Source organism: Protopterus annectens, chromosome 2.part0 (assembly GCF_019279795.1).
Source record: "Protopterus annectens isolate FY-2018-M chromosome 2.part0, PAN1.0, whole genome shotgun sequence".
In the NCBI taxonomy this organism is placed as follows: Eukaryota; Metazoa; Chordata; order Ceratodontiformes; family Protopteridae; genus Protopterus; species Protopterus annectens.
The window spans coordinates 1,864,302,184-1,864,374,272 of NC_056728.1; positions in this window are offsets into that span (position 1 = coordinate 1,864,302,184).

Here is a 72,089-nt window from a genome sequence, read left to right on the forward strand (position 1 = left end):
CAGGCAATCCCTGCTTGACTTGCAAAGCCATGTCTGACCCAGCTCTTTTACAGATGCTACATCTAAAGGCATCCCAATCTCTCTGCACCACACACTGCAGGGAACTCAACCTCATTACCACAATCACAGTCCTTATATTCACATGACAATTAAACAATTGGGAACACAATTGCTCAAACTAATGAGTTTTGACGTTCAAAACATGTAGATAATGAAAATGTCACTGCAATTCAATTACTCATTAATCTATAGTGAGATGTATATACATGTTAAAAACTAGGTATGTGAAACACAAACACATACTATACTCAACTCCTAGAAACATTTTAGAGGATTAATAATGGATCTAACCAACACTGGTATACTTGAAACTTCCCATTATCTCCAGCAGATGGCATACTAGGTAGGTGAAAAAATCCCATACAATGTCACTATCTAAATAATATGTGTATAAAAATATAAATATATAAATATATATATACAAAAAATACATTCCATACATATTTAAAAATATTGCTCAAATGATATTATGCTATTAAAACAAGGCCCATGGTTCCTACAAAAATATGTGCATATACATATAAAACACAAATATTTACATTTACAACAAATGTTATAGCAAATGTTAAAACAATTATGGGGAAGCTAAAGCCTAACTAAAGGACAAAAATCTATTATTATTTCTTTAAATGACCCTTAAGTTTTCTTCTCTTGAGAAAAGGATATATGCTAACCTTATCATTGAGGCCTGGGGGGCTATCTGCTCTACATCTAATGATCCATTTTGTTTCCATTTCTAAGGTAAGAGTTTCTAGATCACCACCCCTAGGACTATTATTCACAGTTTGTATCACAAAAAAGCTAAACGTATGTAATGGGCCTTTTACTTTCTGGTGTTTCGCTAATGCATTCCTCTCATCCCCTGTTCTCATACTATAACAGTGCTCTCTAATCCTTTCTCTAAGTTGTCTACTAGTTTTGCCAATATAGAAGGCTGTGCAGGATGAGCACTGGGCTAAATATATAACATTTGTTGTCCTGCACGTAGTACCAGTTAAAAATGTAAACACTTTACCAGACAGAGGTAGTTTAAATTCAGTGTCAATATTAATAAAGGTGCATTGATTGCAACTACTACAGGGTGTAGTATTAGTAGAATGCACATAGTTTTCATTGTGTCTCTTATGGCATAACATCCTCCTAAGGTTTAGTTTATTCTTATAATAAAACCTAGGACTTCCCCCAACTAGATCACTAATTGCTTCTTCTACCCCTAAAACATGCCAGTGTTTCTCTATAATGTCTCTGATATGAAAGACATCACTGGTGTAAAACATAGGTATATTAATATAATTCACCTTGCGTCCTGTTCTACATTCGTATTGTGCTAAGTCATTTTCCATAGGGCATGAAAAGTAAGGTCTAGCTCTGGTGTACCTCATCGCAGACACTTCTGTTGTAATACTATCAATCTGCTCCATGTTATAATTCCTATCTGACAATCTACCTTTCAGCCCTTCCAACTCTTGATTATAACCATCCTCAGTCGGGTTAAGCCTAGAGGCCCTCATTATTTGACCCTTGATAACATTATTGAAAATATGTTTCGGGTGCATACTATTTCTATGTAACAGGGTATTCCTGTAGCATTCTTTCCTGTGTACCGAGGTGTTAACTATGCCACTAGGTAGCCTCATAATATTCACATCCAAATAAGAAATAAATGTTTTAGAATAATTCATGGAAAACTTTAAGAAGTCAGTCAAACTATTTATATCTTTCTCGAATAGTAACAGGGACTGCTCACTGCCCTCAAATATCAGGAACAGGTCGTCCACAAATCTTTTGTAAAAAAGTACATGTCCTTTGAAAAATTCAGATGGGAATAAACTTTCTTTCTCCCACTCAGCCATAACTATGTTGGCGTAGCTATTGGCACAGGAGGTGCCCATAGCTACGCCATCATTCTGTATGTAAATGTCATGTTCAAATATAAACATGTTGTTCTCTAAGATTATTTCTAAGAACAGAGTTAATAACTCTATAAATTGAGTGTCCATCTCTGTATATTTCTTTAAATATTTCTGTACACTTTCTATTCCTATAATGTTGGAATTACCGTAAAAGACTTTTTCGTCAAGTGTTACCATAAAATATTCCATTTTCTCATCTAATGTGGATATAAACTCATACAGACTCAATAAAAAATGCTTACTGTCTTTTAAGACAAAAGGATTCTCATTCACCACCTTTCTCAGATGATATTCAACAAATAATGAGAATGGTTCAGTTAACCAGCCACTTCCAGAGACTATCGGTCTCATAGGGGGTTGTCAAGACCCTTATGAACTTTTGGTAATCCTTTAAGTGTAGGAATTAGGGGATTGTTTACTTTAAGAAATTTATAAAAATCTTTCTTTATTAGCTTGCTTCTGAGCAGATCATCTACTGTGTCATACACTCTAAATATTTTCATCATTAGTTCATTAATATCTAGTTTCGTGTAAGACCTATCCATGCTTAGTAACATATTCATATTATCAACGTAGTGTTCATAATTCATTACAACAATAGGTCCTCCCTTGTCAGCTGGTGTAATAATTATATTTTTATCCATTTTCAGGTCCCATAAAGCCTTCCTTTCTAAATACGTGAGATTTTTCTTCCTGCTGCATTTCTTAAGTCTTCCTATATCCCTTGTGGAGTAATAAGTATGTAGGTCACTCTCAACAAGTTTGGTAAAAGTTTCTAATACTGGATGTAAAGGGGGTATATAGGTGCTAACAGGTTTAAATCTATCTGACACTCTATCACTGTCAGCAGTACCAAAGTCCAGTCTCAGTTGTACATCTATCTGACACTGGCATGTTTTAGGGGTAGAAGAAGCAATTAGTGATCTAGTTGGGGGAAGTCCTAGGTTTTATTATAAGAATAAACTAAACCTTAGGAAGATGTTATGCCATAAGAGACACAATGAAAACTATGTGCATTCTACTAATACTACACCCTGTAGTAGTTGCAATCAATGCACCTTTATTAATATTGACACTGAATTTAAACTACCTCTGTCTGGTAAAGTGTTTACATTTTTAACTGGTACTACGTGCAGGACAACAAATGTTATATATTTAGCCCAGTGCTCATCCTGCACAGCCTTCTATATTGGCAAAACTAATAGACAACTTAGAGAAAGGATTAGAGAGCACTGTTATAGTATGAGAACAGGGGATGAGAGGAATGCATTAGCGAAACACCAGAAAGTAAAAGGCCCATTACATACGTTTAGCTTTTTTGTGATACAAACTGTGAATAATAGTCCTAGGGGTGGTGATCTAGAAACTCTTACCTTAGAAATGGAAACAAAATGGATCATTAGATGTAGAGCAGATAGCCCCCCAGGCCTCAATGATAAGGTTAGTATATATCCTTTTCTCAAGAGAAGAAAACTTAAGGGTCATTTAAAGAAATAATAATAGATTGTTGTCCTTTAGTTAGGCTTCAGCTTCCCCATAATTGTTTTAACATTTGCTATAACATTTGTTGTGAATGTAAATATTTGTGTTTTATATGTATATGCACACATATTTTTGTAGGAACCATGGGCCTTGTTTTAATAGCATAATATCATTTGAGCAATATTTTTAAATATTTATGGAATGTATTTTTTGTATATATATATATTTATATATTTATATTTTTATACACATATTATTTAGATAGTGACATTGTATGGGATTTTTTCACCTACCTAGTATGCCATCTGCTGGAGATAATGGGAAGTTTCAAATATACCAGTGTTGGTTAGATCCATTATTAATCCTCTAAAATGTTTCTAGGAGTTGAGTATAGTATGCGTTTGTGTTTCACATACCTAGTTTTTAACATGTATATACATCTCACTATAGATTAATGAGTAATTGAATTGCAGTGACATTTTCATTATCTACATGTTTTGAACGTCAAAACTCATTAGTTTGAGCAATTGTGTTCCCAATTGTTTAATTGTCATGTGAATATAAGGACTGTGCTTGTCCAATCCAATTGTACAGTCTGAGGAAGCCCACTCTGGGTGAAAGCGCTTACTGAATAAAGGAGTTCCTGGTTTTATAGTATTTCGTGTTGCTCGTGTTGCTGTGTATGCTATTTTACTTTCATTATATTTTGAGCTGACATCGTGTTTGGGCTGCAAGCTTCAGCGTTCCCTTTTTTGAACTGATTTGCCTTTTACACATTTTATTGTGGAACGCTGCCTCCGGTGAATCCTTGTGTGTTTTTCATTACCACAATCAACACAACATGCTGGATGGATACCTTTCTCACCAAGAGATTGCACATGCCCTGGAATAGATTTCCCATACATGTCAAGCAAAGCACCTAGATGACCCTGTTTCAGAGAGATCTTGATGAGTGGATGGGTAATAGAAAGTTCACTCCCAGGATCACTCCAGTGGCTCTACTTGATGGGGGTACTGGATACTAACGTTGGGTGGCACAATGGCAGGACACTTCTATGGGCTAGGCTTGTAACAGCTCCAGGGTCAAGAACCTAGTACACACCTATGAACCTATAAGGGGAGTGACATCAGCATGACTGATAAAGTATGCCAGTGGGTGGGAAACTTATCAAAATACTTCTTCCTACAAGCATACACACTTTCACACACACTTATACACCAACACACACATTTGCCAGATCTGAGAGTAGAAACCCTGCCTATTGAGTTATTTGTACTATAGTGTTATACAGTTATTGCACACATTATAGAGCTTACTGGGCTAACAACTGGCCAAAGGTGCTTATAAGGGGAATGACATCAGTATGACTGATAAAGCATGCCAGTGGGTGGGAAACTTATCAAAATACTTCTCCCTACAGACATACACACTTTCACACACACATTTTCCAGATCTGAGATTAGAACTCCTGTCTAGCTAGTAATTTGTACTATTGTGTTACACAGTTATCACACACACTAAAGAGCTTACTGGGCTGACAATTGGCCAAACGTGCTGATAAGGGGAATGAAATCAGCAGGAGTGATGAAGTAGGGCAGTGGGTGGGAGACTTATCAAAATACTTCTTCTTACAAACATATACACACACTCATTTGCCAGATCAGACATTAGAACCCCTGTCTAGCTAGCGATTTGTACTATAGTGTTATGCAGTTATCACACACACTACAGAGCTTACTGGGCTGACAATTGGCCAAAGGTGCCAATAAGGGAAATGATCTCAGCAGGACTCATAAAGAGAGGCACTGGGAAGTGTTGTGGGTGCAAATGGCCTAAAACTGTTTCACCTACAAACAAACACACATTATTAGTACTATAGTGTTACACAGTTATTACACATGCTACAGAGCTTATAGGGATGACTGGTGTCCAAAGGTACTTCTAAGGTGAATGAAAGCAGCAGATCTTGTGAAGTAGGGCAATGTGAAGTGTACTGAGTGGGAAGATTCTCCTAATACTTAGACCTATGGAGACACACACACACACATACACAGGTGATGTGATATTATAAATTCAACCTCAGAACTATTGCACAATGGTGCTCACCTTTTATGCTGGCATGTGCAACTGTTTACAACTGGTATGCCACTGTCCACAGCAAGACATCACTGAATGCCATTCAGGGTATCCGTGTGTGTGACTCACTCTGTCTGTGGCTCCCTGTGTCTCTCTCTGTTTCACTGTCTGTCTCTCAGTTCCCCACATCTATGTGTGTGTATGCTTGACATATGCTGTTATCTGTTGCCTATATATATACATACATACATATATATATATATATATATATATATATATATATATATATATATAGATATATATATAGATATATATATATATGTGTATCTCAAGCAACATATGCAGATATATCACATATGGGCCACCTACAACTAGCTGAGGGTAATCCTGTCTGATGTGTGTGTGGGGGGACAGTTGAGGTGTACATAGCTGTCTGTATGCATGGACATATATACACAATACAGTCATATATTCCTATGTGAGTTCCAACATGTCCTGTAATTCTCCAAGTGTAGAAGCATGCCCAGTGTGACCTTCTATAGTTAGGGTGGGACTCCATTCCAGACATAGGTGTACTCCAGTCAAGGGTTTTGTGTGCTACAGCCATACCACTCAGGAGTACACAGGACTTTCCACAGGGTACTTGTTTTGTTTAGCAGAAATTTTCTGACATATCTGTAGTCTAAAACTGCAATGTATTGTGTCATTACCTATATTCCAGACATCCTCAGATCAGCACAGTGCTTTACCAGAGGAATACTAGTTGTATGATGCATAGACCAATATTATGAGGGCAATTATGTCAATTCTTGCCCAACAAGGCCATTTGTGAGGTGTGGCTACAGCCAGTGTAATGACACACAACTGTGTAAACAGTCCAGCAACCTGGTGATATACTGGCTGTGGATCTCCTGCTTATGTAGTATCTTTCTAACCTGAGATGTCATATCCTTGTGTGTGCATACCTCTGACCTGTACATCTTTTGGCAGGTTGTCTAGGTGTTTGGCTAGAGGTTTCATCCTTTCTACATACACTTGTGTTTTTATGGCAAGTTAGTTACATATAATTGAAGTGTGATGTTACAAAATAATACATACATACATTACTGTTTCAGAATACATAACCTTCAGACAATTCTTGCTACTTCAAACCCCTCACCCTACCAACTTTCTCAGTATGTAAGGGCAATATTTACAACATATGCCTATCATTGTGCGTTTGTTCCACTTTTATTTTTGCCTTTGTCCAGACATCTTGCTGTCAGAGGTTGGGAGTTATGGATGTGGGTACAGAGTGCATTCAACTGTGCAGACATGTTCATTATTTATAAAATCAAACATAAGAAAAATGATTATTGAGAATGACTACTGGCAACAGTACCACACAGCACTTATATTCACAAAAGCCTTGGCACCTCTGCTACACATCCATCAAGATGTCACTAATATGTGTAGTATATTCAACATAGCACTGTGACTTCCAGGTATGTCAGTGGCAAAGCAGTAGGTGTTACTGACATGCATAATTGTTGGCACTGCAGTTATCTGCACATGGCCCTGTCAAAGGCAGCACTGTACCCAGGGCAGTACAAGACGATTGCCAGGTGAACGTGCTGACCTGATTCAGACAGTATTAACCACACATACACATAGCTCATTGACCCCTGCATATTGTGGACAGGCACCATGTTTTTATGTGTATTGGTACAGCCCTGCCAATATGTGCTATGCTGATATTTCCTTGCAAACATATATGTTACTGCATTTGTGTGGGTATATGGGGGGGGGGCATACCTGTCAACTGTACACATTTGCACAGACTGTGCTGATATTTGCTTTACATTTTGGTTCCATTTACCATACTATTGTGTCCTGTCTTGGGGAATGAGGCATATCAGGAAAGAGCCCAGGTCAGATTGCACTGGCATACATTTGAGTTTCAGACTTCTTACCCTTCATAGCCTTACTGCGACTGTGGGTCCTGCTGTTCTATCACTGTTTGAGTCTGTAGGGGGTTAATTCAACATTGCCACCATTTGTGTGCCTTTACCAGAATTTCTCAGTGGTTTTCTTTAGTTGACGTGCTGTGTGGATGTGAGGGGTGGTTATGGGGCCCCCACCCTGACATCCATGCCTGTGACCTATGACCCTCCCACATAGTTGTCCCCACACATATAATGCAGTGGGATTTGCCACCTTGGGTACTACTGCATAGTGTATGGAGGCCTGCTTTGGCCAGACATTTCCTGGTGTACCACATAGCTGTCAGTTGTGTGCTGCTATCCCAGTAGGCCACCCCATTCCCTTGCATGCATGCAGCATTACCATAGATATGCTAGCAGAATATACTATTCCATTCATTTATTGTTAAGAATACTGACTTACCTTGTGCTTGCAGCAGTTGTATGGATGGTGCTTGTGGGCAGCCTATGTTGGATGCACACAGTACACTGCCTATACATGGTAAGTTACAGGTAATGTGATGTGTGTGTCATCCATTTTACTGTGTGTGTGAGTCAGAGAGAGGTGTCAGTCCCTGGGGTCCCTACAGTGTCAGTGTGTGTGCTATGTGTTGCCTCTTTGCCAAGACATGAGCATACTGGGCATGCCTCTGTCTACCTATGGGAGCAGGCTCAGGGGCCTCCACCTGTTAGTCCCTCTGTGCCTGTGGGGACCTTGGCAATGCTGGAGGGCTGTGTGGCCCTTCCCAGTGCTGTTCCTGCTGCAGCTGTTTCCACAGGATCATATTGTGTAGTATGGTAATACTATGAACATGTGTGCACATGTGGCTAGAGAGTGCTGCAAGGCTCCACCAGATATGTCAAGGCAGCAGAACCATGACTTGAGCATCCTAAACACATGCTCTATAATGATTCTGGTTTGTGCATGCACCTCATTATGACATTCTTGTGTGGATGTGTGTGCCTTTCTGATGGGTGTCATCATCCATGACTTCAGTGCTTAGCCAGCATCCCCCACCAGATGGCCATACAGGATGCCCTCACCGTTAAATGCCCGGTACAGCTATGATGAATGCCAGATGTGGGAGTTGTGATAGCTTCCAGGGCTGCCAGCATACACATTCATGATAATGCCCTGGGCATTGCACACAACCTGGCAGTTGATGGAGGAGAAGCCCTTGTGGTTTATTCAGACCCTACCCTGTTCACCAGGTGGTGCTTTGATGTGGATGTGCATGCAGTCTATGGCACTCAGTACCTCCAGGTATTCTGTTACACGGTAGAAGAGATGCATATTGCTGGTCCTCTCATCATGGTGTTGGAGAAGTAAATGTGTTCACCGGCATGTGGTAATATGACATCCAGGAAATGGTGGAGTACCCTGGATGCAGATGCCTGTGAGACCCCCATCATGTCCCCAGTAGGTCTTTGGAAAGTACCTGCAGCTAGAATTCTTAAGGCTACACATACCTTGGTATCCACTGGGGTGGGTTCCCCTCTGTTGGTTCTGGCTCTGAGTTGAGGCCAGCACAGCTCAGTGATTTGCTAAAGTATGTTTCTGTCCATCCTGTAGTGCTCTACTATCTCCAGATCATGCAGCCCCTGATAGGTTACCCTGTGTATGAACACTCTTCTCCTCCTCCTTGGTCTGTGGTGGTTATCAGTATTATCCTAATCTCCATTATCAGCCTCTAGTACATACTGATGGATCAAAGCAATGGCAGTCCCTAACATTTTTCAAGTTAAAATACCCCTACATGTACACAGCAGTGGTGTAGAGTTTGTGAGAAAAAACAGACTGCAAGGTGTTTCCATACTTTATACTGTTGTGCTGCAGATGCTGACTGTATGATTGGCTATGCTACATTCCAGTTGCCACCTATATTACTCATGACTTTGATTTGGCCACTGAGAGTGTTAGAGGCATTACTAGTAATTTGTGTTGTGATTGCCTTTATTGTGCTGTTGCCCTTTTTTAAATTATTTTTTACTTACAGGTCCTCTCATTTTCAGCTATGCAGGCACCTGCCAGTTGTATTATTGTGTGGTTTGCATGACCCATTGTGAGTTGCAAGAGTCTCATATTAGTGATTTCTGCTTAATTTCTCCTTTATTGTGCTGTTGCCCTTTATTTTTTTTTACATCTCCTGCCATTTTCAGCTATGCAGCCACCTGCCAGCTGTATTATTGCATGCTTTGCATGGCCCATTGTGAGTTGCAAGAGTCCCATATTAGTGATTTCTACTTAATTTCACCTTTATTGTGCTGTTGCCCTTTATTTTTTTTTACATCTCTTCCCATTTTCAGCTATGCAGCCACCTGCCAGCTGTATTATTGAGTGCTTTCAGTGGCCCATTGTGAGTTGCAGAATCCCATATTGCTGATTTGTACTGCATTTCCCTTGTTCTGCTATTTCCTTTTTTTTCCTATATCCTTCCTGTTTAAGCCCCAGTGTGCCATGCAGACATGGTTAGCTAGTGTAAACAGCAAGAAATGGCCCTCCCCTGGGTAGAACACACTCCTCAGTTGATGGAATAAGACTATACAGCCTCAGACACACACCCTTGCTTAGCTGTGTTTAGCTGAGCACAAACCCAGGCAACAGAGCTCCGATGTGCCTACAGTAAGCATGACGCACCCCCTTTTCATGTTAGTTGCTCCTCCTGCCTACATGTTGGTGTTAGAGCACCTACATGGTTAGGTACAGTGTGACACTTAGAAGAATTTTGTGATTTAGTATAAGTCCCCTCATTAACATACCTCAGTGCCTTAGTCTGTAGTCACTGCACTACGTAAGAGCCTCCCCCCTTACAACCAATGTTCAGTGCCATTGTTTTGATTTTGCTTGCCATATAGTATACTGGCAAAATGCAGGTTTCCCTTATAATTCACTTTCACTATTTTGTTTTATTTTCCCCACAATCCTGTTTGTGGGGCGCTGCCCTATGCTTCAACATCCGAGATCAGCCACAATAAAATAAACTTTTATTTTTATTAAAGGTAAGAGGTTTTACATGCCAATGGCCATATATTTGGCTATTGGCATGCCTACAGTTTAGGGCACATGCTTTTGTTGGAGCTGTCATGGCTCCATTTTCATTTTTGCAGAAATGTATTTGGATAGTAGCTGAATACATTTCTGCAACTTACACTGTTCTGCATGGTTACCTGCCTGCTTCCTGGATCACTAATTCACCTCATTTGCATGGTTTTCCCCACCAAATGGGGTAATGGAACAATGTCAGCTTGGTTGTGCACGTCAAAACGGCATAGTCCTGGATCGCTCAGTGGCCATATTTCATGCAGGAGTGGTTACACTGCACCTGCACAGAAACATAAGCTTCATGAATCCCAAGGTATGAATTTATGCTCTTGGGTAAAATACTTCTAGCTGGTGACTTTAACTGTGTTCTATCACCTACTGATGCCATGAGCACCAAATATTTTAAAATTTCCCCAATAGCAAAATATTTAAACAGCTATAGAAATACAAGAAAATTGAAAGATATATATGGTATAAAATTACCTTCTTCTTTAAAATTCTCTCATTATTCATACAGGTTTGGTACTCGGACTAACACAGATAAAGTATTGGTAACCAGCTCTTTACTGTCAAAACTAGATGATATATTGATTGTCTCATGTCCTTTATCAGATCATAACGCTATTACTTTTAAAATAACTTCTTGCACTGACATCTTAAACTTTTGTCAAAGAATCCTGCATATATAACAAAAGTAAAAGGCTTTCAAGAATGGGTTTTAAACAAAATAAAGCAATTCATGGAAATGAATTATAGTGGTGAGGTTTAAGATATGATTCTCTGGGATACTCTAAAGATGGTTATATATGGCAAAGTTAAAACCTGGTATCAATCTAAAAGATAAGAATGTGACAAGAAGTTAATGGGCATACAAAATAAAACTGATAAACTAAAACTAAATCTTACACCTAATGATAAATCGACACTAGTTAATATCAATAAACTAAATAAAGAATATAAAGACATCCTACAACATAAAGTCTCTATTAGTTTAGAGAAAATCAAATTACAATTATAATCAGTTAACCCTAAAAGTTTGCATAAATTTGCAATCAGAACAACATATTTAAATGAGAAAAGCCATATCAAAGAAATTATATATAAAGATAAAAATAATATAGCAAGAGTCTCAGACTTAAAAAAATATATATTAAACTGCTTTAAGAAGCATTATGAATGTATCAATAGGTCTAAGTTAAATATAAGTGACATTAAAATTGCTGATGGCTTTTTAAAGACTAATAATGCACCATGATTAGATGGATTAATAAGGGTGGCCATGGTGATGCAGCAGTTAGTGTTGCCACCTCACAGCAAGAGGTTCTCTGGTTCAATCCTCAGCTGGTGTACCTTCTGTGCGGAGTCTGCATGTTCTCCCTGTGGTCGTGTGGGTTTCCTCTGGGTGCTCTGGTTTTCTCCCAAAGACATGCTGTAGGTGGATTGGACACTCTAAATTGGCCCTAGGTGTGTATGTGCCTTCTGTGGAAGGTTAGGTGCTGGGCTGGCAACTTAACACCATAAAACTCCACTGCCAATCATGAGCAAACAGGTGATCTGCTGTGGCGACCCCTAACTGGGAAAAAGCTGAAAGATTAGACGGATTAATACCAGAATTGTATAATGTTTTACCTGATAATATATTAAGAGTTCTACTAAATAAATTTCAGGAAATTAAAAATACATCTAATATTCCACCTCCATGGAAATATTCTCTTGTCTCTCTTATCTTAAAACCTGACAAAGAACCCACGTCATGTTCATCATATAGATCATTTGCTTTGTTGACTATAGCTTATAAGATTTTCATGTCTATTTTAGCAAATAGATTAAATACTATTTTTCTGAATTAATAATTGAAGACCAAATAGGGTTCATAAAAAATAGGAAGGTACAAGATAACATATTCATCAAGGACACCCACACCTCAAGGTTGGTGGCAACACACGATGCATCGGAGACCATCCAGGTGCAATTAACCATAGGCAAGACTGCTCTGCAATTTGTAGCATGTTACAGGCCACCCTCTCAAACTCAGGAACCTCACATAGCCTTCCTGAAAACACTGGAGGGGATAAATGTATCTCCAAACACCATCATACTAGGTGACTTCAGCTACCTGAATATAGACTGGGATCACTACTCAAGCCCCAACACTCTAGCCCAAAGATTCCTAGAGTTCATAAACTCAAATGCCATGGAACAACTAGTCACCATCCCCACAAGAGGAGAAAACATACTAGATCTCATCATCACGAACATGGGGTCACAATGTTCAACACCGGAAGTATACCCCTCACTGGTGAGATCAGATCATAAACTAATCTCACTGGAAGTCCACATCCCGCCCCCACCTGAGATAAAAAAGACCACAGTGAAGAACTTCTCAAAAGCTGACTTCACACTTCTAAAGACTAGTGTGGTCTCTTTTAAGGCTCCCGAGCCTGCGGAAACCATTACTCAAGCCACTGAATCACTTACAAATGCCTTCTACCAGCACCTACAGGACTGCATAGATCAGGCAATCCCAAACAAAACAAAGACTCTTTGTACCAAAGGCAAGCGTCCAGTCTGGTGGACCCCAGCCATAAACAAGCTCTACAACAAAAGGAGGAAGCTACTACAAGATAGAGCAAAATCCTTAAAAGGGAAGACACCTTTGATCATTATAAGTAAAAAACTAAGATCTCTCATAAAATCATCCAAGGCAAATTTTGAGAGAAAAGTCGCTAAGGACTCAAAAGACAATCATAAGGCCTTCTTTAGCTATGTTAGAAACCTGGGAGGAAGCTCCCAGATATGCTCAGAATTAGTTCAAAATGATGTAAAAATCACTGAACCTACAGACATTGCCAACATACTGGCTGACAGGTTCAGTGCAAACCCCCCCCCCCCAAAAGGAGAGATATCTATACCAGAGGATTGTAGCCCCCCAAACATCTCTAATGCTCAGGTGAGAACTGCTCTCTCCAAGGCGAAAAACACAGCATCTATGGGACCAGATGGTGTCCCCGGTTGTGTGCTCCATGAACTCAATGAGGAATTAAACCCGCAGTTAGGGCAGCTGTTTAATCTTAGCCTCACCTCGGGATACCTACCCAAGGAGTGGCGTACGGCAACTGTGGTCCCACTTCACAAAGGCGGTGCCTCCACCGACCCTGGAAATTACCGTCCCATCAGCCTGACAAGCCTGATCTGCAAAGCTATGGAGAGGATCATAATGGAACTCATAAATAAAGACATAGGGGACTTGCAGACTTTGGATCCAACCCAGTTTGGCTTTGTCAAAGGCAGATCATGCCTTTGAAACTTGGTTGACTTTTTCGAAACAGTCACCAAGGCCATTGATGAGGGAAAGGCAGTCCACACAGCCTACCTCGACCTGGCAAAGGCTTTCGACACAATACCCCACTCAGGTATCATTGAAAAACTCATCAGCTTAAATGTAAACCCATACGTCACAAGATGGGTTGCAAACTGGCTAAGTGACAGAACCCACAGGGTCAGAGTTGCTGGCGCCATGTCAGACTCAAAGCCTGCCATAAGTGGTGTCCCACAGGGCTCAGTCCTGGGCCCACTCTTGTTCGGCATCTACTTTTCAGAAGTACAAGCAAACACAGGAGGGTTATGGCTGACAAAGTTTGCAGATGACTGCAAACTGGGCGCCATAGTCGAGAACACATCTGACACAGATATCCTTCAGAAGGGTCTCATAGAAATGGATAACTGGTGCCAGAGCCATGGCCTAAAGTTAAACACCATAAATTGCATAGTCATACCCTTCGGGAAAAACAAGGTTACCCCTAGCTACCATATAGGTGGCAATCCACTAAGCACAGAAGAGGTTATCAGGGATCTGGGGACCCAGGTTGACAGTAACCTTTCGTTTGACACTCACGTTGCCAAAGTAGTTAGGAAGACCTTCTACATTGCCCAACTGATCATGAAGGGATTCACATCTAGATCAAGGGAGGTCATCGTCCCCCTGTACTCATCACTCATCAGACCAATGATTGAGTACAATGCCCCATTCGGAATGTATCTGACCCGACACCTGCAGCAACTGGAAAGGCCCCAAAGTTCCTCACCAAAAGGATAAAGGGTCTCAAAAATATGTCTTATGCTGCCCGACTGAAGGAACTCCAGCTCTATTCAGTCGCTTACCGTCTGCTCAGAGGTGACATGTGCCTGACATACAAGGCCATGTCCAACCCGGAATTGATGAACATGCTTCACCTCAAAAAATCTAGATCCCTCAGAACTACAAGGGCGGGAGACTTAAACTTTGACACGGTTATTAATAGGACGTGCTGGAGGGACAGATTCATCACCCAGTGACTCCCTATGCTGTGGAACAAAATCCCGGTACATGTGAGGCAGAGCACCTCGCTGGCCTTGTTCAAGAGAAATCTTGACCAATGGATGGGAGATCACAGATATACCCCAGGGATTACCTCAGTGTCACTGCTTGACAGAGGCACAGCAAAATAATGGGCATAGTATCCTTCAAACTAAAGGGGTGGCGAAAGCCACAAAACTCTGGGCTAGGCTTATAAATGCCCTTGGGCAGATAGCCCAGTATGAACCTATGAACCTATGAACCTAATAAAAAGTAAAATGAATGATCTATAATAGGTTTTGACATAGATAAAGCCTTTGATTCCTTAAACTGGTCTTATTTATTCAAAGTATTACAAAACTATAACTTTTCCTCAGACATTCCCTGGGATTCAACAAGCAGCCGTGCAGGAATAAGTTATTCCTGCTTGGCAGGGACCGTTCATGTTCAGCACGGCAGCATGCCGTGCGTATGTATGAAGGCGTGCTATCATGCTCTAAAACGGACACTGTTCTGTGTATGAGCACAGGGGGTGTGTGTGAGAGCAGAGCTCTCACAATATACATGCCCCCTGCACTCCAGAATTGCCTTTCGGCAATTTAAAATGAGTGAGAATGCTCATAACTCCCCCAACCCATCAGGATAACAAATCTGGTCAAAGCCATAAGGGACAATCATCCCTACCAAGACCAAATGCAGAAAAAATCGTGGCAGAACACAGCTTGAAGTCCAAAATGAGTTTAATAAAAGCACATAAAACTCAGACACAGAAATCTCCAGAAAGAATGAGCACTTTCGGGTAACACCCTTCATCAGATTAATAAACATTCTCATTCTAACAGAATTTAAACACACTAACTACCAATAAAATTTGATAAAATCAGTAACAGACCCGCCTATTCCTAAGGGCGGGCTTCATTGGAACATTTTCATTTAAACCTGGAGTTCTATGAGCCATAAGCTCAATTATCCATTTAGCTTCTATTAGTTCAGTATGTTGTTTTATATCACCCCCCCCCCCCCCTATTGCTCAGCTTGATATTTACAATGGCTCTAAACTTAAAGAAATGTGTTGGATTTTGTTCAATGTGTTTAAACAAAGCATTATGTACATCACCATTCCTGATAGAACTAAGATGTTGTAAAATCCTGACCTTGAAAAAACAGTTGGTTTAAAAACCACAGCATTGTTGACACTCTGCTAAATAAACAAGGCCTTTTGTCCTACAGGTGGCTCTAGCCTTAAATTCAAACAGCTTACCTGTGACAGGATGTATATAGTTGGTATCCTGATCAATGTGAGTCCAACAGCAAGCGGAGGACACTAGATTGACTGGTAATGCTGTTGTTGCTGATACTATTGTTTACAATTTATCCAGTTATATGTTGACAGTAGAAGAAAGTGAAGTTTTAAATAAGGGTCTAACGTTTGTACCCAGTCAAGGAAGTGTATACAATGATGTTATAATGGACATTATGTTATTTTGTAGGAATGTTTCTCTTAGACAGCTCTTTGGTGATAATTCCTCACAACAAAATAGTTTGAGACAACCAAGCACTTTTTTGCCTCACTTTTCAGCCAACCTGCAAACGTTTATTAAATGTTGTGAGCAGGATTTGTTAAACTTTTTCAGGATAAAAACACAGAAAGGTTTTTTAATCTTACACCAGCACAACGCAGGGCTATGATAGATTTGAGTAACAACGCAGATTTAACTATCAAAATGGCAGATAAAGGAGGCGCCATTGTTGTTTTAGATACTGTCTTTTATCAAAATAAGATTAAGGAGTTACTATCTGATGGAGCTACCTATATCCCCATCAATCCCTTGGCAGTGAAACAGGTTGTGGATGGGGTACATAACAGGTTGAAATACCTGCACAATAACATGGAAATTAGTGAGGATCTCTTTCGTTTTTTGTTGATAGAAAATGTGGTGACTCCAGTTTTTAAAGCATTACCTAAGATACACAAGTCATTGATTGATCCACCCCTCAGATCCATCGTATCTGGTAGAGGTTTGGTCACAGAACACATTTCTATCTGGCTGGAGACTATGCTAAGACCCTATGTGGATAAAATTCCTGATATTTTAAGTGACACGGGTGATTTTTTGAGGGCGTTGGGTAATATCCAGCGTGACCATGCAGTAGGGTATTATCTGATGGTATCCATGGATATTCAGAATCTTTTCACAGTCATCAGTAATGAATATGGCATCACAGCAATTGGCTCCCTTTTACAGGGCATGGGCATGATTGTTGTTAAAGTAGGCTTTATACAACAATTGTTATCTTTAGTCCTGGAAAACAATGTTTTTTTAGGTATACAACAGGCTTATAGACAGGCACAGGGGGTGGCTATGGGTACCTCCTGTGCCAACACCTATGCAAATTTGGTCTTCTCCTATTGGGAGAAGACATCGTTTATGAAGGATGTCAGGTGGTTACAACATATTGAGCTGTATAAACGTTTTGTAGATGACATTTTTATTTTGTGGAAAGGGGATAGAGATTCCTTGGATACCTTTGTTACATACTTACATTCCACCACCACCTTCCTCAGATTCACTGTTAACTGTTCATATTCAGCTATGGAGTTTTTAGATACATATATAGAACAAACACCTAGGGGGTTTTCTTCTCGCTTGTACAGAAACTACTGCTGGAAGAATACACTCTTGCATTTTAACAGCATGCACCCCGGGTTTACATTTCCCAACATCGTCCAGGGTCAAGTAGGTAGGTTGTCGAGGATTTGTACAGATGATTCACAGTATGAAGATGAGGTAGCCAGGTTGCAAGGGCATTTTTTAGATAGAGGATACAAATCTACCATCATCAATAAGGTCACAGGTGTTGAAGCAGCATCTAATAGGAGGAGATTTAGACCATGGCTATCAAATTACACTTGTGATGGTCCTCGGAACAGACGTGAAGCACCAGGGTTCAAGTTTATGTTCACATATAGTAGTAACATTAAGGGGATATGTGACATAGTAGCAAAAAACTGGAATATTTTGACCAGTGAAGAAGGTACCAAAGCTATTGTTGGGAACAAGCCTATTTTTGGCTTTAGGAGAAATAGGAACCTCAAGGATATTCTTGGCAAAGAGAGACATTTTTACTCTCTTCCCTTTAAGAGTAAACCAGGTAGTGTCCCTTGTGGCACTTGTAAAGCTTGCACTCACATTGATCAGAATACCAAATATACACATCCTGTCACGGGTAAGCAGTTTGAATTTAAGGCTAGAGCCACCTGTAGGACAAAAGACCTTGTTTATTTAGCAGAGTGTCAACAATGCCATGGTTTTTATGTGGGGAAAACCAATTGTTTTTTCAAGGTCAGGATTTTACAACATCTTAGTTCTATCAGGAATGGTGATGTACATAATGCTTTGTTTAAACACATTGAACAAAATCCAACACATTTCTTTAAGTTTAGAGCCATTGTAAATATCAAGCTGAGCAGTAGGGGGGTGATATAAAACAACATACTGAACTAATAGAAGCTAAATGAATAATTGAGCTTATGGCTCATAGAACTCCAGGTTTAAATGAAAATGTTCCAATGAAGCCCGCCCTTAGGAATAGGCGGGTCTGTTATTGATTTTATCAAATTTTATTGGTAGTTAGTGTGTTCAAATTCTGTTAGAATGAGAATGTTTGTTAATCTGATGAAGGGTGTTACCCGAAAGCGCTCATTCTTCCTGGAGATTTCTGTGTCTGAGTTTTATGTGCTTTTATTAAACTCATTTTGGACTTCAAGCTGTGTTCTGCCACGATTTTTTCTGCATTTGGTCTCTTTTTACAATTTGGCAGGACTTAGGTGAGGCACTATACTGAATATTGGTCCCTACCAAGACAAATGTTGTTCGAATAACACATATAGCATAAGCACATAATGCACACTTCCCAACCCATCAGAGTAAGGAATGTGAACAAAGCCAAAAGGGATAATCATCCCACAAAGCAGAAACTTGATAGAATAACAGGTTCAGCATTAGCAGGGATATTCTGAAGGGTACAAATAAAATAACACAACAAATATTTTTTTTTAAACATGCAATAAAGTTTAAGTGTGGCTGCACGGGTGTTCCCATTGCTTAGCTATGTTTCTTCCAGCTTAAACAGCAGAACAAGTTAAATAGCAAGAGACATCCTGCATAAGCAGTATTTCAATAGTGCAGTGGTTAGAGCATATGCTTTGCAAGCAACCTTTCCTGGTTCGATCTCCACTATAACCAATTTGCATTTTACATCTGAAAGCAGTGCATAAACATTTATTTTTATAATTAGCTACTAAATAACATATATTTGTTAACCAGAGTACTGTATTAGGTCCAGATATGAGGTGTCAGTTTAATAAAGTTGTGAAACCCCCATATAAACACAAGTGCCCCATACAGTATAGTCACACATGAATAAATGTAATGAAAGCACATTAGGGTTTTATCTATGTGAAAGCGCTTATCCATTGTTTTGCTGTTTTATTAAATTACTAAACTGGAATATTCAGGCATGGTGGTTCTTTTGGTTTTATTTTACATTTATTCTGGTATCCAGTCTAACCTTTGGGCTATGCTAACAGTATTTTTTCTCATCTTGGTGGTTTTGGTTTGTTGACATATCCACATGGCTGATGGTGCTCAGGTAGAGCTGAACTATACTCCTTTAAATGGTAACATGCGACCGGGATGGGACAGTATCATGCCTCTACAGTGGGAGAATCCTCTCCTAACTATGAACTTTAGGAATGTTTCCGAGTCATCTGTACAGAGTAGCACTGAAAGTTTCCATGATTTCTCGATGATGGCAAGAGACTTGGAAAATGATTTGTATAAGCTTAAAAGATATGTATGGCAAAGGCAGCACCTTGAGGCATTTTTGCACTTTCGGGTTATCCTGAGAGGAATGAGGGTGGTGTGCATGTCATCGTATGGAGATACACACCCTGCATTGCTTAAGAGATGGCAAAAGATGAATCTTGAGCTAAGTTATAACTATATGAGACTGATCATTGAATATTTTAACCACTGGAGAACGAGCTCAAGGATAATATACAGAAACAACATCAGGACATTGTGAATAAATATGTAGGTGAATCTTACATGAGTATACTTGATAACATCTGTATGAATGTGTCCTTTTATGAGAACAAGTTAAAACAAACTAAACAGTGAAAATTGCAGAGGGACTTTAGAGACTTTAGTTCCGGCAATGTTTTTTCTTTGCCGAGGGCAGACAATTTATCTATGCAATCAGAGGGAAATGTTCCCTTAAGAGATGTGCCTTCATTTTTGTCATCGAATGATATAACATCAGGTATGGCAAAGAATGTAAATAGGAAATTGGAAGAACAATGGAACAGCAGTAGCAGTTCACAACTGATTGCATCACAGTGTGTGTGCTAGGTCTGAGCTCCACCCCTCCGCCAAACCAGGAAGCAAAGAGCTCAGTTTCAACAGGAGCTAGACCAAAACAGCTAGCCCCCAAACATGATAGAGCATCTTTTACTGCTCCTGGTCCAGCAACACTCATACCAGTATCCCCGGTCAGTGACCAGAGGTCAACGGAAGAGGAAATATTCAGGGGAAAGAGGAACATTGAACAGAACGATGAGACGGTGAAAAGTCAGGTGATTAATTTGTTGGATTACACAAGTCTCTGTCCTTAATAAAGGGTTGACCTTTATACCTTCAACTGGAACCAATGTGAGTGAACTATTAACTGACTTGAGAATGTTTAGTCATACTCTTGCTTTAAAATTGCTGTTTAGGGACATTAACAAACAAAATGCTGATGTTTTCTAAAGGAAAAGCTGATTTATTCCTGTTATTCCATCACATATAGAGATGTTTGTTAAAATATGTGAAAAAGAGATATATGAAAGTTTCCATAATAAGAGTAAGGGAGTGTTCCACAATTTAAGTAAAGACAGAAACAAACTCTATCCTTGTTACAAAACAATGTTAAGCTTAGTATTAGACCTGTGGATAAGGGCGGGGGCATAGTTCTTATAAATAAGAAAGACTATAATCAGGCCATGTGTAATATGTTGAGTGAAATCAATACGTATAAGCTTTTGGATAGATCTCAATATGAAAAGATTCTTAGAAATGTAAGAGATAGTTTATATGATCTACTTATGTGTAGACAGTTGGATGAGAGACTTTATTCCTTTTTAACATTAAACAACCTGTGATTCCTTGTATTAAGGGTCTACCAAAGGTGCACAAGTCCTTGCACCAACCTCCATTAAGACCTATTGTGGATGGAGGTGGGTGGGTCACAGAAACTGTTTCATTCTATATAGAAGGTAAATTAGGACCCATGGCAAGATGTATACCAACTATCCTACAAGATACCACACATTTTTTGAAGTATCTGAGAGAATGTGAGGAGAGACTTGATTTGGAAGGATACTTTGTGGTTACCCTAAGATGTTCAAAGCCTCTTTATATCAATTCCAAATGACTAAGGCATTGAGGTGTTAAGGGAGATTTTGAATGATATGAGAACAATGAGCAACGGAGAAATTATGTTAATTTGTACATTGCTGGAATTAGTAATGTCCAACAATGTATTTATGTTTGATAAGGAGATATATTTGCAACAATGGGGTGTTGCTATGGGCACCCCATGTGGGAATTTGTATGCAAATTTGGTTGTTTACTATTGGGAAAAACAGCATTTGTTTGGCCATCATCTCAGCACACATATTAAACTATATAGACGCTTTGTAGATGATGTTTTCTTGTTTTGGGATGGAGATCTTCCATCCTTAAAAGAATTTATTACATACTTAGAATATACAACATGTTTTTTGAGGTCCACTATGACCCATTCCTTAGAAATAGAGGATTTTCTTGATGTATCAATACGTAAATACAAGGGAGGTAAAATCAATATCAGTTTGTATCGTAAAGAATGTTGGCGGAATATTTTGCTGGATCACATCAGCATGTATCCAGGGCATATATTCCCGAACATTGTAAAAGGACAGATAAATAGGGTGAAAAACATCTGTAGTGATCAATCAACTATGGAGAGTGAGGTTATGGCACTAGAGAGATTTTTTATAGACAGAGGGTATAAGGAGCCCAAGATAAATAGGGCTAGAAGTGAAGTCCTAAATTCAATGAAAGAACAGAGGGAGGAATGTACATCAGCGTTGTTAGATAGACTAAACAAATGAAGTAGAGATCATAGAGTTTGTTTTATGACAAAATACACTAATGACAATAGGAAAATGTGCAATATTATAAAAAAGAACTGGGATCTGTTGACTATTGACAGGGAGACAGCTGAATGGGTACGGGAAACTCCATGTTTTGCTTATAGGAATAATAAGAACTTAAAATGACTGTTATGTGGGGAGAAGCAGCAGGAACCAGCTCAGGGGAATGAACTGGGTATGTTTCCCTGCAAGAAATGCAGGATGTGTGAAGTAGTATGCAAAACACAAAGTTGTATTCATCCCACACTGGATTTTAGATTTGAACCTAGGTTCAGTGCTTCATGTGATAGTATGAATATTATTTATCTTGCTAATTGTAATGATTGCAATTGTTTTTATGTTGGCAAGACCCTGAAACATTTCAGAGATAAGATGTACCAACACTTATATGATATTAGAAACAAGAATGTGTTAAATGCTTTAGCGAAGCATGTTGTGGAGTTTAACACACATAGTTTTAGTTTCAGGGTCTTACAGCATGTGATTGTTAATATGGGGGGGGGCAATAATAACTAACTGGAAAGAGTTGAACTTAGGTGGATTTTAAGACTTTGGGCACATATTTATCCTGGGCTCAATAGTAGTATATGCATTAAGCCAGAATTGGATGCCCGTTCCTTTAAGAAGTAGTGATGTTTTTAATTGGAGTTTAAATGTGATTTGAATAATTGATGACAATGAGTGCTTAATTTGCATGTTTTTATATTGTATAAATGATGCAAGTAAAATGTATTGTTAATGATCTGAAGAAGGGTAGTTTTATCTATGCGAAAGCGCTTATCCATTGTTTTGTTGTTTTATTAAATTACTAAACTGGAATATTCAGCCATCGTGGTTCTTTTGGTTTTGTTCTACATTTATCCTGGTATCCAGTCTAACCTTTGGGCTATGCTGACAGTACTTTTTTATATATATATATATATATATATATATATATATATATATATATATATATATATCTACATAAATACATTTTCCCTACTGTTGAATAACTGTGCTGCATGATATGTTTGAGAAAACATCATACGTCTCTGCAGCTCAGAATGCTTAGTAGTGAATTGCTGTGGCAATGGTGTATAGATTCCTGGGTTTGCCACTTGCAAGGGCTGATAATTTTGTTGCTGGGCAGAACAAGGGCTGTTGGATACAGAGTGATTAAGGTACTTTTAAGCAGTTGTAAGCGGGTGCGAAATGGACAGTTATGTATGGTGCAAAATTATTTTTGGGAACAGATTGCCCTTTTTTTAAGGTGAGAGTGGGATGTTGGGGAAGGATAGTAGGTATATTTGTGGAGGTAGGATGGGTCGGAAGACAGACAAGACAGCATACAGGGATGGTATATGACACATGTGGAGGGTAAACACCTTGGATGGAAGCCTATGAGTCCTCAAATGGAAACAGTGGTCCTGAGGTCCCCACACATGGGCAGTCACCACTGCACCTTCACGGCCCTGAAGGTGGCTGTGCTGGGGACTGAGCAGGAGGGGCAGGCTGACCCTTTAATTGTGCCACTAGACCCTCAAGCTGGCATTGCAGATCTCCCAAGTCTCTGTGGAGCTCCCTACACACCAGACCCTGGACCCGACTTCAGATGACAGGATCATGTCCATGCCCGCACCTGGGGGGGGGGCGAGTCCCATCCCCTGAGGCAGTTCCACATGAAGGTAGTGCAGGACCAGCAGATGAGGAAGTCCTGGGGTGGGTCCCAGACATGCTGGGGCCTGGAGCCATGGTCAGATGAAGTGGAAGAGGTGGGTCCGCTGGGAATGGCCTTCCCAAACATGCTATTGTGTTGCAGTTTTAGAACATATGTGGGTTAGTAATAGTCAACAAAATCCAGGATTAGTTATAACAGCATGCATAGATATTCCCATTAACCCAAATCACCTGATTTGGAACAGTTGCATAGCAAACAGAACACATGCATATATGAGACCACAGTGGCCATTACAATGGCATGCGGGTTACATTGATAGCAACAGGCCACCGATGATATTGTTTCAACATGGAACATGAATAGAAACACATTTCAATATTTGTTGAACAATAGGATATATGTCCCAACAGTAGGTTTAGTGTAAACATACCCATTGATTTATGTGTTTAGATTATTGTTGCAGATATGGTGGGGGGGATGTCAACTAACAACTTTTATATCCTTGCAGTATGAGGTCCTCTGACCTTTTTTCCTGCTTATGTCTTCCAGGTACAATGTCCTGTGAATGGCTCCCTGCATATACACCCCTGGAAATTGATGTCATTATAAACTTCATTGTACTACATCACGGATCCCTATTTGGACACAGGGCCCATGATCTGCAGGAGAGGACCGCCCAGTGGAATGAGCTCGTGCACAGGGTAAATGATGTTGGCCTGCATAACCGCCATTATGAGCAGGTGCGATATCGTTGCACCAATATGATCCACCACACCCGTCAGCATGCTGCTGCAGTTAGGAGGGACCAGCTAGTCACAGGAGGGGGTCATGCCATCCAGCCCCCACTGACACATGCTGAGGAGCTCCTCACCAGCCTTGGGGCACCCGTCCGCTAGCCAAGCCATAAACCTGAAGACAGCATTGTGAAGGTGGGTGCCACCCACACAATGGATGCGGAGCGTGCAGGTAAGGCCTCAGGGCACATTAGTAGACCACTGTTGCTTACCCATCTTCATCTGTAAAGTATCTACATGCATATGTCAGATAACATAGTCTGTTGCTGCAGTGTAGTAATGAACAGATGTGCATAATCTCTAGTATTGTGGCTTTGTACTGTTGATGTACTGAAATGCTGCTCCCACCTTGTACCAATGCCATGGGTGTGGCTACTGACATTACATCTCTCACACAAATATGTAGGTCCCTCTGGTATACAACTGGGGCAACAGCCTGCAACTGGTGAATATGGAGTTGTTTTGTTCAGGTTTGCCAATACACCAGCCATGGTATGGCCATTTGCCATCCACACATTTAACACACCTACCCATAATGCATGCTGTACATGTTCACTTATTGTTGCAGTTAACTGCACTGCATCACAGTGGTCACCATGGTGGCATATCTGAAGGGTATGTAAGAGTCCTGCAGTATACCTAACAACCTGTTAGGGCAAGATGTGTGGACTGAGATGAACATAATGGTGGGACAAATGGCCTACAGTAGGGACATGTCTGAAACATTACCTTTATACAGTGGCTACAACAGTGTATACACCACTATTACAATGGCAACTGTTTCTGATCTAAACAACGGCAAATCACAATACCACATTCCACACCTTTTACAACCCATGAGCAATGAATGTGTAATATGGAATCCTGTGTTAGGACAACAAATATGGGGAATACATATCTTAACAAACACTGGAAGCATATGTGTGCACACACTCCAAATAACATATTGCGAAAGCTGCTTTGAGGTACTGACAGCATCACTCTTCTTGAGTACACACCTTCCATCAAGTACAGGGCCTCAATGTCACACCAAGTAATGGTCTGTTGTCCAAGAAGTATGTCCATGACATTTGCCCATTCACCTGCAACAGAGGCAGCCATGGCTTGGATACATCTTACAAACCTTGGAATGGATCCCATATCCGAAAGGTAGCACTCAGGAGTGGGAGAAGTAGCCTTACCTCACCATTGCATATACCATGGCAAACAGTGCAGACCATCATATATGTGTGTATGAAGTATGGGACAACATTAATGCAGAAAATAAACAGATGCCCAAGACATGATCCAAGACAGATGACAACACATGTTGCAAACTGGTCATGGAGGCTGCCCAGAAATATGCAGCAACACTGAGGGACTTGCAGGAATATCTAGCAAGTACTGCCTGTGCAGTACCTGCATCGACAGTCACCTGGAATCTGCATAAGTGTGGCCTATGCATTAGGGTAATCAGATGGAAGAGTTGTTCCACAGGAAACATCATCCAGGGCTCTCTACAGGTAGCATATGCATAACATCAAGTCTCCCAAAGGCATGTGTTGCACTGTGTAATTTAGACCAAGGCTGAAACCTACAGACAGTAATAATAAAGATAAATGTGATGCACAAGCAACACCTCACCCTACCTCAGGCCCACCATCCCCATTTTTACCTTGCTGGTGCCAACGTACACCTTTAGGTTTGCTGTTCATTAGCAGGAACTAGGTGAGTAGACAAGGCATTCTGAATTTGGAACACTGCAAAACGACACTCATGTGTGGCCCATAGTTGTCAATCACCTGTAATAAGGCTGAGGATGGGGAGGGGTGTCATCCTGAAACACAACAGTGAACTGAAGCATACATTCAAAGCTCGCTAAGAATGGCTGTATCTGAACACAGTCAAGGTCATGAATTGTGCCTGACATAACCCTGACTCCACTGAAGATGGGCCATGCTAGTATACCCCTTCCAGGAATAGTGACTGCTGTAGTTCACTTAACAGGTGCTGCAACAAACCATTGTGTTAAGGGCATGCACACTTATGCAACCCATATATTGTATGCATCTCAATAAGCATCTGCATGACTAACACATTTGTTTGATACTGCATTTGATTGCACAGGTCATATGTCACATATCAAGTATGTGTAATGTTAACATATGCAGTATTGTGGCCCCATTGCATATCATGGAAGAGGTTGGCATGTCAACAACGGTGTGTACACTACTCATAGCCACAGTAAGCTTTGAAGGTTGTCAGTGTAATCAGATTTTATTGCTCATACATATACTGTTGATGATGAGATCTGCAAATCAGAGCACAGGCATTAACTATTGCCATCTGTCCTCATATCATCCCAGGTATGTGTCAGACAAACACTGTGAGCAACATAACAAACATAACTGCCACACATATACACATTCAGCAGTGGTGTGTACAACTGTGAGGTATGATCCACAGTACATGCCAGGGTGTTGAACAGGTGCACAGCAATACTGTGTACATGGGTGCAGTGTGTCCAGGGGAAGGGGCATCATCTACTAACACAACTCATGCATCACAGAGATGTATAATGTTGGTAACAAGGACTGAGCATAGCTCAGTGCATACTGTTGAGTGCCATATGTCATGCATGTTGACTGTTGGGTAATGAGAGATCTGTGTAATATCTTTGTGCCACCTCACCTGCAAATGTGTGTGTGTGTGTGTGTGTGTGTGTGTGTGTGTGTGTGTGTGTGTGTGTGTGTGTGTGTGTGTGTGTGAGTGTGTGTAGAGTTAAGCAATAATGTACAGCTCTTAAATTACATTTTTTGTTTTCCCCTCACAGGTGGCGAGGTGTGTTAGGGTCCCTCCTGCAGGCAAACTGATGTTAGTGTCCATACAAACTCTGACAATGATGACAGGTAAGGTGAAGCACAGGCAGGGTTGTTAGGGGCTGAAGCTGTGCTATCGGTTGACATCCCACTTTTATCCATCTCATCACCGCACACAGTCACAATGCCTATACATACCCCATCACCAGTGGTCATAGATGAGGGACAGTTGGCGGGTGGTGGCATGGGACAGAACAGTGTGGGGACTATGGCAAGTTTGTCTGAACAAAGCAGCCATAGGTGGATGACCAGAGAGGTATCACACAGGCAGATGTACAGGGGTGCTCGTAGGAGGGCTGCTGGCCATCATGCCCCTGGCAGAAGTGTCACAGCAGGTGTCACTAGACGCATGTTTCAGGCCATCATGGAGGCACAGGGACATATGGAACATTACACCAGACAGAGTCTGAGGCTCCAGAGGGCTACTCATTCTGCACAACATCTGTGATCTTGCAGGTGCCCACCGTTATTTTTCAGAGGTCCTAGATAGACGGTTTGGTGAGATGGTGGGAATCCTTGACCGTATGGTGTCTGTGTTAGAGCATATGGTGGGAGTAGGGCATCAGCCACATGGACATAGGACAGCAATACCAACCAGTGGAGGTCTATGTGGACATTCAACACGTCACAGCCACTCCCGTAGTGGCAGTTCCAGCACCAGCACTGCAGGGGGGGTGCTGGCCACACCACAATGCAGCAGGCCATATGCATGTGGTCCTGGCCTGTCCCAACAGGGACGTGGATCCAGCGGACATTTGTCATCACCTGGAAAGAGTAACATATCTGGGCTACTACCTGGTAGTGCCCGTGGAACCCCTGGCAGGCACAGTTTCTGTATCCATGGCCAGACATGGTGAACTATACACCTGCCATGTATGGTCTGCAGCTGCTTAACAAACCCCCTGTATAGAGCAGCCACATGGCAGAACTGTGTGCATACATACACACACACATCACCAACACTGCTAGGGCACCTCCATACCTACCCACACCACATCTGCACAGCCCAGTTGATAAAGAACCCCCTAACACACACACATGATGTCAACCAAACAACTCAGCCTAGATCTCTGGCAAACCCACCACACACCCTGTGCATATGATGATACCTGTGCCACATCCCTGTCATCCATACCATTGATGCAGGGACATGCTAATATGGGTTTGATGCACAGGGTGAAGGTACTAAGGTTTAGCAATGTAATGCTGTTTAACATGTTTTCAGCTGGAATGTTTAATGCTTACATGTCAGGGTGTGTAGCTGTCCAGCCATGATGCATTATAGCTGTTATTAACACTGACTGATTGTGGTCTCCATAATGTATTCAATTTGTGTTGTAGGTATCTATGTGTCAGTTTCCTACAAGGGGTATGGCACTGTGGTGACACATTGACTGTGTCATATCCTGGGTACAGCTGAACACAAGTAACAGGTCTGTATAACAGTTACTGCATGTGCCACATGGCTGATAGGTCTGAGGGGTGTATACAGATGAGTGCATGGTGGCTGATGTCAGCAGCTCTTCTACAGTGGACAATGGTAAGTGTACTGGGTGGCACACACCAAATGTTTATGAAAAAAACACACACACACACACACACACACACACACACACACACACACACACACACACACAAAGAGGTTTTGGTGTTGATGCAATACACAGAGAATACTGTGCACATGGATGTATTTAATTTTGCAGTGAACTCATTTTGGCCTATGTAATTCCACCAAGACAAAATAGGCAAAACATCACATCAGTAAATAATCAGTCTGCCAGTTTAATGTCATTGACAATGGTACTGGCAGGATATATGTCCTCTTCCCCCAATGTAGTGCAGTCCTGGAGCTGGTAAACATAGGCGTGCTGGTGTGGGTGTGGGTGTGGGGTGGTGTGCAACCACACATAGTGTGATTAACAACTACTTAACCTGTTAACGTAAACTGTACAGTATCACAGCAGACTAAGCAGGGGGATATGCACAACAATAACTCCAATGAGGGTGGCTGTGCCCACAACATCCACACCCAACTATATATACCAACTCCAGTATCGCTGTACAGCTGTACAGTGGGGAAGAGGGCATTTACACATCTACTACTAGTTTTGATGGAATGAATTTCCACAAGATGATTCCTTTGAAATGTTAGCTTTTGCCAGTCAGTTCTCAGACAAATGATCTCCTGGGACATGTATTTTCTGCAAACTGAAGTAGATCCCTTCACATACACACACACATACTTGGAAACACTGAGAGTAGAACTCCTACCTAGGTACTTATTGTTACTAATGTGTTTGGCCTTAATTGCACACACCACACAGCTTTTAGGATAAGGTACATCACGAGTTTCTTGTTTTAAGTGAAGAACATCATTAGGCCTTGTACAGTATGGTAATGGGGATGTACTGGGTGTCAATAAACATAGTATGACATACTGTCATATACACATTAACAAACACATAACAGTCATAGACACATCTGACAGACCTGGGTTTAACAGTGCTAACTACTTTGTCAGTGAGTCCATTCTATTAAAGAGAATTTGCACACAGCACATGCATCATTGGGCTAGATAGTGTAATCAGTTGCCTGTATGGTTGATGGTGATAGTGGTCCTCACACAGTGGACCTTGGGAAATGTACTGGGGGTACCATGGTGTGAAGACAGTATACTCAGCACCCACACCCCACATTGGATATTGTACTCACTGAAACCCATGATAATGCTCTGACATACCTACAATCACACATTGACCAGGACTGCAATACAACCCCTTGTCTATCTAATCAGTGCTACTACAGGGATATACACTTATTGCACATGTCACAGGGATAGTAGTGTGAGGGTTTGCCATGGTTCTCCTAATGTCAGCAACATCACTATCCTTTATAATGTATGACAAGGTTTATTGTATTTGGAGAATGTGGCCTCAGAATGCTGTCTTCTACAAATATACACACTCGCACACATACACACACTTACCAGGACTCAGAGGTTAACCCATGCCTATCTACCCATTTTTAGAACAGTGTTATGCTGGTACTGCAAGCTCCAGGTAGCCCATAGGGTGAAGAGTGTAACAAGGTACACTTAATATCAATTACAGCAGCAGCCATTTCTAAGTATGGCAATGGTTGGTGTAGTGGGTGAGAAGGCCCACAGGGTATTATCAACTACAAGTTTACAAACACACAAACACTGTTATTCTCAGTAATGCACATTGACACATTGTCATTAGTGGGGTCCATAGGTGCAGGTGTTCCCAGCTGTGTACCAGGCTAATGTCTGAGGAGAGATGAGAAAATTAGGGGATGTGGGTACACTGGTATCATGCCACCTGACATTTGGCAGCAGGCCATCTATCAACTGATGCCACTTGAGTGATCTCCAGGTTGAGAGTTAAATGCAACATCCAATCATCTGGTTTTCTCTTGAAGAGGGCCAGTGAGGTGCTCCAATTGATATGTATGCAACATATATTACATAACATGGCCAGCGTCTGGGTTATAGACCTGTACCCAAGCATGTTCTGTTGACTGTGGTAGTCTACTTGAGGTATCCATGGCATGTGGTGCATACTGGGTGGGGTTTCCTAGCTGTGGCATTCATAACACGGCTGGGCAGTCATGTCAGTGCCAGTCAAGCATAGATTGCCTGTAAGCAGCCAAGATAGATACCTGACATCAGTACATCTGTAGAGAGGACAGACAAAAATCAGCTAGCCAACAGGTTATGCATCAGGATGAATGTTTTGACAGATAGATGTCTGACACTGATATGTATGCCATTACTACATGACAGCAGCCCTCAATGACATCTCCTAAACACATAGTAGTCTACAGTTAATATCCACATATCAGATCAATATCCAGTAGCAAATACTTAATAACATACAACTCACACACCAAGAACACAATAGTTAGTACTCAGAGTCCAGCTTTGCATGCATGGGTGTATGGTTCCAGTATTACAATCTGCAATCTACTCTTATTTGGGAAAGCACTGTTAACAGTAATAATGTAATGATACCATATATGCAACTGTGACTGCATATAACCTGGGATACTACCCATGTATGAAACACATACAAAGAGAAAAGACTGTCTGATGAAGTAGTTGTGGCTACAAAAGCACTCACCATTGTCTGTATTTTGTTTGTGGATTAAAATTGAACTTTATCTTCACCTGCCTTGGTCTGGTGCCTCCTATACATGTTTTACATTGGATACTAGTGTTTTTGGAAGACCAGTTTGCCTGCACCCCAGTGTTGTTTTTTCTTCTTTATAAAGAGAAACGATTGTTGTACTAGCCATGTATACTCAGGTGTCCCATACAGTATACTCACACCCCTTGCTACTGGGCATCACAGCCCTTAAGGCAAAATAACATACCCAACATACTAGTAATAGGTGACTCTATAGTCAGGCACACTGACATCCCACTCACTAGGCTGAATAAGGAGAAGGTTACTGTTAGCTGCCTGTCGGGTGCCAGGATCTGTCACATAACACAAGCACTCAGTTCACCCCAGAACAAGTACAAATATGACTTTGTCATTGTCCATGTTGGTGTGAATGACCTGAGCCGTACCTCCCTGGACTACATGAAAAGAGACATGGAAGAGCTCTCTGATCACGTAGCCCAGGTCGGTATGACCCTGACCCTGAGTAGCAGCCTGCCCTCACCAAGAATGATACCACAGTATAAAGAAAAAATTATCAATTTTAACAATTGGCTACATTTCTGGTGTCATTCAAAGGGGACCCAGTGTCTGTCTGCCTGGGATGACATGCTCGACAAGCCACACTGCTTTGCTAGAGACAGTTTGCACCTGTCACCCTTAGGCTTTCAAATACTGGCCAAGGCTCTTGCCACCCCCATAGTGCCTTTTTTAGGCAAGGCTCAAAAGACAAACCGACTGCTGTAAATAGCACAAGTAACAAAAAACTGTGGGTAATGCTACTGGATGCCAGAAGTCTAAACCTCAAAAATGCACGCACTCGAGGAACTCCTCAGTATGGAGAAAATCGATATATGTGCAGTAACAGAAACCTGGTTTAAGGCTCCAGACAACACCCCAGCACTACCAAGCTACAACGCATACCATACATTTCGGCCACAGAACCCAGACCGAAATACAAAAGGTGGGGGCCGTATCCATATTCATCAAGGATATCCACACCTCCAGGTTAGTGGCACAGCATGATGCTTCAGAGATCATCCATGTGCAACTAACAATGGGCAAAACTGCAATTCAAATTGTAGCTTGCTAAAGATCACCCACCATGTCCTAGGACCCCCATTCCGTGTTTCTGGAAATACTGGGAAATATAAAGGTCCTACCAAACACTCTAATTTGGGTGCTTTGAATTACCCAAACATTAACTGCGAGAACTACTCAAGTACTAACTCTCTTGCCCAACATTTCCTAGAATTTATAAACTCAAACACCCTGGATCAACAGTTCAACACTCCCACCAGAGGTGACAACATATTGGGCCTGGTCATCACCAACATGGGCGACCGGTGTGCCACACCGGACGTCAATGCCCTTGCTGGTTAGATCTGACCATAAACAAATCACTTTGGATATCCACATTCCACCCCCACCCCCAGACAAGGATACCACCATGAAAAACTTTTCAAAAGCAAACTTCACATTACTTAAGACCGAGGTGGAAATTTTCAAGCTGCAAAATCCTTTACTAATGCATTCTACAGCCACCTACAAGAATGCATGGATTGTGCTATCCTAAGCAAAACCAAGACTCACTCCTCCAAGAAAAGGAAACCAGTCTGGTGGACCCCTGCCATAAACAAGCTATACAATAGAAGGAGGAAACTAGTACAGAAAAGAGTAAAATCCCATGAAGGGAAGACATCCCTGATCAGTGTCAGCAAGAAACTACTATCCCTCATAAAATCATCCAAGACGAGCTTCAAAAGAAAAATTGCCAAGGACTCCAAAGATAACCACAAGGCATTCTTTAACTATGTCAAGATTCTTAGTGGCAATGCTCAGATCAGCTCACAGTTAGTGCAGTATGGCACAAAATACACTGAACCGACTAATATCGGCAACATCCTGGCAGACAGGTTCAGTGCAAACTTCACCCCCCTCTCACCCCCAAAAGGTCCCATAACCATACCAGAAGAATGTAGAACCCCTGAAATCACAGACACTCAGGTTAAAACAGCCCTCTCCAAAGCCAAAAGCACAGCATCAATGGGACCAGATGGTGTCCCAGGCTGCGTCCTACATGAGCTCAAAGATGAACTAACCTCTCACCTAAACACACTGTTCAAACTCAGCCTCTCCATAGGCTACATACCCATAGAGTGGCACAAAGAAATGGTTATTCCACTCCACAAAGGTGGAGCCACAACAGACCCCGGGAACTATCGCACTATAAGCCTGACTAGCTTGGTCTGCAAGGTTATAGAGCGCATCATCATGGAACTCATTAACAGAGACATTGGCAACCTCCAAGCACTGGACCCTACCCAGTTCAGCTTTGTTAAGGGCAGATCATGCCTCCTAAACCTGGTGGACTTCTTTGAGGCATTCACCAAGGCTATAGACAAGGGAAAGGTGGTACACACAGCCTACCTAGACCTCACAAAGGCCTTTGACACCATTACCCATTCTGGTATTATAGACAAGCTCACTAGCCTGAACATAAACCCCTATGTCACAAGATGGGTTGCCAACTGGCTCACGGACAGAACCCACATGGTGAGAGTTGCGGGAGCTAGGTCCAACTCTAAACCGGTTACAAGTGGCATTCCACAGGGCTCAGTCCTAGGACCCCTCCTGTTCTGCATATATTTCTCAGAGGTACAGGCAAGCACAGGAGGACTATGGCTGACCAAGTTCGCAGATGACTGCAAACTAGGGGCTATAATTGACTCTCCGGCTGACACAGACATCCTCCCAAAGGGTCTCACTGAGACAGATACCTGGTGTCAAAATCATGGCCTCAAGCTAAATGCCAAAAAGTGAATAGTCATCCCCTTTAGAAAAAACAAAGTACCCACAAACTACCATATAGGTGGTAGTCCCCTAAATACAGAAAACGTAATAAGGGATCTGGAGACCCAAGTAGATAGTAATCTCTCCTTTGATAATCACATTGCCAAAGTGGCTAGAAAATCCTTCTATGTGGCCCACCTAATCACAAAAGGCTTCACATCCAGATCAAAAAAGGTCATTGTGCCCCTCTACTCATCACTCATCAGACCCATCATAGAGTACAATGCCCCATTTGGGATGTACCTTACAAGACACCTGCAACAGCTGGAAAGACCACAGAAGTACCTCACCAAGAGAATCACTGGCCTCAAACAGATGCCCTATGCAGCTTGACTGAAGAAACTCCAGCTGTACTCGGTTGCACCCCGCCTACTCAGAGGTGATCTCTGCCTGACATACAAGGCCATGTCCAACCCAGAATTGATGGACATGCTCCACCTAAAGAAAACCTTATCCCCTCGAGCCACATGCTCTATGGATATAAACCTCACCACAACAATAAATAGGATGTGCTGGAGGGATAGATTCCTGTCCCAGAGACTTCCCATGCTTTGGAACGATATTCCAATGGTACCATAAACTGGAGCAGCATGCAACTTCAGATAGAACAGGACCAAGAACAGTGACATCTATCATAGTCTGTACACAGGCCAAGTAACATATTCACAATACACACTCTGTCAACAATCACCATAAGTACACAGACCTCACTACTGTACGGACTACAACAGAATGTCCAGGTTTTGTCCTCAATTATAGGGCCTGCTATACATGCCATGTATAGCAGTCTATCTCACTGGCTTGTTATCAGGTATGATGTCAGTAAATAATGATATACTGTACATATTAACCTCTTACTGCATGACATATGGACAAAGTGTGACAGACTTGGGGAACAGAGGCACAAACACAGCGCCAGTATTGACATATTTCTGTGATAAACTGAGAAAATGCCTGGTGCAACAGGGCTTGTTGTGCCATATCTCTTCTGAGGGATATGAAGTCAGTAGCTCACATGGATGTCACCATGTACTGACTGCAGTCATCAGAGTATGCTACTGCATTTCTAAAGATAGGGATTGTGTGAGTAACACTCCACATGTATGACTCCAAAATCTGGACAGTCTGCAGATAGCCCTACAGGTGAGAGTTTCCTCACCCACATTACACTGTTATGCCAGACTTTAAATCATGTAGAACAGCCATATCCATACAAACACTGTTAAACCAACATTACTTCAAATGTAGCACAGCAATACTTACATTTTGTCCCAGTGTCTGGAACATCCCCCTCCTGTTTGTTGGCCTGTCTCCACAAGCTGCTGCCTATGCAAAACAGATGTACTTTCCCACATCCACCAGAGAGGGAGACAGAGAGGGAGAGAGAGAGAAACAAAGACAAATTAGGAAAGAGAGTAAGAGAGTAAGAGCCAAGCATGTTTGTGTATGATCCGTGGGAGGAGAGTGGTATCTGGATATTATAAAAGTTGCCTATATTGTTTACTAAGCCATACTGCCACATAGTAATTGCACATGGCTGCACACATTTATGACTGAGGATTGCCTACAACAACCTCTACAGTGTTTGAAAACTGTTGGCCTTGTAATGTGGCCATTGGGACATATAGGTCCTCAATATAATGATGTAGCAAAACCCACACAATCACCCCAACACCCACACAGAATACTAATGACACACACACACTTACCAGTACTGAGTTTCAAACCCCTACCTGACTATGTATTGCTATAACAGTGTTACCAGTTATTGCACGCACCACAGAGCTTACATGTTGAAGAGCTGTCCAAAGGTATCTTTGAAGGTGAGTGACATCAGCAACAGTGCTAAAGGAGGTATAAGGAAAGTGTAGTAAGTGTGAATGTCCACAAAATCAGGTGTCACCAAAGACACACACACACAGTCTCAGAGGAACACACACATTATCACAGTTGGCAGGATCAAGATTAGAACTGCTACCTAACTAGTTTGCTACATTACAGTATTACGCAGTTATCGTAAGCACTACACAGCTTGTAGTGCTGACATGTTGCCAATGGGTTATTTCAAGGTGAATGACATCAGCAGGTGTGCTAAAGTAGGGCAATGGGAGGTGTAGTGAGTGTGAATGGCTTCAAAATCATTCATCTCCACAGACACACACACACACACACACACACACACACGCACACGCGCACACGCGCACATGCGCACACACACACACACACACACACACACACATACACACACACACAGACACACACACACATACACACATACACATTTGCTAGTACTGAGATGCATAGGTTCATTGCTTCACAGGTGTGCAGTAGGTGAATGGACCTGAAGGCTGTACAAGACTAGGGAAAAGGAATACCTTGTCATCAGGCCACATGACAATAGTCTCCAGTGTGGCTCAGAGGTGTAGTCCCTGAAGTGGTCCCCAGGGGTGGGTATTGTATTCACCATCCACTCATCTGGGTTACTATTGTGGGTGGCCAGTGATGTACACAGCTTTGCATGTATGTGATCTATATTTCATAACATGGACAGTGTCTGGATTGTTCACATGTCCCACATGCATGTTCTTTTACATGTGGAAGTGTACTTGAGGTCTCTGGGGCATGTTGTGTGGACAGATTGTTATCTTCTGATGTAGTATTCCTGACCTCATTTGGTGAGATCTGGCTATGTAACTGAGGTAGTGCTTGCACCTACATTGACAGCATGATGCAGGTATTCAGTGGAGTTAGTGGCATCTGTCCATACAGGGCATGTGTATAAGGCATAGTATTCCCTTTGTGGCTTACATTTGCAGACTCTACAGTTGCTGCAGGCGTCCAGTGGGGAATGTAGCAAAAGGGCCACTGTAAGTATTTATTTGCCTACTTCGGGAATGGAACAGGGTGCCATGTCCTTCTACTTGCTGGATAACACACACTCAGTCAGGAGATGTAACACATCACAGTACTTTCTGATGTCAGTGGCACTGTTGTGGTCAGCAGGCATGTAGTCCACTGCAATCATACCGTGGTTACTATCTGTGAGGCAATATGCGGGGAACTACCAATATAGTGGTTGTTGCCTAGCCAAGTGTGTTAGTGTATGAGATATGGGTGGAGAGTGTTCTCTGAGTAATAGAAGGGTTGTCTATATTGTTCACCAATCCATAATGTCACATGTAGGGTTATGGATTGTCTACACCAGCCTCTCTAGTTTTTGACATCTGTTGTCCTTATAAGGTGGACACTGTGACATATACTTAAGTCCTCAACATAATAATTTAGCAAAATGTGCCCCACAATGGATCCTATTATTACACAATCACAGCAACCTCCACATAGTATACTGATGACAGACACACAAACACACACACACACACACACACACACACACACACACACACACACACACACACACACACACATACACTTACCAGTACTAAGATTCAAACTCCTACCTACCTATGTATTGATTCTATAGTGTACCGCATTTATCACACACCCCATGGAGCTTATAGGACGGATGTTGTCCCAAGGTACTTCTAAGGTAAGGAACATCACTAGCCCTTGTAAATACTGGCATTGGGTGATGTAGTGGGTCAGAGATCTCAAAAATAATTTTACCCCACACACACATTTACATTTGCCAGGGGTGAAGCTCAAATCTCTATTTAGCAATCTTTACAGACCATTATGTTACACATTTACCACATGCACCACTGACCTGCCATGGTTTAGGATTAGCAACAGGTACATCTAAGGTGGATGATATCTGCAGGACTGCTAAAGTCAGGCTCTGAGATGTGTACTGGATGTAAATGGGGCCAAAATCTTTGAGGTACACACACAAAAACACTTGCCACAGATGAGATTTAAACCCATACCTATGTAGTTACTGCTACTATATTGTTCCACATTAATGCCACGCACCATGGAGCTTACATGTTGGAGAGCTCTCCACAGGTATCTTTGAATGTGACTAACATCAGCAGCAGTGCTAAAGGAGGGGTAACGGGAGAGTAGTAAGTGTGAATGTCCATGATATCAAGTATTATCAAAGACACATACACTCTCTCACACAAACACACACATTTTCACAGTTGCCATCTCAGGGATTACAATTCCTACTTAATTAGTATGCTGCACTACATTATTACACAGTTATTGCAAGCACCACAGAGCTTATGGGGCTGGCACTTGTCCAAAGGGTTATTTCAGGGTGACTGACATCAGCAGGCATGCTAAAATAGGGCAATAGGAGGTGTAGTGACTATGAATGGCATCAAAATAATTCATCTCCACACACACACACACACACACACACACACACACACACACACACACACACACACACACACAGTTTTACAGTTGCCATGCTTGGGATTAGAACTCCTACCTAACTAGTGTGCTATAGCATTACACAGTTATTGCAAGTGCCATGGAGCTTATGGGGCTGGCACTTGTCCAAAGGGTTATTTCAAGGTGACAGACATCAGTAGGCTTGCTAAAGTAGGGCAATGGAAGGTGTAGTGACTGTGAATGGCCTCAAAATCATTCATCTCCCCACGCACAGAGTTTCACAGTTGCCATGTTTGGGATTAGAACTCCTACCTAACTAGTATGTTACACTATAGCATTACGGAGTTATCGCAAAGGGTGATTTCAAGGTGACTGACATCAACAGGTGTGCTAACATCGGCAATGTGAAGTGCAGTGTGTGTGAATGGGCCATAAACCATTCTTCTGGAAACACACAACACTCAGTCACACACAGCTTTACATTTGACAGGACTGGGTATACAAATGCTAGATGAATACTAATTTGTACTATTGTATTACACAGTTATTACAAGCACCACAGGCACTATAGGGCTGAGGGCTACCAAAAGCAGTGTCTATAGTGATTGACATCAGCACATGATGTGATATTGGCCAATCGGATGTGTGGTGGATGGGACAGGCCTCATGATGGAAATCTCTCTGTCACTGTCTGTGTCTCTCTTCCCCACATCTCTATGTGTGTATGTTTGACATATTATAGTGTGCTGGCCTTGGATATGTGTAAGTATTCCTATCCAATGTGTATGCAAAGCATGAATGGTGTGCAATGCGGTGTTTGTGCACAGACATCTGTGACTGACAGATATGTATAGTCCACTGTGTAGTCAGACATGGGCTTAATTTCTCTAAGTGCAGGAGCATGCCCAGTATGACCTTCTGTTCTGAGTGTGTGAATCCATTCCAGGTAGGTTGTACTCCAGTCCAGGATTTGGTGTTCTACACCTACAGCTAGCAACCTGTTTCTGCAGGTTATCTGTAGATAGGCTGACAATATGGAGTCACAATGGGCGAAAGATAGTGGGATAATGTAAATATTGTGTCTGTGCTGCTTGTGTTACATGGTTTGTGTTAGCAGAGATATTCAGACATATGTACTGTTTTACACCGTGATGTATTATGTCATCACCTACTGACAGATATACTTATTTGCTCACAGTTATTTCCTGGGAAATACAAGATGAATGAAGCTATATCCAGTATTGTGGTCTGCAGCCTACATTTTCTTGCACACTCATGCCATTCTGGAGGGGTAGCTGCAGACACTTGCTGATGGGTCTGTGTAAATGGTTCAGCACCTTGGTACTGTGGTGGCTGAGGATCCCCTACTTGTACATATATCAATGTAACAGAATGACCATATCCTGCTGTGGCCATGCCTCTCAGCTGTACAGATTCACCCAGGTTACCCAGAGGCAGGGCTCATATATCTGGTCAGTTTCCCTTCGTACTGTCATTTAGAAGCAGGTTCGTAGCCACCCATTACTGAGTTTGCTGGCAGGGGTAGTATGGGCACATATCAGAGTTTCAGACTTCACACACTCCATGATGTCCATGCTTCTACACCCCCCACTCTGTTATTCTATCCTCTTCCTAACATTATACAAGCGATATCTGAGAAGTATCCCTATAGTTCTCCCTTCATCCCAGCGGTATTTAGGGGTTGGTCCACAGTTCATGCAGTAGGACATGGTGGGTATGCTACTGGGATTTGTCAAAATGGCCTTGCATTTGCGTTCTGTGGACTGTGTTATGTTGTTAGTTGGGACCCCATGAGATAACATACATTGGCAGTACGGGTGAGGCATAGGGCTTTGACAGAGGATTGTAGGGCATTTGGTAGTGATGCAGGCCATCTGTAGCAGGCCAGTGCATTCTATCACTCCTACTTTCCCAGGCTGCAAGCCTCTGGATTCCCCTGGGGTGACAGGGTAAGTGTGCGAGGTGTTAATGGCAATATATCCTGTCCATATTAATCCATTGGTCTGGATCCTGGCAAGGTGCTGCTTACAACTAGGGACACACCTGCATGGGACACCTCTTCAGCATGCTGCATTCTTTGGGTATTCCCATACAGAAATGGAAGGGGACATACTGTATTCATTTCCAACAGCAGGGATATGACCTGTGATAAACCTGTGGCTGATGGTGGGGTGAGATAAGTGCATGTGTGATATGGAAGCTTCTTGCAGCTGACTCACAGATATACCTGAGACATTCCCCTTATGCTGCCTTGTGCGAGGACATAGGCAGTTTCTCATTACTTCATAACTGTGCCTTTTGTGGTCTGCCAGTGATTGGCCAGACTGCATCAGTAATCCATACTACACAGGCAACTAATGTGCTGCTAACCTGTATGTACAATTTCAAAGGTGTGTGCTGCTGACAGTTACATTTTATGTACTCTGCCTAGGGTACTTCCACCTGTGTACTGTGTGTATGTCTGGGCCCACATTCATGGCATGTCCAGCTTTCAGACAGTGACAGATATTGACATCTGGACAGTGAGTATGGATGACTGCTGACATGGGCATTGCTGAGATGCATTGTGGTTGGCACTGTAGTTGTCAGAACATGGCCCTGTCATCGACAGTGCTAGCCATAGGCCACCGAGACACAACCCTCCATGTCTACATGTTGACCACTTCCATACAATATTGAACACGCAACAACCTAACACACGGACCCCTGCATATTGTACACATGCAACAATCTATCCTGTAAATTGAGCCAACTCAGGTAATCTGTGCTCCACTATTATTAAACCCATATGTACATGTTACTGCATTTCTACATAGGATTGTGGGGGGGGCACACCTGACAGCTGTAAACATTTGCTGTGACTGTACTGGTATTGCAGGTACTCTGTTGGCATCCATTTCGTTTTGTATTCTGACCTACCATGCAGACTAGAGGCATATCAGTAGAGTACAGATCTTAGGTTTTATTGACCTACATTTCAGTTTCAGACTTCTTACCCTTCAGAACTAACATACAACTGCCTGATCTGTTGTAGTCTGTCTGTATAGGTCTGGAAGGGGAGCTGTTTACCATTGCCATCAATTGGAGGCCTTAGCACAGCCTTTCTTTGTGGTCATCTACACCTGCCCTGCTGGCTGAGGCTGGTGTTGGGTATGTGAGCCTCACTGACATGCATGTATGTGTCATATGGACACAAATTTGGGCAACCACATGTACTACAGTGGGATTTGTCAGCTTGTCTAGTACTGCCTAGTATGTTGACACCAGTATTTGTTATGGATTTCATACTGCCCATATAGGTGTCCACTATCTGCTGGCATCCCATTCAGCCATCTGATTCTCTTTTATGCTCTCATCAATACTATAGATACAACTAGCAGAACATATTACTCCATTCAGCAATTGATAGGAAGAGTGACTTATCTTGTGGCTGTGCCAGTATTGAGGATGGTGCTGGAGGGCTGACTATGTCAGATGCACATAGTACAATCCCTATACATGGTAAAGCACAGGTAGTGTCATGTTTGGCATCCCTTTTACTGTATGTGCGAGTCAGAGAGAGGTGTCATTCCCTGGGTCCCTACCTTGTCAGTGTATGTGCTATGGATGGCCTCTTTGCCAAAGCCTGGACACACTGGGCATGCCTCTTTCTGCCTACATGGGCAGGCTCAGGTTGTTCCTCCTCCAAGTTCCTCTGTGCCTGTGATGGCCTTGGCAATAGTGGAGGGCTGTGTGGCCCTGCCCCATGTTGTTCCTGCTGCAACTGTTTCTACAGGATCATATTGTGTAGCATGGCACATACAATGAACATTTGTGTACACATAGCTAGAGAGTACTGCAAGGCTCCACCAGATATGTCCAGGCACTGGAACCATGACTTGAGCATCCGAAACACACGCTCTATTATGATTCTGCTTTGTGTGTGTGCCTCATTATGGAGTTCTTGTTTGGGTGTGTGTGCATTTCTGATGGGTGTCATCAGTCACGGCTCCAGTGTGTAACCAACATCCTCCACTAGGTGGCCATATGGGATGTCCCCACTGGCAAATTTCTGGTACAGCTATGTCATATGCCAGATGTGGGAGTCGTGATAGCTTCTAGGGCTGCCAGCACACACATTCAAGATAATGACCTGGGCATCACATATGACCTGGCAGTTGATGGAGGGGAAGTCCTTGCAGTTTATGTAGACCCTACCCACTCACTGGGTGGTGCTTTAGTGTGTATGTGCATGCAGTCTATAGCACCCACTACCTCAGGATATTCTGCTATTTGGTGGAAGAGACCCATATTGCTGGTTATCACTTCACTGGTGTTGAGGAAATATCTGTGCTCACCGGCATGTGCTGACATGGCATCCAGGAACTGGTGGAGTACCCTGGATGCTGATGCCTGTGAGATCCCCATGATATCTCCAGTTGGCCTTTGGAAGGTACCTGTGGCTAGCATTCTTAACCCTACACATACCTTGGTATCCACTGGGATGGGTTCCCCTCTGTTGGTTCTGTGTGTAAGGCGTGGCCGGCACAGCTCAACAATTTGCTGTAAAATGTCCCTGTCCACCCTATAGCACTCCACTATCTCCACCTCATGTTGCCCCTGGTAGGTTACCCTGGGTCTATACACTCTTCTCCTCCTCCTCACCATGGGTTGGTTGCCAGCATTCACATCCTCACCACCCTCAGTCTCTTCTACAGATTGATATATGAGAGCAACAGCAACCCCTAACATTTGTTATTTTGTCAGGTAAAATTTCCCTGTCTGTGTACACTGGTGGTGTAAAGTTTGTGGGAAAAACCAGAGTGAAAGGTGTTTGCATAGTTTATAGTAGTGTTCTGGGTTAGGCTGCTGCCTGTGTAACTGGCTGATTCTGATACATTTCACCTGCCAGCTATGCTAGTTCTCCTTGATTGCCTTCCTACTGCTGTTTTCCCTTCCTATTGCCTTCCCATCTAAGCCCCGAGGCGTGTCATGTATACCCACTGCTCAGATGTGAACAGAGCTACTATTTCCTGTTTTTTTTTTTGTTTTGTTTTGTTTTAAAACCTGCTGAGTGGCACGCACACCAGTTTAGGCAATGTAAACACTGCTAGGCAGCCTCAGATGCACTCCCCTTCCTTAGCTGTGCTTAGCTAAGAGCAAACACGGGCCACAGAGCTCCAATAAGCTTACAGCATGCATGACATTCCCCCTTATGAGGTCATCTGCCTCTAATACCATGGTGTTGCTGCACCTACATGGTTGGGTGCAAGCTAACACTGACGGAAATCTGATTCAGTATCAGTCCCCTAATTTGCATAAACCAGAGTGCTATTTCATTGTTACCACACTCACACTGAGCTTTCCCTTTTAGCAACCACTATTCCCTGATCTTGTTGTCTTATGCATGCCATTGACTATCATAGCAAAATGCTGATTTGGGTTTAAAAGCTTATTTGCAACTTTTTTCTTATTTTTGGCCCAATCCTATTTCCGCACAGCTGCCCTATGTCTAAACAGCCAAAATTGGCCAAAAAAAAATAAAAGCTATTTTTTATAATTTTGTATCTATTTCCCATGTCAATTGCCATATATTTGGCCATTAGTATGCCTACTACATTAAATACATGCTTTCTTTGGAGCTGCCATGCCTCCGTTTTGTAATTTGCAGAAATCTATTCGGTTAGTAACCGAATACATTTCTGCTGGTTATACTATTCCTGCACAGATACCTGCCTGCTCTCTGGATAACTAATTCACCTCATTTGCATGGTTTTCACCAGCAAATTGGGTAATTAACATATAGCAGTGGTGCCCATGCAGGAATAGTGTAGGAGCACTTGTGCATGTCCCAGGAACTTGTTCCTAGATCGCCCGTTGGCCATATTGCGTGCAGCAGCTCTTGCACTATTCCTGCACACCGTGCAGAGCTTGCTGAATCCTGGGGATTATATTGTTAATCAAAAATCTTTATGAAAATTCCACCTCTTTTGTAAAGTGGCACTTTCTTATCTAGTTCATTTAAAGTGTTGAAAGGTACAAAACAAGGAGGTCCCTTGTCTCCATTATTTTTTTTTGCTTGCTCTCTCCATAGAACCATTTGCCAACTATATTAGAAATAAACTAACTGATAAACTGTCTCCTACAATTCAGGTTTACACAAATAATTTATTAAAAACTTGTGGGGGTATTGAAACTTTAGTGGATTACTTGATTAATGCTTTAGACCCATTTGAAAGTATATCAGGGTTAAAATCCAATCACTGCAAAATTCAAACATTTTAATAAACAGGTAAGTCACCACAAAACTAAATTCTTGTAAATACTTTAATTGGGATAATACTCATATTAAGTATTTAAGTGTTATCATTGAACCTAACCATAAAAAGCAATTTCAGTTAACTATCAACACCTAATTAATTAAATTCTGAATTTGACAACTGGCACAGACTGTTTTTCACATTTGAAGATAGATAACTTTAATTCAAATGATAATGCTACCTAAAATTCTATTTATCAGTCAATCATTAATTCTTCCCCAGTTAAAAATATAAAAAGAATTAATGATATCTTAATCAAGTTTTTTTGGTACCTCAAACCCCTCAGAATATCCTTATTTTGGCATACAGCAAGCTGGGAAGTAGGTGGTATTGGATTCCCTATTATTGATTTCTACTTAAACTCAGTTATTATTAACACAGTACTTGTGGAATAATACTTCATATACATCTTGCTGGAAATAAATTCATGAAAACTTGTTATTAAATACTAATAAAACATTACTAGACCCTCTTATTAAATTAGAAAGAAATATCTTTATCTGGATATTAAAACATACATGCAAAATGCTAAAGAGAAACTCATATTCTTTGCCCTTATAAATCAGGTATTATTGCTTTTTAAAAGAATTATGTATTCCAATCATTTAACTAAAAACCTATTAATAGTCATACTTCCAATTGCTTTTGCCAGTCAGTGCTTGATTTCCTTTGATGCAAGTAAAATATTAGAGCTTAAAAAGGGTATTTTTTCTATACTGGAATCAGTTTCTGTCTACCAGTAAAATTTACTCTGTTGACTACTTGATTGCTAGATACAGCTTACAAAATTGTAATTAGCTTGATATTCAAACATGTAAAGAATTCATCCAAAACAAAATTATATTAACAGTGGAAACACACAATAAAAAGACACCTAAAATCTTAGATTTCATCTCTATCATTAATAATGGATCCTTTAAGAGGACTTCATTCATATCTAAAATATATCAAATGATTAGAAGTGATTTTATCTCTGCATATATATCTTTTTGGAATTATTCCACTATTATAAATAAAGAAAAATTTGCAATAAATAATAAGAAAAAACTTTGACATCACTAGGAAGATCCACATCTTCTCCTTATTGGAGAATATATACGTGGAAGTTCTTAAACAGATGTTTCTTAACACCACATAAAATGGCAATTATATATAAAAAAGATAATATAAAATGTTCAAGATGTGAATCGATGCTGACTGGTTTCATATGATTATTAGTTGTAGAATAGTATCTTCCCTTTGGACAGATTTTTGGATATTTCTGTAAAGCTATGTTGCCTGATAATTGTATTGTTTCTGACTCTCTTATACTATTTAATGTAACAATTCCAGAAGTCATACCTAAAAACCAAATACGCCTATTATGGTCAATTTTATCTATAGCAAGGAAAGTACTCTTTTAGTTAATTCTGAATTTATTCATTTAGCCAAATCAGTAAGTAGCAGTAACATTTCCACCATAAAAAAATGAGAACAAATAATATAACTCATCAGTTAATTGCTTGGAAGAAATTACTTAACTTGTTAGAAAAATACTAAATGTTTTTCTGTTTTGTATGTACATTGTTATGGACATTGTATATATTTTTATAGATGTAGTTTAAATACTTTGTTTATTGTTTGCAAAAACAAATAAAAGCATTTTCAAGAAAAAAAGTCTTGTCCAAGATGATACAGAGTTCTATAGGCTTGTTGTAGCCTTTTCCTGGAAAACCCATTGAATAGGAACCAGACCAATAAGAAAGGTCCCACACAGGCACTCACTATCCAGTTAGAGACAGGTATCAATGATCTCCGCTCCTTCTCTCACTAGGAGTAAAACAGAAGCATTAATCCCAAGATGACTACTGAGAGGCAGAATGTGGGTTCTCCAGTAATTTGAGATTTTGGACTAGATGTTGCAGATTTTAAAAGTAAGATGGAAAAAAATGTGTTAATATCCTAAGAGATACAGTCTGCACTAAACACTTAGATATGAAAGAGGGGTAACTTAAACTTTCACACTCTAAGAGGAGAGCCACTAATTTTAAGAGAGCAAGATAGATTGGAAGGGGATGGGCACTTAGTATTCTGTCTGTATGGAATACAGTGGTATGGCTAATATATTTAAATAGCTGAAAGGGAGGGATTACACAAAATGATAATTTTGTGCTTACTGGCAATAGCCAATGAAAGAGGAGAGGGAAGGAAATGTGTTGTCAAGTCAGCATAAGGGGCGGGCAACTAGAGAGACAGTTCAGATTAAAAACACAACCCAAGGTAGGATAATGGGGGAAAAATTGTGTGACTCACAAGACACACTTCTCTGGTTTCATTCTCAGTTCAAATATGCAACTGAAAGCAAAATACAACTAAAACACATTCTAAAGAAAATACATCACAATATACAAAATAGAAGGCAATGAAGCAATACAAATTAAAGAAAGCAAGCAGAAACTAACCTTTCCCCTCACAGCAGTCTATAGCAGAGTCTTAGACAGATTTTCACATAAAGTTATAACAACTACAAATGACACACAATGCCTTTCTGGCAACTATAGGAAAACTCTTGACTGAGTCTGGATTAGGTAGAAATCAAAACAAGATGCCAGGAAGTTTTTTTTTTCTCCTTTTTTTTCCCAGTAAATAGATATTTTTTCAGGATATCTGGGTTACTCATTGAATCTAATTGAATATGATTGTGCATACATTTTAACAAATCCAGGGTTAACTCACTGAATTGTATAAGAAAAAAATATTAATCAAAAATTAGCACCTGTGTAATTAGTTAAATCTGAAATGTTAAATTCCCAAAGGAGATTAAGGACTTGTTGCAGATCTGTGCTATACAGAGTTCATGATTAAAACAAACAATACTCTCTGACCAGAAAATGATGAGCTCAAGCAATCTTTTATAGACAATCTGTACATCATAGCAGCTGCAACAGCAAGTGGTGGATCAAGAAAATGGTGTGTAATGGAAAAAATCTCTGTCTTTCTCAACAGTAGTGTAATCTCATCATATGATAAGGGATGGCTGACACATTCATAATGTTTATTAGCTAGTGCCCTAAAAACAGCTGTACTTAGATTAATTTTGCAAATGCTGTTTAGGATTTTTTGAATGGATTTTTATGCGTTTTGTATCTAACAGTGTCTGGTTCCATATAGCTGGTCCCATTCTAGATAGTGCTTTTTCACCTAAGTCTAGATTGAATCTAGGTCTGTCCAATGTGATAGCATTTTGTTGACTGTTCCTAAGAGAGTACTTTTGATCACTGATCTGGAGTAATCTTTTTAATGGTGGGCAGAAACCTTGTGTAAGAATTTTAAATAAAAGGGTGTTTAGTAGGTATGTGGTTCTGCATGTACTTGGCAACTAATGGGCCTTTTTATATAGGATACAGTGGTGGCACTTGTATCTGCCAGTAGTACAAAACTGACTATTGTGTTTTCACCTATGTATATTTTTGTGCATCCTTTGCTTTGTAGAGTGTTTCAAGTTCTGTAGAGTCATTTTTTTCTCCTTTTAGCTTCCCAGAGCTGGTCACCAGCCACCGTTTCCTCTGCTCATCCATTAAGTTTACCAGACCCAACATTGGCTGGATTGGGAAAGACTTGACTCACATACATGGCCAGTGAGGAGATTGAGGATCTGGGGCAACATCACACTGCTGTCAATGAGTGTTTTCCTACAGTTTGCTTGCTCCTTTGTATACCCAATAACACTCTGAAAGCAGTACATGCAATAGGCGTCAGAGCTGAAGAACTCACTTCCCAAAAGATCTGGAATCAGCAAGATCCCTCACTTTCCATTAGGCAGCACTTTGTCGTTGCTTTCCCTGTCACTGCTATGCAAACCTAGCCAGAATAATATGTCCCAAGCACATGCACCTCACTCTTCCACCACTCTGACATGCATACAACCATCTTCCCTGTCTGTGTTGTCAAGACCTGAACTGCTATTTGAGGGCCTATATCAACAGTTAGTATTTTGAGTGCCATTGCAAGGTAAGTAGTTGGGCTGTCATTTTTAGGGCTCAGGTGTGCACTGCTTAGCGAGAAGAAAATAATGTGAATGTTATATATCTGACATATGAGCTGCTTGAATTACTGCAGCAATTAATTGTGACAATTATTTCTACCATTGACCCTTATTCCCATTTTTTTAAGGATCATTTCTGAAGGTGATGGGGTCATAAGACCACAGTGTATTTTTTGGGGGACGTCACTCTCTATTTCTTATCATGTTTAGTGAGATTAAGAATTTTAGCTAGTGAACAGAGACCCAGAGGTTGATCCAACTTAAGAATTTATAACTGTCACTTTGTTCTTTACCTTTTCATGGTTATGAATGACTATAATTTGGCATATCTGTTAAAAATAATTGTAAATTTCTTACTTATCTTGAGCCTTAATGATTTGACTACATTGCATTATGGATCATATTGGGAAGACATTATTGATTAATCTGAGTCAATAAAAATGCTCTACCCTCACAAAGGCAGTTGGCATTTCCTTATTTGCATGTAAGTTATTTTACACTGGGTAGGGGTCTTTCCTCTACCACTATATTTACTTTTACTGTAGGTATAATTATGCCAATTCTAATAAACACATTCAGCTGTCTTGCCATATACATGGTAGCTCGAGAATGCTGGAGAGGAACATTAGTGCATTTTGCTGTTTCTACAGGTATGTGTTGACATTAAAAGGCTACTAGGGCAGCAGAGATATGGGCTCCCACAGGATCATATAACTACCTAGTCACTTGTTCTGTCTAATCCAGGGCATAAGGGGGAAATAATTCATCTTAGAATGGGACACTGTTTAATTGCATGTAATTCTAAACACGTGTTTTATAGATAGAGATATAAGTAGGTAGTTGTTTTTCTGGCTTTACATGAGATGTAAGTATGTAATGGTTAGAAAGAAATGCTCCACTTAAAATGAAATAGTGAAAGTCAATGAGAAGCTGTCTAGTAACTTGAAGTTATTAAGCACGAAATATTTCATGATGGAATACAATATGTGTCATTGTTAGTACCATGTCTTTCTAATTATGCTAATCCATTTGAAAAAAGGGAAAATGAGATGCATTAAAATCAGAGTCTGGGTATATTTTGCATTTAGGAAATGCATCTTGCTGCTTAAAAATATATAGTATTAGAAACATCAGTTTTTACACTGGTGGACGATTTTCCATATTTACAAGGAAGGAGATGCGATTCAGGTTTCTTAGTATCTCAAACACAGATCTATAGGACAAGTCACCTGATTCTCAAGAAAGTTATGCAACTACTTATTTGAGGGTCATAAAGGAGTCCATCTCTTTCCTTTCCTCTGTTAGTACATTTTTGTGGCTTTAATAAAAAGGAGAGCAGGGTTATACTGATGTAAGTTAATGTGCTGACAATGGAACCTGTTAAAGTACTTACCTGATTTGAATCTTGTGTTTTTCCTGGGTAACACTTTTAATGTTGGGGTGGGCAGGCATAAAGATTGATTTTTTTTATAGTAGCTAAGCAACTGTTGAGGACCCTAGGCTTTGCAGATGTTTCAGAAGCAGAAAAAGCTTACTCACAACTTTATAGGTTCATAGGTAAATACCTGGCTATCAGTCTGCAGACTATTATAAGCAGAGCTAATAATCAGAAGACGGACTCAAACCCTGTACCTTGTATATATGAAGACTGGTGCAAAGACCTTAAACATTATGCCAACACTGCTTCTAATTTGCTCATCCAAACCACTACAATTAAGTAGCAAAGGAATATAACTTTTGCACCTTCTCTCGATTATAGTTTCACTACAGCTAGATCACAGCACACCTCATTACTAGAGTTTTCTGTGGTTTATACTGAAAACAGAAAGATTGAAATATCAATTAAAGAAATGTGCAATACAGACCGGTGCCAGATTGGCTTTGAGAATTTAGATATGGTACTATTTTAGATAGACAAAGTATTCTGATGGGGCATCTAAAGTAGTTATCATGGTACTATTAGTAATTCCAAAAAAGAATACAACCACCAAAGTTGTAGTTAAAGTAGTTTAATCACAGGTAAGCACTTTCATATAACACTTCATCAGACCATAAAACAAACATAAAACCAATGTCCTTATATACTAAATCAATTCAATAAATAATTAATTAAAATCCACTTCAATTCTTCATTTTCTATTCTATTATGTATGCTACATACCATATATGAGAATATTTCTCTGATATATTTCTCTGACAATCAAAAAAGTTCATATCAAGCTTGGCGCCCTCTATAGGGCTAAACCTTTCCTAACCCACAGTGCTAGACTAGCCACTGCTCAGACACACCTGCTCTCTTCTATAGCTCTCTCATATTCACGAGCCTGTGCAAGTCTGACAATAACCTAGAATCCTGTTATAACAAAACTGCCAAATTTGCTTCCAATCTCCCATATAGGACCCACCATTATACTGCTCTCTCTCTCAGGTCAGCTGGCTCAAAGTACCTAACCTGTTATCCCTTAATCAGATCACCATGGCCCACAAAATTATCCACCAACCCAGCAATCTCCCTGCTCTTGCTAACCTTCCGTAACCTAGTTTCAGTCTTAGGACACTCAGATCTTCAGATAAACTGATGCTACAGGCGTCCCACACCCACAACCAACATGGCAACTTCCTCTATTCCTACAAAATTGCCAAACTATGGAACATTCTCCCTCAGCAAATCAAAAACCCTAATTATCAAGAATTCAAAAAAAACTCTTAAAACTCTACCTTTCCACTCATTGGCTTTGTTCCTGCTATTCTCCAGGATAACTTCATCCAGGCTCTATTTATTACTTTCTATTTTTTCCCATATGCTTTAATAACTTATTCATACATTTTTGTTCACTGTTATTTAACCATACTTCTGTAGATTCCTCACAATGTTATTTGCAAGTTTTCTTCTGTGAGTGCAAATAAGTTGTATTGACTGTATTATATACTTTTTCATACTGCTTTTAGCCTACTTACATGTTCAGTGTTAGAAGTTCCTAACTCTAGTCTGTATTTTCTGTAATATATCAGTTATTTTATACTGTATGATTATATTGTAACTTGTGGAGCTTTTCTTCCCAGGTCTCTGCTGAAAACGGGCTCCTAGCCCAGTCGGACACCACCCAGTTAACAAATGCAATAAATAAATAAATAAATATTAGAGGGGGTAGTATACATAATAGAATAGAAAATGAGGAATTGAAGTGGATTTTAACTTCGCAAGCAGATAAAGGTTTTGAGGTAAATGACAGTATTTCTTTAAAACCCCTTTTGAAAGCTCGGAGGCTGATTCATTGCTTAATTGCCATTTGGATCCTTTTATTGAATAAATGTTCTGATAGGCTGACTAATTATTTATTGAATTGATTTAGTATATAAAGACATTGGTTTTATATTTGTTTCATGGTCCGATTAAGTGATATACGGAAGCACTTACCTGTGATTAAACTATTTTAACTACAGCTTTGGTGGTCGTATTCATTTTTGGAATTACTACAATTTTTTGATAGAAGATTGACTGTTTTTTGGTGGTGCATATCTGGTACAACAGCATGACCACTGAACTTTTGGTAGGATTTGGGGCTTGAGCTTCCAAAAAGTTTCTCAAATGAGTGCAAGATGAGGTAATCCCACTTCATTTAAACAGACAACAGGAGGTTCAAAAGCTAATTAATTTAGAAGTTCATTAGGGTCATCAAATATTAAAGTGAGTGCTTTTTACAGTGGTCACAAAGATGAATGTAGGCTTGCTAAGAGGACTTTGGAGAGATGCAGTCTTCATAAATAGAACAGTCCTTTAAAAAGCTACCTGCCTTCAGAGATTATTATCAAGGCTTACACATGGTCTCAAATGTGAATAACATAGTGATGACATTTCGTTTTGCTGGTAAGCTGAATTTACGTATGTTTAGTGAGAATCAGATCTAGATACTGATCAACTAATAACTGATGATGATTAAGTTAAGTGATCAATCAGCCCTCTATAAATAAAGTGACAAGACCTGAGAGGCTTTGGGTAAATTGTAAATACCATGGGTTATCAAACAATATATCTTCTGGCACCTATGTCTAGGGTGTTGAAGAAAGAACATGTTCTGCATTTACGAAAGAATGCTATTATCAGTTATACATAATGAATATAATATCTAGCAAGCTTCTGTCTCCAAAATATGGAACACTGCCTGTCATAATGTGGGACAAATGATCAAAATGTGGAACACTTACTAACAGCTTACTAACAACTTCAACTAGGAAGCTCTCATACCAACTGGTAAACAACAAGCTGCAAATGCAAACAAGAGCTGCCAAAAAATAACTCCAAAAACCATGCCAGAAATAAAAAAGTAAAAACGTATTCCAACTGTTTTATTAAGCGCTTTTTGTCCCACACAGTTGTGGGACTTCTTCAGATAAAATCAGAATGAAATACATAACTTTTATATTAAAGCATGTGCTCACAACAACCAATAAAAAACTTTACATTTCCACTAAATTTAACCCCATAATATCCAAGAACAATTCTAAATATTTACCTATAACATTCTATTAAAGCAAAACATCCACTAGTTATGTGCTACTAAAAGCACCCCTACTTACTGGTTTATATTAGTCCATAAAAAACGACAAATAAAAGAATAATTGAAAATTATAAGAATTATAAAAAATAATTCTGTAAAGGATACAGAGTGGGTGTGCTCCCTATCTCATCAGCCTTTTAATTTTAAAATACAAAGTATAGAATAAACTTCATTTAAACCTGGATAATGACAAGCACTGGTACGAAGCTGGCAAAGGAGTTCTAATCTCTCTAAAAAGAGTGAATCTGGGCTCCCTCTCCCATCCGATAGAATACAATCTATTGCTCTGAACTTAAATTTATGATCTGTAAATTCTCTAATATGTCTGGCTAGGGCATTTTCTTGCTTGGACCTACTGATATGGCATAAATAAATGTTTGTAGACATGCTCCCAAATTCTTCTATCAGTTTTCCCGATATAGAATGTGGGGCATTGCTGACACTGCGCAACATATACCACAAACATGAATTGGCAATTGAGTTTAAAATGGGTACAATATTTTCGCCCTCTTATCATAAAATTCTGCCCTATATCCATTTGTTTGCAGAAGTGGCACATGTTACATTTAAACATTCCTTTCCTAGAAAAAGATGATGAATTATTCCGCTACAATATGCTTTTTAAATTTTGACCTTGTTTGAAAACCACTTGAGGTGTTTCTTGGAGTTTCTAACTGTTGTGTCCTTCTTGATTAACTCTCACTTTTTATTAATGATGGAATACATTTCAAAAGCATGAATGCTATACTGGGTAATCAAACTACATGAACTGTATGTTCTGTGGTCTCTTGCTTCACTATTAGAAACATTAGTATTATGGTCCACCATATCATTGTATCCTAAAATAGGCTTATATACACCTATAGTTCTTTTGTATTGGACCTCCGCAATCAGCTTACAAACTAATGTGTCTGGGTAGCCCATTTTGGTGAACATCCCCCTCAGTTTGTTACAGTCCATTTAGAAGTCATCATTCTGGGTCACCATGCGGGCTGCCCAGACTAGTTACCCCTCAACCACCGATCATTTCTGGTGGAATGGGTGGCAACTACTGAAGTGCAAAAAAGCATTGAAGTATGTCTCCTTCCTAAATATTTTAGCAATATAACGCTTATTAGTTTTATCTTTAATCAAGTCAACATCTAAATAAGCTATTCTATCTGTGTCAAAATTAGCTGTGAATGTGAAAAACTGTGTGGTAAAATTGAAATAGGTGATAAGTTCACTTGCTTTTCCTGCATCACCATCAATAATCATAAAGATGTCATCAAGGTAGCATTGGTTTTTCCTAATAAATTCCTGCTCCCAATACACCATCACTAAATTGGCGAAGCTGGCTCCACAAGGGGAGCCCATTGCTATGCTGATTTTCTGTAAGTAATACTTATTGTTGAAAGTGATGACATTATGGGATAGAATAATATCTAACAGTTCCTTGATTAAGGAAACTTCAGACACTACGCAACATGAAGCTAACCCACTCAACCCCTTCAATATGTGGTATCGAGGAATACAGATCCTTAACATCAACTGTCAGGAAATTAAAGTAATTTTCATTTACCTAGTCATTAATATTTGAAAGACATTACCACAAATCTTTACAAATTTGGCTTTCCTGGTTGATGTATTTTTGTAAAATACGATCTACTACCTTAAAGCAGGAATACGTAATGCTATTCCTTGCATCCACAAGAGGTCTCATGGGGGGATCACTAATACTCTTGTGGACTTTCAGAATTCCGAATAAAATAGGTATCCTGGGGGCTGGCATGGTCAAAAAATTATGTAATTCAATATTGATTCTAGCTTTGAAGAACATATCATGCAAAAAGGACCGTATTCTTGAATATGCAACATTAAGCTCATTTTTTGAAACTTCTAAATATGTATCACTATTCAAGATTTTTCCCATCCTATAGACATATTCATCTATATTCATTATGACGAGCCCTCTCTCCTTGTCAGGGTGCATTACTTGCACCGGTGCTTGTTTCAGTGCATCCAAAGCATGTTTCTCACTAATACTAATATTAGATTCAATAGCTTTATACCTGTTATTATAGTCAATGTTATTGCATATATCCAGTTCACAAACTTGTTCAAAAAGTTCCAATACAGGGTGTAATGGTGGTTAGAAAGTACATGCTATGAAAAAAGCGTTCACATTACTAGTATTCTGACCCAACAATACAGCTAGGTTCAATTTTCTCACAAATAATTTTAAATCAATAAGCGTTTTTGCCATATCTGCTTTGCAAGAAGGAACAAATGTATATCTTTTTGCTAACAATTCTACAAGTTCTGAATCAATTTGCAAGTTGGAATAATTGAAAATTTTATAGTCTCTTTCAGAGTTCAGAATGATATCACAACAGTTAGAGAATCATTTATTATCAAATTGTTTACCTCCTCCATTTGTTTCCTTTGTTCCTGTTGTTGTTGTGTTGGCTTACACCCTGCCATGGAGTATGGTTCAGAGCTCTGTTCAGAAAATTTCCAACTCCAAACAATGATTATGCTCCTACTGTATTATTCATTTGTTGGTTATTTTGAGGAGTTTGTAAAATCCAGGTGTTTGCAATGCGTTCACTTCTCCTTACGGCACCTGTTGTCTGCTCTTCAATATGGAGGTTGGTTGTAGGCATTCCCTCTGGACCATTATTTTCTTGTGGACCTCCCCTGATTTCATTCTGGCCAATCAAATGCCCAGACTGTGATGGAGGTGGTCTTGGATAAGCAGCATCAGTCCTGTAGGCGTGGCTGTTCCTATTTAGTTTTTTTACCTTAATTGTTTTCAACTTAACTATATAGTGATCAATACTTGAGAAAATTCTCTCACGATCAAAGTGATATCACTGGAAATCTATGTCCATTTTAATACTGTTATCCAAAACAGTAGCCTCTTGCACAAAGGTATCTGCTAATATTTGATAATGTTTATACATAAGTTCCACGAGCTCGAAACAATGCCTGTCAAACAGTCTGATGAGCTCCATATGAAAGACTGATCCATCAACTTGACCAATTGGATATTGCCATACCCTGAGACCTTTTGGGACAATGTCCTCGCTAATACATTCCCAGAAATAAGCCATTTCCAGCTGTGATTTTTTTATATTTGATCAATTTCTAGTCAAATTGTTGTAAGAGAGTGGAAATATGCAATGACCCTCCAGCCAATTCCTGTTGAATGCCATTTATTTGTGCTGCAAAACTAGTGGTTCATTAAGCCACATGTTAAAATTAGGAGCCCCGATAAGCCCTGAGGGTTCCACTACATTCGTAGCCACATTGACGTTGTTCCCTGATGGATTCAAAAGGCTCTCCATTCTAAGTCCCTAATTTTGTAAATGCCTTGAAGTAGAAGATATTGAAGATATAATAAAGGATCTCATGACACCATTAGTTTCTCCTGTATAGTTCTCTGTAGTGGAAATGGCTGAATTCTGCAGTTGTGAGCTCATACCAATGCCAGCCATGGTATCCAGTCTCGTGGACAAGTTTTCAACCCATTGGGATAATGCTTCAATTATTAGTGTTAGATTTCCAATACTACCATTCTGGGTGACAGGAGAGTTCTTTGTGGCCATGTTACACAAACACTCACACCAACTGGTAAAGATAAGCAACAAGCCACAAATACAAATGAGAGCTGCCAAAAAGAACTCCAAAAACCACACCAGAAATAAAACGTATTCCAAGTGTTTTATTAAGCGCTTTTCATCCCATACAGTTGCGGGACTTCTTCAGATAAAATCAGAATGAAATATACCACTTTTATATTAAATCATGTGCTCACAACAACCAATGAAAAAACTTTACATTTCCACTAAATTTATCCCCATAATACCCAAGAACAATTCTAAATATTCACCTATAACATTCTATTAGAGCAAAACATCCACTAGTTATGTGCTACTAAAAGCACCCCTACTTATTGGTTTATATCAGTCCATAAAAAACGACAAATAAAAAAATAATTGAAAATTATAAGAATTATAAAAAATAATACTGTAAGGAATACAGAGTGGGTGTGCTCCCTATCTCATCAGGCTTTTTAATTTTAAAATACAAAGTATAGAATAAACTTCATTCAAACCTGGGTAATGACAAAAACTGGTATGAAGCTAGCAAAGGAGGTCTAATCTCTCTAAAAGGAGTGAATCTGGTATCTCCCATCTGATAGAACACAATATATTGCTCTGAAAAGCAGCTTCGTACCAGTGCTTGTCATTATCCAAGTTAAAATGAAGTTTATTCTATATTTTTTATTTTAAAATTAAAAAAGTATTATGTTTTTATAATTCTTATAATTTTCCATTATTTTTTATAACAGGAATTGGTGGGAAATTATTATTTGCTACTGTACTGCTTTGAGATTAGACATGTCTGGTGGTAGAGGGGAAGGTGCCTAATTTAGGGTGCAGAGGTTGGATGTTTAGGAGTCTTGAATCTTTACTGGACTCCTGGTAAAGCATCACAGCCAAAGGCTTTTGCAGGGGGACTATACTAGCTCCCAGTACAAGTTTGAGGGTTGGAATAGTCTGGCCCAGCAGTGTTCAGTGCAACTGGCATCCCATTCACTGGACAACAGTGTGGGCATCACTTTAACAAACTAAAAAGTTGCAAGAGGGATACACTCAACCAGTGGTTGGATGAATACCAAACTAACAACATCCCACAGTTGTGTAAGTATGTTAATAAAGGGAAATTATAATACATAGAAAGCCAAATATAGGCAAGACTGGTATGCATAATGTTCTTCTTTTCTTTTCTATTCACAGCTAATTCTGAAATAGATGTGAACAGGCAAGCCCATGCTCATCATCTAGAAAGACTGAGGGGAAACAAGCGGTATGTATACACTACGAGAGAAGTATTACTGTAGATTTAAAATATAAAGAAAAATGTTTTCTTTTCTATACTGTAGTAGCAAAGAAAGCACACATATCCTAACTGCAAAAGCAAGTATTCATGCATCAGTCTGTAGCACAAACCAACTTTAGAGTATAAGACTGTAGTCGGAGGCTGTGGGCTGAAATACCACAAGTAACAAGTATAAAATAGTGCAATTCTTTAATAATATTACATAAATTAAATTCTACACAAGTGGTACAAATGCCCCTCTGTTAACTTTAATCTGTATAACTGGACCAAGCATATGTGCAATATCTGCACATTGCAAGGATTACTTTGAGAAATCTGGAATTATAATTTGTAGTTGTTAGGAATTATACTTAAACGTAAAACTTTTGATAAAATAGTTGTATTATTGTGATAATGCATTGTATGTCATATATGATGATACTAATTTTATCTCTTTTATTTCTCTCACCCAAACCCTTATATATATATATATATATATATATATATATATATATATATATATATATATATATATATATTTTAATTTCTATTATGTAGCGTCAAAATGTCTACATGTCATCCATCTGTAACAAATCACTAAATGCTGCATAGCATGGGGAGGTATGCCAACCCCCATGGGTCAGCCTGACTCCACTCCACCAGCTCTAGCACTGACACACAGCAGATGGAGGACCCCATTTGACAGTACTGCCTCTACTGCCCCTGCACTACCTATATGATCAGGTAACACTACCCTGACAGCTGGTGCTGTGGTACCCTCTGGAAATACTGGTGGAGGTGAGGATTTCATTACCCACCAGGAGATACCAGGGTTGGTGTGTAGGTCATGCACAGCACCACTGGTGAATGCCTATGCTAGATGGAGAAGCTGCTCTCCCTCATGGTCTATAGGAGGAGGAGACGTCAAGCACTCCAGCAGCCAACAGAGTAAGTGGATGGTGATGACAGTCCTGTGGGTGAGGACTAGATTTTCACTGTCCCCATGTTTGATGGGCATGGACTTACATTTTCCCCTCCCTCAGCCCAATCATGGTGTCCCCCAACCTTTTGTGTCCCTCACCATACCCATGTCTTGTCTTGTTTGTCCTGTTTAAAAACACCAAAACCAGAAAACAAAAAAAAACAGATATTCTGGCAGAAAGCAGGTGAAGCACACAAATCCAAAAAAAGGGTACAAATGTTTAATGTCAGACCAGTAAATAAGTGCTTTCATCTCTGCTCATTCAGAGACTTCAGATAAATACAAAAAACACAATACAACAGTTAAAAGCATTTCAAAACTACACCCCCAACTCAGCCTGTCACATACAAGATCAATTATCTAAATAAATCTGCTTAAAGGAACAGTAGCCACGGTGGTGCAGTGGTAGTGTTGTCGCCTCACAACAAGAGGTTCTCCTGCACGACTCTCAGCTGGACTAACTTCTGTGTGGAGTCTGCATGTCCTCCCCATGGTCGAGTGGCGTTCGAAAGACATGTGTGAATGGGCATGCCTTCATTGAAGGATGGGCATCTGGCTGGCACCTCAGCACAGTAAAAATCTACTGTCAATCATTAGCGGACCGGAGTTCTGCTGTGGCGACCCCTAACCAGGAAAAGCCGAAAGAAGAAGAACAAAACCCTATGTTCAAAAAACAACATACATCCAAAACAAAGGTATGCTAAGCCTAATAACTCATTAAATATGTACTAAAATAAATAACTATAATAATAAATTGAATTAAAACCTAAAATATGTTCACATAAAATATACCTATACTCACACACTTACTTATATATGCATATATGTTACGTATTGTACTTATATAAGCAAGATTTACTTTCAAAATAATTTAAAGCAAAAAAAAAATGTGTATACATTACCTCCCAAGTGCTTTTAATTTTAAGAGACAGGAAACAGAAAAGAAGTCATTTAAACCAGGCCATTGTGCTGCATTTAAGCATATCTGCCATAACAACTCCTTTCTTTCTAAAAGAAGTGCCCATGGCCCCTCTCCTTCATCTAACTCAAGGACATCAAGTATAATAAATTTAAAGGAATGGCTAGATCTTTCCATGCAATGCTTGGCCAGAGCATTCATCTCTTTTTTTATTTTAATATCTCTAAGATTTTCATACACTCTGTTTTTAAATTTCCTTTCAGTTTTACCTATATAAAAACAGGGGCAATCTGAACAAAGTGCGCAATATACCACTCTCTCTGTATAACAAAAAAATGTATTCAGTTTAACATCCATTTTATTGATCTTAACACAATTCCCTTCTAATATAAAGGGGCAATAGACACAAGCTCCACATTTTCTCATCACCCCGTTGTTGACCCCTCTCATTAGATTCTAGTATACCTTTCAAATTACTTCCTTTATGATAGACTATATATTTTTTTCACCCACACAGTCCCTAATATCCTTGCCACTCAACAAAATAGCCCAATTCTTGAAAAAATATCAGCAATCTGCGTACTATTTTTGTTAAAAGTGGTAATAAATGCTCACTGAAAATGTTCATTATCCACCCTCATTCTTTTATTAAAACATCTATTCCCTTGTAATAAAGTATCACCTATGCTAACATCAACACCATAGGTAGACAGGAATCCACTCAAGAGGAGGAGAAAATAGCCTCTTTCACATTTATTAATAACCTCAACCATAATTTCATTCACTAAGCTCATTAGATAACCTCTTTTAATAAATATTCCTTTCAACACTTCACATTCATCTAAAAAAGTTTCAAACAGGCTCACCATCCAGGCTGCTCTAACAAATTGTCCCTTGACAACCGCCCACTTTTGTTTATATGGATGTGCACTCTCATAATGTAATAAACCATTAGAATATGTCTCCTTTCTACATATTTGAGATAAAAAAGCCTTAGTAGTAGTGCCCTTCACAAGCCTTACATCCAAATATGAAATTTATTTCTTGTTGAAAGTATGCGTGAAGCTTAAAAAGGAGGTGGTTTTGTTAATATATTCCAAAAAACAATTAATTTCCCCCTCAGGCCCATTCCAAAAAATATCATCCAAGAAACGAATATACATCTGGCAATGTCTAAAAAATGGAAAACTATATAAATATTTTTCTCCAGTTGCAGCATCACTATATTTGCGTAAAGCCCCCGACATGCTGACTCCATAGCCACCACTTCTACCTGTAAAAATAGTTTCTTCTCAAATAAGATAAAGTTATTAGTTAATACTAGTTCAATCAAGTGTTCGTAAGTATTAATCAGGGTCTGTGGGAGCCCCTTCTCAAATAAAGTATGAAGTATAACCATGTATAATCTTAACATCAATTGCAACAAATATACCTTGATTGCTATATTCCATGGAATTCATTCTGTTAATAAAATCCCATGAATCCCTACATGGGTTGGGTTCACTCATTGCAAAACTTTTCAACTTGACGTCAAGAATTTTGGCCAAAAGATGTGTTATTGATCCTCTTGCATCTACAGTTGGATGCATGGGTGGCTGCAAGAAGTCCTTATGGATTTTAGGCAGTCCAAAAATCACGGTGGTTCTCAGTTGGGACACAATCAAAAAATTATATTAATCAATAAAAATACTTCCTTCTATAAACAAATCTTGCAGATACCCCTTCACCTTCTTTTATAAGCACAATTTAAGATCTTACATATGCCTTACCCATTAATACCTCTTTCATTTTACTGTTGTAATCAGAAGTGTTCATGATCACAATACCTCCCCCCCTTATCTGGTTTCATGATCCTAATTTTTTTATTATTTCATAACATCCTCAACTTTGCGACTTCTCATTCTTTCAAATTATTAATTTTTTTGTCACATTTTACACTACAAATATCAATTTAACACAACCTATCAAATAATTGTAAGGAGGGGTGAACTGGAGGGTTAAATGTACTTTACACATTAAGGGGATTCATTGTAGAATCTAAACCCTAAACCCCTAAAATCTAAAATTAAACACTTTAAAGTCCCCTTCAGAATTCAAATATAAAGACATTAATGGTAAAATCGTGTCCAATTCACATAAAGACCAGTTAGTTCCAGAAATTATCTCCGTCCCTGAAAATTCCCCTCAGGTTCCCTCTCATATTGTTTGAATAACCCCCCAACCCCTGTTCGAATATCGTGGCCCTTGGACATGATTCTCCTGATGTTGCGTTCCCTCAGGCATATGGACCATGTTGGGGGGGGGGGTATTCTTCCATTTCTAAAATGTCTCAGATTCATTAGTCATATTCCCTTTATGTTGTCCCTCACCCCAACTTTGAGACCTGGGGGGCTCGAGATATGCAATGTTATGGCCATATTCAATCCTATCTCTTTTCAATTTTCTGTTTTTAATGATCAGAAACTGTTGTTCAATATTTATAAAAACACAGGAATAATCATATTTATTAACTTCATGTAATGGGTCACTAATAATTGCCATGTCCAACTCTGTAGCCTCTCTACTCAAGCAGTCAATTAACTTGTCATTATGCTTAATAAAAAGCTCCATGTATTTAATGCCATGCCGGTTGAACATCTGTAGCAGTTCTTTATGAAAACCTGAGTTAGGAACCAAACCCATGGGGAAACCGTCATAAACAGAGCCCTTTTGGCACAAGTTTTAACTTCAGGCACTCCTTAAGGTAAACATTGTCAAGTTGCAATTTTTTATTTTTTAAAAGCAACTGACCAAACTTGGTAAAAATATCATGGTAATTTGCTACACTTACTCATTTTCCAATTGAGAAGCTTAGATTCGAAACAGGACATTAATTGAAAGTAGGAACATTCATGTTGGCCCCCACATTAGAAGAAGGATGATCAGGTTGTGTTCGTAAGTTAGCTGAATGATGTCTTTTTTTCTATTTCCTGTCTCTTAAAATTAAAAGCACTTGGGAGATAATGTATACACACTTTTTTTATTTAAATTATTTTGAGTGTAGATCTTGCATATATAAGTACACTATATAATATATATGCACATATAAGTGTGTGAGTATAGGTATATTTTATGTAAAAATATTTTAGGCTTTAATTCAATTTATTAATATAGTTATTTATTTTAGTACATATTTAATGAGTTATTAGGTTTAGCATACCTTTGTTTTGGATGCATGTTGTTTTTTGAACATAGGGTAATGTTCCTTTAAGCAAATTCATTTAGATAATTGATTTTGTATGTGATAGGATGAGTCGGGGGGGGCATGTGGTTTTGAAATGCTTTTAACTGTTGTATTGTGTTTTTGTATTTATCTGATGAAGTCTCTGAATGAGCAGAGATGAAAGTGCTTATTTACTGGTCTGACATTAAACATTTGTACCCTTTTGCGGATTTGTGTACTTTGCCTGCTTTCTGCTGGAATATCTGTTTTTTTGTTTGTCCTGTTTGTTTGCAGTTGCTTCCTTGACCTACGGAACTTACCTGACCCAGAAAAAAACAATGTCCTTTATCAATCATTCATTTCTTACTGAAGTAAAAAAAATGGGCACCTGTCCCACAAAAATATTGTGCCATACATAGGTCTCTATTTTGCACAAGCAAGTCTTCTTGACACACTTGATTTGGTCCAATTGGCTATACAACATGATTGTTTTGTTGTCACCCCTCTTTGTCGAGATAAAAGTCCAAATTCAGCTAATATTCTGTATATATTTTCATTTTACACTATTGAAGAAATGGATAGCTATGATTCTTTTCTACCTCCATCCTGCAAACTCCTATATTGCTTTACCTTTGTTCTCCCCCACTGCTTGCCCCCCATTTCACCACTTTCCTAGCTACACAACATTTTAACACCTACAATCTGGTCAAAAAATAGACTCACACACAATACACATAAGTAACCAAAAAAAAAAATACAAAACAATGGAGCCCTTCACTTTTTGGCCTCTATATTTGCATGGAGTTTGGCATCTCACACCAATGCCAAGAAACAGTGAATGGTTCTTCTGTGGTGTGGTTACCTCCATGCAGTGCCCCTTAATCATGATGCACTACATCAACACACACACTAACACATGGTGAATGTTGTATAAAGTATAATTTAACTGAATTATCACTACTTATTTAAAAGCAATACATGCACCTGGATTCAAAACCAACATCATCTGGGCTCCAAAAGAAATGTGGCAATGCATTTACACCTGCTGCAGCAGAGTCAGCCAAGCAGCAGATGTGTTTCCTACACTCAATACTGAAAACTTTCATAATTTTAGCAATGAGGCTCCCACTTGTGCACTGCTTAACTATGCACAAACAGGGAAAGTAGTAGAAATATATATCTCATATGAACAAACACTTTGCCAACCATCGTGCAAACCCGCTGCTTGGAAGTGCACAATGCAAAGTGAACAATAACATATATTACTTTTGTTTACTCTCTATTTAGACTTCATGCCATGAAACTACATTTGGAAACACAAACCAAATGAAAACATTATCTAAGAAAATAGCACATATTTACAATGCAGCCATCTGTTACCTCCCTCCATGCACTGCAACCTTGGTCTCTCAGTACATGTTCACAAATATATCAACTACACTACCAAAATAAATAACAAATGTCTTGTATACCATGGACATCTTTATGATGACAATGCACATTCAGATTTCCAGTACTTATAGTAATGTGGACAGCTGTTTTGCATATAGTTTGCAAAGCTGTCTCTTAAAGTATAACTGCACATTGGAAACACAACAGCAAATACTGTACATTGCACACTCATCAATCTGGTAACATGCAGAACTGTAATATCTTGACAGTTGGACATGGATAGCTATCCATTTCATGCTGGCCTCCCAAAATCTTCTCTCCAGCATCCACTGCTAATGTTATTTACTAGAAAATATCTTGCAACCTTGTAAAAGTCACACTTCTGCCATGCTGCTTGAGTAAAGTACTGCATTCTCTGGTCTGTGTTGTTAGGTAGGGGTTAAAATCTCACTGCAGTCAATTGGGAGTTGTGTGTGTGTGTGTGTGTGTGTGTGTGTGTGTGTGTGTGTGTGTGTGTGTGTGTGTGTGTGTGTGTGTGTGTTTATCTAGTTATAACAACATAAGTGTATATCCTGCAGTTATAACTCCAATCCCATGTATTGCCAATATTTTGACACTTGCAATGACTACACATCCATTTCCTGCAGGCCGCACAACATCTTCTCTCAACATCCACTGCTGATGTCATCCACTATAAGTTGTCCTGCAGCTTTATAAAACTCACACCTGTGCTGTGGCACTTGTGTAAGGTACTGCATTTTCTAGTCTCTACCCTTAGTTAGAGAGGGCTTCTAAGCTCATTGCATTCAAATGGGAGGTGTGTGGGTGTGTTTATCTAGTTAGAAGACTGTATGTGTGTATCCTGTAGTTATCACTCCAATCTCATGGAGTGCCAATATTTTGACACTTGCACATGCCTACACATCCATTTCATGCAGGCCTTCCAACATCTCCTCTCCAACAACCTCTGCTGATATCATCTACTATAAGTTGTCCTACAGCCTTGTAAAAGTCAAAGTTGTGCTGTGGCAATTGCGTAAAGTACTAAATTTTCTAATTTGTGTGCTTAGATAGGTAGGGGTTCTAACCTCACTGCAGTCATTTGGGGTGTGTGTGTGTGTGTGTGTGTGTGTGTGTGTGTGTGTGTGTGTGTGTGTGTGTGTGTGTGTGTGTGTGTGTGTGTGTGTGTGTGTATACTTTCTTGACATTAGAAAGAGCATTTTATGCCAGCCCTTTGGACACTGCTATTACTGTCTTCCTCTCAATAGACTCTGCTGATGTCATTAGCTATAGTTGATTTGTGGATGCACAGTATTTCCATCAGGACAGGGTCAGAGATGGGCCTGTAGGTTAGGCACATGTCACCTCATCCTATACAATACAGATTACAGTGACAGGGCTTTCAGTCTATCCTCATATATAATGGCATGATTTGTAGGCCCTTTATTTTCTTAGTGAGAAACCCCTGCAGTCTCTCCAGGTGCTGCAGATGTCTGGTGAGGTACATGCAAAAGGGAGTATTGTACTTTATTAGAGTTCTAATGAGGGTTGGGTACAGTGCCGTTATTACATGCTAAGATCTGGATACAATGGCCTGACTTATGAGGTGCACGATGTATAATTTCCATATCACTGTGAAAACTTGGTGGTTGAAGTTCAGAATGCTATTTACGTGTGCTCCCAGGTCTTGCACCACTAGGTCTGAGTAAGGGGGCGGTGTTGCCAATGCTGTAATTAGGGGGGAAATTCCACTTTGCAGAAGTCATACTTCATGACACACTTTTGCATTTATTTGTAGACTGGCTTTCACACCAATCATTTGTCAGTGGTAGCACCTCTTGTAATATGCTAACATTATTTGTGGACTCAGTGATTGCACTCAATATGCAATAATCAGCAAATGTGGCAAGCCAAAGGTCATATACTTTAGCTTGCACTGTTAAAAAATAGATAAAAAATAGTAAAGGGCCCAGCACAGATCCTTGGGGTATGGTGACAGCTGTACTGGTTCTATGTCCTGGGATAGATGGTATGTGGAATGTCCACCAGCATGTGGCCACAGTGGTGACTACTCACTTGTATGTAACACAACTACTGAGTATGTGCAGAACATCCACATCAAAGGCCACAATGCCTCCATAGGTCACATCCTTCATCACACCAATAACTGAGTACAATGCACCCTTTTTCATGTACCTCCCTGCACATCTTCCAGTGATGTGTAACTGAAGTGTACCACCTTTGCCACAGTGAGCTCCCACACATTGTATTGGCCATACCTAGGTATTCTGTTTGTTGCATAAATATTACTGCCTGATGGTACAGAATCTCATCAAGATGTTATACCAAATGCATGTATGATAACTGTTCTGGTAATGCACACAGTGCATACATAGCTGCTTGATAACATTGATGGCAAGGGTTACATTCCTGACAGTGTGAGTTGTGCCATATATATGCCATGTACACCAGTCAACTAGCGTGGATTTATCATAGTGTGATATACAGGTATAGCAATGTTCCTCCTAACACCCCCAGCAGATGTTACAGCATCAGGACGGTGTGCTTGATTACCCTCGTAGATTGCTGACATCTCATAATAGTTGTACAAGTGGGTTTATGCAGAACCATCTGTGATCACTCAGAATCGCATATGTTATGCCAGAGACATGGGATTACTGGTAGTATTATTCTGATTTTGTCCATGATTTTGCATGCCTGTAACTGTGTCCCACTTGCTGGAGACCTCTGCTAACATTGCAGTCTTATTCAGGCAAATCAGTTTGCACACCTTCACAATATGCACCCAGCCTCGATTGTATATAACATCCCTGATAGATCTCCTCTCCATTGTTCATGTCAGGATGCTAATATCACAAAGAGATCTTCCCCATTTTATGTCACCTTATCTGACCATCACAAAATATATATTTCCATTGTGCAGTCCATACTGTACCATGTTGATATGTGATTAGTGTTTCTGTTAAAACTGTCTTCCATTTACATGTCCTCATCTGATGTACATTACGATGTTTCACCTGTCTTTTTCCCTGTGTTCATTCCTACAATTCATCAGTGTGTCCCTATTCATTACACACACTTCCCCTGACTGTTTATTTTAAATGGCAATCCATGTACTGTTACAGATCATTTACACAATTTTTGCTAAGAATGCCTGAAATGGTATTCCACAACATTCTGCACTGTATACACTGTTCTGTGATGTGCTTGGACCATATACATTGTTATCTTATTAACCCTGGTAATCACTGTGGCATTCCATGTAATCCCACAGACCTAGTTTGGCCTTATGTAAATAGGTCTATATGTCTGTTTCCTGTCTGGCAATACTGTTGCCAGCCACAAAACCATGCTTGTTTACATTTAAATATTGTGCATAGCATGAATGTGTAATTAGCAGTGCTGCTCATTACACAAACACGTAAACACCATTCATGCGAAGCCTACACTGAGTCTACTGAATCCCAGTTAATGAGTTAACAATACATGGAAAACTGAGAGCTACCTATGTAACAATAGAGAATTTACAAAGAAAAATTGTTTACTCATATATAACACTTCAGTAACCTACATATTCATAACAATATACAATGAAATAACTGATTACCAGTATATAACAGCAAGTAATAAATACTTTACAGTGTTTATACATGAATTGAGTTAACAGATTAGTATTCCTTAAACAGACGTGAACTAGGAAAGTGACTGGCAACTCTTTGGTGATTTAGGTTGTACATATATATTCATAAGCACAAAGATTACAGAGATAATAGCACAAGAAGAAAAAGAAGCAACATAGATATTACTAACAGAAGATGCTTAAATAGTAAAAGACATACATTTTGTGTATATAGACTAAGGGTTCATGCAATTGGATTATGTGCATACTTACAAGCAGCATGAATAAAGTGTATTTATATATACATAAACAAAAGAAAAAAGTAGTAACAGAGTTTTGAAGAGTAGTAGACAAGACAAAAGTATACTGATGTTTTATATTTTTTAATCATCACCAAAATGTACAGTGAATAAATCCTACTGAGGGAAGTGGAGCAGTGAAGAGTAATGAGCCATTGATGACAAAACAAATGCATAAGTGTGCCTTTTTAATATGATCTACGGATTTTTTTCCTTGAATATAGGGTAATTCTTTAGCAAGTAATATCAGCTGGATGGTGTGTTATTTTCCCACCTACTGCTATGTAAAAGTGGGGATTTTGTAAGGTTATCAAGCTTTCACTTTCACTTGGTACTTCCTGTTCTACAAGATGGCGTAGCCTCAGAGTTAGTACAACTGGTATACACAGGTGTGGAGGCAGAGCCACACATCATGGTGTGCAGAGGGCATAGCCCACCTCTCCCCACAGGCAGCAATCACAAATAAATGTTGGCATTTAGTAATGTTGTATCTTATATTCCATCTGTAGATCATGTGTCATGTATGCAATCATTTTACAGCTTCCTGTATAAATAGCCATTTGGAAAAAAGGCAAATATTTGACATTATTCTCTCACTTTCATTTAAGAGGTAGTGGTGTACTGTAACTATTTTGTTTTCAGGAAAACTTGGTTAGGCTTAGAAAGGCTCCTTGGGTCATTAGGCTAGTAATAGTATATGAATTTATGAATACTTTTATTCTTCAGAAATAAATTTATAATGTACATGCATGATATATGTAGCTAAACCTATTTGTAATACCAAGGGTAACATTCTTCCTTATCTCAACTGGGCTCAGTATTCTGCAGACAAGCTATGGAGCTTCTGTTGAAATTAGGTTTGCATTTATCTTACCTCTTACCTTGCGTTACACTAGAATTATCCGATCTAAGGATCTAAACCCCATCTGTGACAAAATATGTTGGAGGGACAGGTATGTATCTTAGTGATTACGTTTCCTGCAACTATTCTCACTTGCCTCTTCTAATGTCCTCATACCCCTCTATATAATGATATGCTGCTATCCTTGTAGAATAAGCCATCTTAGTCATTATGTCTGCATCTTATCCATAAAGCTCTGCTAAGCATAGCTGCATTTTTCCCTCCATGGTTTGACATTGTAAACTGCTTTTTGAACTAAATGCTGTAGCATATTCTTGCATCTGTAAATATGTATATATATATATATATATATATATATATATATATATATGTGTGTGTGTGTGTGTGTGTGTGTATATTTTTTTTTTGCTTTTTAGCATATCCTTGTATCTTTAAATATTTCATGTTCATTTTTTATGTGGTCCTATTCGCTCAGGCTGTACCTGGAAATGGTCCATTGAGATCAATTTGAGATCAATGCACTGCCCTGGTAAATAAATATATATATATATATATATATATATATATATATATATATATATATATATATATATATATAAAATAAAATAATTAAATAATTACCCCTTCTCTGTAACAGACTTTCCATTCATGTGAAGCAGAGCTCTTCCCTAAACCTATTAAAATGCAATGGACAAATGAACAGGAAATCTGAAATATACTCCTGACTTGACACCTATGTCATTTATGGACAGGTGCAGATTGTTGATGCCCTAAGGCAGACACGTACATCAAAGCTATTCTAATTTGTGGGCATTGATAAATGGGAAAATTGGCACATGAATGGTTAAGTTTAAAAAGGGTATAGGGCTGTTAACCCAGTAACCTCCTCTGATCCTATTATTCTATGACACTCATTCACATCCAACAGTAAGAGGTTTAGCAATGTCTCCTACTCCAACACTATAATCTGAGAAGTGCATTTTTGTTTAAATAGTGCTGAAGTAGAAACATAAAACACCAAAACAAATGTCATATATAACTGTAAACAACTAAGTGAATCTTTGTAGTTTCTAATATATACAAAAACCTTTAAAGTTATACTACATAATCTTAATGTGTGCATGCCTATAAGGCACTGACAAACCCCATTATGTGGTTATCAAACTTCATGATTTTCATCACAGAAAAACAGGGTCCTTCTGTTTTACTGACCTACAGTGGTTGATACAGCTAACAGTACTGCCCATGGTAGCTGCGCGAATGGTTACTGTGCATGTCTGTCAGAGTGGTAGATGTGATAATCTGCTCCTGCAGAAGTACCTACATACATGAGTAAAGAAACAAAGACTGTTATTTAATATGCATCCCCATGGGAGTGGTTAAGGCAGCAGCAGGTGTATATGAGTATATGGCAATCAGGGCTTTATCCTGGTATTACTCGATGTGGTATTCAAAGTACTGAAAATTTATTAAATGCAGAGAATTAAACAATGTGGAGAACTGCATACATAGCAGTGAAACACACATACTGTTTCTGAAATTATCTGCTGGCAAGGTCATATTGTAACAGGTGAATCCTGAATCCTCCATTGCTAATACCGAGAATTTCCCAGCCTTAATGAACTTGAGAGCGAAAGTTAAGTTTAGAAGAGAGAGGTGTACTAACTTCGCTTTGGAAACCTAGAAAGATATGAAAGCATTGTACCCCAAATGGGTTAGATCTGGATCTTACTTCTGGGGAAAATATATTATGGTAAGGGTTAAACAATGAGTAAGGGGGGTTAGTTCTATGCAAGGAGTAATGCCCAACAGGATATGTGTTATTGTGTAAATTATGCACCCCCACAAAGGCATTATATCCACAATAACACATACCCTTGAGTACATTGTTGTTCTTAGAGAACAAGGTATCTGATAAATTGTGTTTTTTGTATTGTTGCTATATATATATATATATATATATATATATTTTTTTTTTTTTTGTGTGTGTAATATTTTTGATGTACAATAGTTCCTCCACCTAATATTTCCAACTTGCTGTACCTATGTAATTGTTTTGGAAGGAATTATTTTGCATCCAAAATATAAGTAATGTAGATTTTTAATGTCAACACACACCCATTTTCACACAAAGACACACAAAAATGCAAAACACTCATTCCGAAACACAACCAGATTGACATTCTCACAAACATATAATAGAAATGAACATATTAAGAAGCACACATTCACACATGCATACAAAGGAACCTGCACGCACATACATA